Source organism: Corythoichthys intestinalis, chromosome 4 (assembly GCF_030265065.1).
Source record: "Corythoichthys intestinalis isolate RoL2023-P3 chromosome 4, ASM3026506v1, whole genome shotgun sequence".
Classification (NCBI taxonomy): domain Eukaryota; kingdom Metazoa; phylum Chordata; class Actinopteri; order Syngnathiformes; family Syngnathidae; genus Corythoichthys; species Corythoichthys intestinalis.
Window position 1 is genome coordinate 42495122 of NC_080398.1, and position 72089 is coordinate 42567210.

The 72089-nt window shown below is 39.7% G+C and overlaps 4 protein-coding genes across 6 annotated transcripts in view; 2 read left to right on the forward strand and 2 right to left on the reverse strand.

Annotated features, from left to right (window-relative positions):
• Positions 1-18177: 18177 nt before the first annotated feature.
• LOC130914346 (acyl-coenzyme A thioesterase THEM4-like) lies at positions 18178-27759 on the reverse strand. Of its 2 annotated transcripts, XM_057833443.1 has the most exons (7): positions 27723-27759; positions 27385-27541; positions 25221-25410; positions 24960-25122; positions 23755-23865; positions 21854-21978; positions 18179-21774 (listed from the first exon to the last, which is right to left on the reverse strand). In XM_057833443.1, the coding sequence occupies exons 2-7, from the start codon at positions 27508-27510 to the stop codon at positions 21731-21733; spliced, it is 759 nt and encodes a 252-aa protein (XP_057689426.1). In that variant the 5' UTR covers positions 27511-27541; positions 27723-27759; the 3' UTR covers positions 18179-21730. The 2 variants fall into 2 exon arrangements, with proteins under 2 accessions (XP_057689427.1, XP_057689426.1); XM_057833444.1 differs by having other exon boundaries at positions 18178-21774; positions 21854-21926; positions 27385-27758.
• Positions 27760-30892: 3133 nt separating this feature from the next.
• LOC130915464 (acyl-coenzyme A thioesterase THEM4-like) lies at positions 30893-42087 on the reverse strand. 2 transcript variants are annotated; one of them, XM_057835497.1, is made up of 7 exons: positions 39231-39290; positions 38875-38992; positions 37224-38768; positions 33616-33772; positions 33328-33490; positions 33009-33119; positions 30893-31362 (listed from the first exon to the last, which is right to left on the reverse strand). In XM_057835497.1, the coding sequence occupies exons 3-7, from the start codon at positions 37245-37247 to the stop codon at positions 31299-31301; spliced, it is 519 nt and encodes a 172-aa protein (XP_057691480.1). In that variant the 5' UTR covers positions 37248-38768; positions 38875-38992; positions 39231-39290; the 3' UTR covers positions 30893-31298. The 2 variants fall into 2 exon arrangements, with proteins under 2 accessions (XP_057691480.1, XP_057691481.1); XM_057835498.1 differs by lacking the exons at positions 30893-31362; positions 33009-33119; positions 33328-33490; positions 33616-33772 and adding an exon at positions 41703-42087 and having other exon boundaries at positions 36480-38768; positions 39231-39285.
• Positions 42088-49029: 6942 nt separating this feature from the next.
• Positions 49030-63666, forward strand: LOC130915457 (uncharacterized). The gene is made up of 4 exons (XM_057835481.1): positions 49030-49553; positions 55747-55801; positions 61317-61431; positions 61642-63666. Exons 1-4 carry the CDS (start codon positions 49260-49262, stop codon positions 61820-61822), a joined length of 645 nt encoding a protein of 214 aa, XP_057691464.1. The 5' UTR covers positions 49030-49259; the 3' UTR covers positions 61823-63666.
• Positions 63667-69009: 5343 nt separating this feature from the next.
• Positions 69010-72089, forward strand: part of msmp2 (microseminoprotein, prostate associated 2) — an 8576-nt gene continuing 5496 nt past the window's right edge. The window contains exon 1 of the mRNA XM_057835144.1: positions 69010-69142. The gene's annotated coding sequence lies outside the window, so the exon portion shown is untranslated. The remainder of the gene's footprint in view (positions 69143-72089) is intronic.

Sequence of the window (72089 nt, forward strand, 5' to 3'; positions counted from 1 at the left end):
ACACACAGTAGCAGCCTTTCACACAGTGCAACATCTGAACTCCTGTGCAAAATCAGTAATAACAGTCACTGTATTTTAGTCACAACGACCCATCAATAAAAATATTCAAGTAAATATTAAAGAAAACGACAAAGAAAATATTGTAGTGCAGCAGCATCTTTATCGCAATATCAATCCAGGGATCAGTTCAGTTGCAAACAAAACATCAACTAAATTGCAATGTAGAACAAAAGTAAAATGTAGGCCTAGCCAATCTTATATCTATAATATTTCTCGCTCCCTCTTTCTCCGTTTCAGCCATTGTTATGTTATGTCCTATCTCTCTGCTCTCTCAATTACAACTGCGCTTGTCTGTGACGTTACTCCGGTAAGGAATCAGATTTGGGTTCCTCGTCCCCCCTGCATAGAGGTTAGATCTTGTGCCCGAACCCGACCGACCCGAAATGTTAAGCATTCACGTTTCGGTGGGTCGGGTCGGGCCGCCGCGCCGGACTAATAAAGTATTTAAAAAATAAATAAATAAATTCCCAGAGGGCTGTGGCGCAGCCCTCTTTTTCTTCTTCTCCTCCCGTTATTTCGTTGTGTGAATGCTTTTATAATTCTCATAAATATATGTAGACTATTTAAATATTGAGTAAACTTGCGTTTTTTTCCTGCCAATTGAGAATTCGTTACGAAAGACACTTTTATTTACGCACACAAAGGCAAATGTGATCCTTTTGAATCTTCTCCTCTGTGTGTCTGTAAAACCGTTTTTTTTTTTTTTTTTTAATCAAACTTTCCCAGCGTTATTTCGTTGTGTAAATGCTTCTATAAATTTCATAAAAATATGTAGACTATTTAAATATTGAGTAAACTTGCGTTTTTTTCCTGCCAACCGAGAATTCGTTACGAAAGACACTTTTATTTACGCACACAAAGGCAAATGTGATCCTTTTGAATCTTCTCCTCTGTGTGTCTGTAAAACCGTGTTTTTTGTTTTAAATCAAACTTTCCCAGCGTTATTTCGTTGTGTAAATGCTTCTATAAATTTCATAAAAATATGTAGACTATTTAAATATTGAGTAAACTTGCATTTTTTGTCTGCCAACTGGGAATTTGTTAGGAAAGACACTTTTATTTATGCACACAAAGGCAAATGTGATCCTTTCGAATCTTCTCCTCTGTGTGTCTGCAAAACCGTGTTTTTTTTTATATTAAACTTTCCCAGCGTTATTTCGTTGTGTAAAGGCTTTTATAACTCTTATAAAAATATGTAGACTATTTAAACAGTAAGAAAACTTGAAGAAATGAAAATAAATTGCTGCTGCTGCTGCTGCTGCGTTTTTTTTCCCGCATCACTCGGCTCGGGCATGCAAATCTATAGTTAATTGATCTGGCTGGTCGGGCTTCAATACCAACGGGCCGTGTCGGGTTGGGCTGGAATTTTTTAAGCCCGATCTAACCTCTACGGGCTTGCTTTGAATGTAAAGTAGCTCTCTCTAAAGGTAAACATGAGAATAACAATACAAATGGGGAAACCAAATCCATTGCATCACCGGAATTGCGCAGGGAAGATTTTTGAACGTACTTATATATTTTAAAATGCGCTGAATCGATTCAGCGTGTTGGCCGCATCGAATCGAATCGTCCCTGCCCCGCATCGGGATGCATCGCCGCATCGATTATTGTTGACACCCTTAGTCCCAACCCGTCTGCAATATTGGTTTCGGATCTGTCCATTTTTTTTTGATTCGTCGGTCCCACAGCGGCATTTCGGATCAGTCTATTTTGTGGAATCCACGGCTTGATCGCGGCTGCAACATTGCTATGGGATCGGTCTAATTCCTGGATCTTCGAGTGAGTAAAAAAACGCGGATTTGGATTAATATTGCTATATTTTATGTTGACTATTCTTCGTGGGAGTTTTCCCCAAATCATACTAAATAATCAAAGCACTATGGCACGCTACAGTGACGACAGTGACTCTGACGTGGACCGTACAACAATGTTGGTGTTCGTCAGGGAACGCGTGTTTGCGTACTGCTGAGCTCCCGAGTGAAGAGTGGTCAAGGTGGAAATATTATTTTTTGTGAATAAATGTGCATAAGTGGAAGCTTCTCCCCTTTTTGGTACTTTTATACACGTATCCTACCTAACACGCGTTACAATGTACAAGACATGGATTACACAAGGTGTGCTTTTTGGCCTGTACTGTATGTACAGCACACGACAGCTCTGGATGCTAACAATGTACATAATTATAATGGGATAGGTTTGAAAACGCAATATGCTTACCTTGAATATCTGCTAATAAAACCGGAGTTCCCAACAGCATACACTCTCGCTCTTAACCGGAGCTCCCAACAGCGCACTCTCGCTCTGTTGCCATAGGGACTCACGTGCAGTGAGTGCATCACCAGTTTTGCCCAACTTTTGTCTTATCAGGTATTTGCTGCACGCATTTTTCGACCGACAGTGCTGTCCTGCTCTTCACTTTTCAGATCTGGTTCAAATAGGAAGGGTAGAACTGACGACATGTTGGGAAAGCTAACGAGTGACACGCTGGAATTTCAGCAACTGGCCCGGTGACGTCACGCACTGCGACGTAACAAGAATGGCGACCTATCACTTAAAATAATTTTACAAACTTTTTACAAACAAAAACATTTAGAGGGGTTTTAATATTAAATTATTATAACGCTTACTAACATTTATCTTTTAAGAATTACTTGTCTTGAAAATATAGTATCCCTTTAACAAATTGACCAGGGTATCATATCTTTTCTTGCAGAGCAAAGGCATTAAGGCAATAGGAAACGAGACAAATGAAAAACAACCCACAACTACCACCAAAACCATTATTTGTCACCTTTAAAAGAGACTTCTCAGCATTATGAAATGCTGAATCCCACTGATACTCTACTTCCACCAGATTAAATTGACACCATAGCACTTGTGCTATGATTATGAACTGCATGCCATGACTAAAATATGTTCAATGAACTAAACCAAAGTGCCTTTCTTCTATGATGCAAGAGTGACCACACGGTTTTTCCCATTCTACTTTAATCACAACGTCATTGCACTTTTCATACATAGAGTAGATGAAGAACCACACTCACCACATATACATTAAAGAGCCTCATGATGTGAAAATGTCCCGTTGTGAAATGAAATAGAACTTCTAAAATTGCACCAAAAAAGTAGTTGACTCATCATTTCAAACAAACATCAATGGAACTGACCTGGAGCTTTGTTTTTTACCTTGGTTTTTGGTGCCACTTTTTTCCATAGGAAAGCCACCTCAATTTGGGATGCTAATGTTTTAGCAAATATGCCCTCAGAGGTTCCAGTTCTGTTTAGTATTCCTGTCTCACATTATCATGCTGGCCAATGTTAGTACACTAAAGAGTCAAATCTTATTTCTGTGGCAGAGAAACATGTCTCTCCTCAGAGGAACGCAGTGTATTTTCGCATGGCTTGAAATAGAAAGCCATTGAGAAAAAAACCAAGCAAAATGAGGGCTAATCCCTGCGGATTAGTCCAGATTACTGCCATTTTTAACCTACTCACAGTGAGAGGGCCAAGATGTGTTACTGGGATGCAGAGGGCTTGAGGTGTTTGTTAGACTGACTAGATTTTGTTTAATTAAAAATTTTTTTAAAAAGGGCCCGACAAAAGTATTGGCACCTTCATCTTAACCCTTTAAGGTCTGGGCCTATTTTGTCTGATTTTGCATGCCTTTGAAGTTGCCTTTATATTTCAAAGACAGAATTGTTTACGATGGCCTGGTTTGGTCCCTTTTTTTGTGACACCTTGAACTTCATGTCCAAACTGTTGTTTCCTTCACTGACCAATTATAAATCATAATTTTAGGCCCAAAAAGACCAAAAATTCCAAAATCGTTTTGTCAAAATTTTTAATATTGATGTCCAATTGACAACCAAACATGCGTAACGAACCGTTTTGAAACTTTGTAATATTTATTCAACATGTTAGGATGAACATTCAACCAAAAAATTTTAGAATAAATAGTCTTTTATTTGACAATTCAACATAAACAACAGGTATAGCCATAGGCGTTTTTTGCATTTATACATGCTCTAGTCAAAACAGGTTATATACAGCAGACCAAACAGTGAAGAACAGTGAAAAAATATACCATCTAACACAAAAAGTGTTTAGAGGCCATCTCTTTATGAGTTTAGGTATTGCGGCCCATCACCTGATGAAAACTATGTACACACAATCAAGCTTCTTGAACACACATTTATATACACAAATTGAGAAGACTGATTGTGGGAAAAAAAAATATATATATAACATAGGGAAAAAAGTATTTTCAAAAATATTTACAATAAACAAGTTAAATTTTTTTCAGGCATGCCACTCCGAAATGCAGTTTCGTCCTGGAATTAGACACAGGGCTACATCACAGCCCACACTTCCATGGGGTGTCGGTCCTCTTTCCACCCTTCCATTTTCATTTCACTTTACTTTCATTGTCACTATAAATGTACATGAAACAAAAGTCAGTATTTATGAAAATAATAAAGTATAAAATAAAAATATATACAGCAATAAATAATAATGGAAATCTATATGTATGACAATAGAAAGAATACCGTAGCTGAATATGTGCTACATCCCTAATCTTCATATAGAAAGAAGACCACAAATTATACTTTGATCTGATATGCACATTTTATTATTACATACACAAACATGCACTTATATTGCATCAAAATTAACTTTGTCTTGCAATATCAAAAGAAACTTTTACAGCATTAAAAAAAAAAAAAAAAAAAAAAGTGAGTTGGCTTACCTCTGCTCGTCGATGGCGTCACCCACGTGTTCAAATCCGTCACTATCTTCACTCGAGGACTCTTCCGAAGAAGACGATGATGACGAATTTGGACCACCCTCTTCCTCAAGTTGATCAAAAAGCACAATTGCTTGCGCTAAATTTAGTTTTCCGTTCATCCTCAAAGTCACACAAAGTCGCTCGCCCGCTTGCTTGATTCAAACGGCCGTCGCTCGCCCGTCGCTGCGTCAGAACACTCCTGCCTCTCGTTCGGTGGAACCTCGCACGGCAGTTATATTTATAAAAAAAAAAAAAAAAAAACGCATTTTGTGCTTCCACTGTGACTTCGAAAGGGTTCGTTTGATTTGTGTTTTTTTCATGGAGCTTCCGTTTTGAAAAAGGACAAGAAATTATGGAAATATAGACATAAACAAATGATCCATGCAGCGTTTTAATGTTTTTTTGAGAGGACAATAAAACTATAAAACTTAAATGACAATATCTCACGTTTTAGTTGGTCGATTGACTTCAAATAACAACGAGAGTAAACCGCAACTTCCGCACTTTAAAACGAGACCAACCAACGGCATGTGGGTGACGTAATTAAGACGCGAGGGTGCTTCAAAGACGACGTGCGCTGAGGACGCGCCGGCGCGTCCTTCGACTCTCAAGGGTTAATACTTGGTAGCACAACCATTATCCATTATCTTCCGCTTAGTCCGGGGTCGGGTCGCGGGGGCAGCAGCTTTAGCAGGGAAGCCCAGACTTCCCTCTCCCCAGCCACTTCAGCCAGCTCCTCCGGCGGGATTCCAAGGCGTTCCCAGGCCAGCCGAGCGACATAGTCTCTCCAGCGTGTCCTGGGTCGACCCCGGGGACTCCCGCCGGTGGGACATGCCCGGAACACCTCTCCAGGGAGGCGTCCAGGAGGCATCCGAACCAGACGCCCGAGCCACCTCAACTGGCTCCTCTCAACGCGGAGGAGTAGCGGCTCGAGACCAAGCCCCTCCCGGATGACCGAGCTTCTCACCCTATCTCTAAGGGAGAGCCCGGACACCCTGCGGAGGAAACTCATTTCAGCCGCTTGTATCCGGGATCTTGTTCTTTCGGTCACGACCCACAGCTCGTGACCATAGGTGAGGGTAGGAACGTAGATCGACCGGTAAACCGAGAGCTTCGCCTTTTGGCTCAGCTCCTTCTTCACCACAACGGACCGGTGCAGAGTCCGCATCACTGCAGACGCTGCACCGATCCGCCTGTCAATCTCCCGCTTCCTCCCACCCTCACTCGTGAACAAGACCCCAAGATACTTGAACTCCTCCACTTGGGGCAGGATCTCATCCCCGACACGGAGAGGGCATGCCACCCTTTTCCGGCTGAGGACCATGGTCTCGGATTTGGAGGTGCTGATCTTCATCCCAACCGCTTCACACTCGGCTGCGAACCGCCCCAGTGAGAGTTGGAGGTCACGGCTTGATGAAGCCAACAGCACCACATCATCTGCAAAAAGCAGAGATGCAATGCTGAGGCCACCAAACTGGACACCCTCAACGCTTCGGCTGCGCCTAGAAATTCTGTCCATAAAAATTATGAGCAGAATCGGTGACAAAGGGCAGCCTTGGCGGAGTCCAATCCTCACTGGGAATGAATTCGACTTACTGCCGGCAATGCGGACCAGACTCTGACACCAGTCGTACAGGGACCGAACAGCCCTTACCAAGGGGCTCGGCACCCCGTACTCCCGGAGCACCCTCCACAGGACTCCCCTAGGCACACGGTCGAACGCCTTCTCCAAATCCACAAAACACATGTAGACTGGTTGGGCGAACTCCCATGCACCCTCGAGGACCCTGCCGAGGGTGTAGAGCTGGTCCACTGTTCCACGGCCGGGACAAAAACCACACTGCTCCTCCTGAATCTGAGATTCAACTTCCCGACGGACCCTCCTCTCCAGTACCCCTGAATAGACTTTACCGGGGAGGCTGAGGAGTGTGATCCCTCTATAATTGGAACACACCCTCCGGTCCCCCTTTTTAAAAAGGGGGACCACCACCCCGGTTTGCCAATCCAGAGGCACTGTCCCCAATGTCCACACGATGTTGTAGAGGCGTGTCAGCCACGACAGCCCTACAACATCCAGAGCCTTTAGGAACTCCGGGCGGATCTCATCTACCCCCGGGGCCTTGCCACCGAGGAGCTTACCAACCACCTCAGTGACTTCAACCCCAGAGATCGAAGCGCCCACCTCAGAGTCCCCAGACTCTGCTTCCTCAAAGGAAGGCGTGTCGGTGGAATTGAGGAGGGCTTCGAAGTATTCTCCCCACCGACTCACGACGTCCCGAGTCGAGGTCAGCAGTACACCATCTTCACTATACACAGTGTTAATGGTGCACTGCTTTCCTCTCCTCAGACGCCGGATGGTGGACCAGAATTTCCTCTAAGCCGTCCGGAAGTCGTTTTCCATGGCCTCGCCGAACTCCTCCCATGTCCGAGTTTTTGCCTCGGTGACCGCCGAAGCCGCAGTCCGCTTGGCCAGGCGGTACCTGTCAGCTGCCTCTGGAGTCCCACAGGCCAAAAAGGCCCGATAGGCCTCCTTCTTCAGCTTGACGGCATCCCTTACCGCTGGTGTCCACCAGCAGGTTCGGGGATTGCCGCCACGACAGGCACCAACCACCTTACGGCCACAGCTCCGATCGGCCGCCTCAACAATGGAGGTGCGGAACATGGCCCACTCAGACTCAATGTCCCCCACGTCCCCCGGGACAAGGGAGAAGTTCTGCCGGAGGTGGGTGTTGAAACTCTTTCTGACATGGATTCCGCCAGACGTTCCCAGCAGACCCTCACAATACGTTTGGGCCTGCCAGTTCAACTTCCCCCGCCATCGGAGCCAACACACCACCAGGTGGTGATCAGTTGACAGCTCCGCCCCTCTCTTCACCCGAGTGTCCAAAACATGTGGCCGCAAGTCCGATAACACGATTACAAAGTCGATCATTGAACTGCGGCCTAGGGTGTCCTGGTGCCAAGTGCACATATGGACACCCCTATGTTTGAACATGGTGTTCGTTATGGACAAACCGTGACGAGCACAGAAGTCCAATAACAGAACACCACTCGGGTTCTGATCAGGGGGGCCGTTCCTCCCAATCACGCCCCTCCAGGTCTCACTGTCATTGCCCACGTGAGCGTTGAAGTCCCCCAGTAGAACGAGGGAGTCCCCAGAGGGGGCGCTCTCCAGCACACCCTCCAAGGATTCCAAAAAGGGTGGGTATTCTGAGCTGCTGTTCGGTGCATAAGCGCAAATAACAGTCAGAACCCGTCCCCCCCACCCAAAGGTGGAGGGAGGCTACCCTCTCGTCTACCGGGGTAAACCCCAACGTACAGGAACCAAGCCGGGGGGCAATAAGTATGCCCACACCTGCTCGGCGCCTCTCACTGTGGGCAACTCCAGAGTGGAAGAGAGTCCAACCCCTCTCGAGAGGATTGGTACCAGAACCCAAGCTGTGTGTGGAGGAGAGTCCGACTATATCTAGTCGGAACTTCTCTGCCTCACACACCAGCTCAGGCTCCTTTCCTGCCAGAGAGGTGACATTCCATGTCCCAAGAGTTAGCTTCTGCAGCTGGGGGTTGCACTGCCAAGGCCCCCGCCTTTGGCTGCTGCCCAACTCTCTGCGCACCCGACCCCTTTGGCCCCTCACACAGGTGGTGAGCCCATGGGAAGGGGAACCCATGTTGCCTTTTCGGGCTGTGCCCGGCCGGGCCCCATGGGGACAGGCCCGGCCACCAGACGCTTGCCTTCGAGCCCCACCTCCAGGCCTGGCTCCAGAGGCACAACCTTTAGACAAAATAACTGTGAATAACCACTTCTGGTATTCATCAATGAGTTTCTTACAATGCTCTGCTGGAATTTTAGACCGTTCTTCTTTGACCAACTGCTCCAGGTCTCTGAGATTTGAAGGGTGCCTTCTCCAAAATGCCATTTTCAGATCTCTCCACAGGTGTTCTATTGGATTCAGGTCTGGACTCATAGCTGGTCACTTTAGAAGTCTCCAGTGCTTTCTCTCAAACCATTTTTTAGTGCTTCTGGAAGTGTGTTTTGGGTCATTGTCCTTCTGGAAGACCCATGACCTCTGAGGGAGGGTTGGTAGTCTTCAGACTTAATAATGCCACGCACACGGTCAAGCAGTCCAGTGCCATAGGCGGCAAAGCAACCCCAAAACATCAGGGAACCTCCGCCATGTTTGACTGTTGGGACCATGTTCTTTTCTTTGAAGGCCTCATTTTTTTCCTGTAAACTCTATGTTGATGCTTTTTCCCCAAAAGCTCCACTTTTGTCTCATCTGACCAGAGAACATTCTTCCAAAACGTTTTTGGCTTGCTCAGGTAAGTTTGGGCAAACTCCAGCCTGGTTTTTTATGTCTCTGGGTCAGAAGTGGATCTTTCCGGGTATCCTACCGTAGAGTCCCTTTTCAGTCAGACGCCGACGGATAGTACCGGTTGACACTGTTGTACCCTCGGACTGCAGGACAGCTTGAACTTGTTTGGATGTTAGTCGAGGTCCTTTATCCACCATCTGCAAAATCTTTCGTTGAAATTGTATTTCTTTTCCGTCTATATCTAGGGAGGTTAGCCACAGTGCCATGGGCTTTACACTTATTGATGACTGCACACGGTAGACACAGAAACATAGAAGTCTTTGGAGATGGACTTGTAGCCTTAAGATTGCCCATGCTTCTTCACAAATTTTCTTCTCAAGTCCTCAGACAGTTCCTTGGTCTTCTTTCATTTTTCCATGCTCAATGTGGTACACAAAATGACACAGAATAGAGGTTGAGTCAACTTTAATCCATTTTAACTGGCTGCAAGTGTGATTTTGTTATTGCCACGACCTGTTATGTGCCACAGTTAAGTAACAGTTGCTGTTAATTACACAAATTAGAGAAGCATCACATGTTTTTTCAAAGGGTGCCAATACTTTTGTCCGGGCCATTTTTGGAGTTTTGTGTAGAAATGGTAATGATTTAAATTTTTTCGCATTCTCTTTGTGTTTTTTCATTGCAAGGAAAATAAACTACCAAAGCATTTGTAATAGCAATCATTTTCTGGGAGAAATTGAGCATTATCTGACAGAATTGCAGGGGTGCCAATACTTTTTGCCAGCAGTGTACATTCTCTGGTTAGCACCATAGCCTTGCAGTTTTGAGGTTGGGGGTTCAAATCCTAATTTGGGCCATCCTGTGGTATTTGCATGTTCTGCTATGCTTGTGTGGGCTTTACATGAGTACAACTTCCTCTCAAAAATGGAAAACATCAACTTTAGTTCATTAAAGAGTCTAAATTGGCCATTGTGTCAACGGTTGTTGGTCAATATGTGACCAAGGTTCACTTAGTTTTCGTAGTATGTGACAATTACATTTTCATGTACAAAGTAGCTGACTTGACTGGCTGGTGGACACACCAGGGGTCTATTTTACAAAGCAGTTTCAATAAAGTAAAAAGGCCACAGCACATCATTAACAGAATAAGATATGAAATTAATTATATGATGAATTTACACATTCACTTGCAATTTACGCCTCCTTGATAGCTTTGGCAGGTTTATATCCAGTTAAAACCACAAACACAGGTTAAAGCCATTTCAGACAGGCCACACTTCCCAACACAGTTCATTCACGGTGTTGCCAGGTCGGGAATCCGGCAACTATAATAATAATTCTTGGGTCCCAATTTTCTTTTGGCGTGGCTCCTGGGATAGGGGCCACATCCTCGTCCTGGGTTCCACATAGTACTCCATTGGCTATGGTGGGCGTAGGGCTGTTTCAAGCTTGCTCCCTCCCTGGGATGGTGTGGGCGGCGTCGGCTCCAGCAGAGCAGTCAAAGTCTCCACTTGACTAATACACCGTGAAGAGTGGGAATACGCATGACTAGTATGTCGATGGATTAATCTAGGAGACTTGTCCAAATTATAGGTTCCCAATTTCACATTACTAGCATTGCTCACACATTCTCCATATACACTTTTATCCGTCTTATCTAGTGTCCCTCCAGTAAAAGTACACAGCATTACTTCTTGTATTAAGTAGCAAAAGTATATTTAATAATGTACTTTTTTTGGTCTTTTGTTCTTGTATGTTTTTTTATGTTTTATGTTTTTCTCTTTCCCCCAAAAAACAGTTTCCGCCCAGCTACAACTACAATGGGAATACACCAAACTCCTATGTCGTATGTCGTACAATTCAACTACGCAGGCTAAAAAGACACTCACATTTCCATTCTCCGTACTTAGGCAGCTGAACAGGACAGGTTAAAAAACAATAACAACAAAAAAAGGGGGCATAATTTTCTGACTTCTCATCATAAAGGATTTGACGTCTATCGCTGTCAATGGCACTGAAACATGAGCAATTACTTCAATCCTTGGCAGTTCAAATACATTGGACGTCTATTGGCAGCAAATGACTTAAATTGTGTAATCAAACAATTGACTGAGATTTTTTTTTTTTTTTTTTTTAAACCTGTCCTGTTCAGCTGTTTGACACAGAGAATGGAAGTCTAATTGTCCGGTTGGTCTGAACAGTTTTAATGTTTCACATTGAGAGTATGACATACTCCCATTGTGATCATTCAACATACCTCATTTATTACGACAAAGCAGCGAACAGGAAGCAGTTATGGGGAAGAAAAGAAAAGTAACAACAAGAAATACATTGAACGCCTACACTAACTATTAATATGTTGGTGCTATCATCAGCTAAATGTTTTTCCGTTTGACACCATGTGGGGGGACCTGTGGACCAGGGAAAGAAGGGGGGGGGGGGGACTATAAGCTAAGTGATTGGGAGGGGTAGAGTGTACACAAATCAGCACTGTGTACACAAATCAGCACTGTGATCCACAACCCAGTAATCGTGTGAATCCCTTGTGAGTGTAAGCGTGTTGGCAACCGACCCTATGCCGCCACACTGCCAATCCCGGCACCAGGACCCTCCACCCGAACGTGCCCAATCACAACCAGCTACACGCAAGCCCAACCAAACACGCAACAGCCAAGCAGACGAGCGGAAACACCGCGCGGGCGCCAACCCAGGGCCACGCCCCCCACCCACCCAGCCCGGGGAGGGAGGGCGGGCGAGGGGGGCAGCGCAGCCAATCCCTCCTCCCGCAGCTCAGCAAAGGAGCCATCGTCACCCTCCCGGGATCCAGGGTGGTCCCCTGGGCCACCCGCGCTCCCATCAACCGTCCTTCAGGGATGGGAAGAGGGGACGCACCACCAACCCCAATTTTCTGCACTGCATCTTTATTTACAGGATTTTAGACAAAAGGACATGCCATGTCAGCGAAAAAGGTCGGAAACAACCAGTGTGCCTCATCACTAAAAAAATAATTTGTGAATGAACATAATTTTTTTTGTCAGGTGGTTGCACAAAATAATTTCATCTGAAGATAGATATTTGTATTATGTTGACACTCAAAATAATAAAAATGCCTTGCTTCAGACAAAATTAGGTCATTAGGTCTACCTCACATAACAAAAAAATAGTTGTTCAGCAATTTTTCTTTTCCCAGTGCTGACCAGTTTTTTTTATATTATATTTGTAATTATAGATATCATAGTAAGGCTTGTCCCAAAACTCGCCTTCTGACTGATTGAGAAAGGGAAATGGCGTGCGGTTCTGAAAGGGGGAGGGGGGCAGTGAAAAACTAAATCCATTGAGTAAAACCTGCTCCTGACCAGGTTAGATCTATATTCAGTTGTCAGAGTAACAGACACAGTTTTAGTTATACGTTAGTTCTAAGTTTTCACCTTTGCGGTGTTACCTCCTTTTTCACCTTTAAAAAAAAAAAAAAATGTTGGTTTTGTTCCTAGGGGGCGCTACACACATTTAGGCATATTTTGATTTTTCTTTTTTTTTTGTATACATTTTGTCAAAGTTTTCACCAGTGTTCACCTGGCTGTTGAGTTTGGTGACTTTTGAAGCATTCTGAGGGGGTCAAAGTAGGGCTCAAAGCGTCGGCGGGATAAAGAATGACTGCTAGGGGGCGCTACATAGTGTATTTGGAATTTGTCCTTACACGGTATTAATGATTGCACCTGTCTTGACCTGCCTGCCGATTTTGGTGCATTTTGAAGCATTCTAAGGGGGTCAAATTGAGCTCAAAGGGGCTGCGGAACAAAGAATAACTATAGTAATAATAATAATTAAACTGAGGAACCACAATAGGTTACCTAAAAAAAACATTGTCACCTGCATGTCCATACCGTTCAGTTATGGATGTGTTCTAAGTCAAATAAAATTAACTTTTATTTGTTTCGACCAAATCACAGCAACAGTTATCTCAAGGAGAAAACAAAACATGTTTTAAGGTGCAGTAGCCCTATGCTGGATTTCGACCTACTTGAGCATTGTAGCTTTTTTTTGGGGGGGGGCCCTCCCATGTAAGACTAATGCCCACCCACACCTGGCATCCTGATAAACTACTGGAATAATAGACTATTTGAAATCATTCAGTAGAGTTGAATTGTTTTTATTAAAGATGTCCCGATCACGTCATTTTCAAAGTATCGGAATCGGCAAAAAAATATCGGACATGCCTTTTTTTTAATAAATACAGTATATATTTTTTAATTAAATCGTTTTCTAATTGTATTTAACGTTACAGACAAAATGTCTTACACTCATCCAGAGTCTTTAGTTTTGGCTTAAAGTAGGGATATCAAATTTATCGCGTTAACGGTGGTAATTAATTTTTTTAAAATTTAATCACGTTAAAATATTTAACGCAATTAACGCATGCACTGCACGACCCACTCACGCATTGTCGCGATCAATCTATGTTGGTGCCGTTTTACCTGTATATAGAGCTAAAAGGCAGCGTAAAATGAATACAGTGGTACCTCTACATACGAATTTAATTTGTTCCAGGACCTTGTTTGTAAGTCGAAATGGTCGTATGTCGAGCAGGATTTTCCCATAGGAATACATTATAATTCCATTAATTCGTTCCAAAGCCTAAAAACATACACTAAATTCTTAATAAATACTGCTGGCACTGTTACAAATGGCAATTAAACATAGAAAAACAAATAAGTTATAAATAAATAATTCAGAATAATATAATAATAAGAAGAATAATTAATAATTATTCCTGTAAATAATGTAACGAATCGGATTCTAATATGGCGGACACTTTTTACTGTCCCTGAACGCACCGCGAAGGTGACGTCTCAGTGAGATAGGTCGGTGCAGTAGAGATAATACTTTCGTTTTCTTGAGAGCGGTCAACTGCTTAAGACAATGGGCGTTTTGTGTTGGATAAGTTCTTAAATAAATGATAAAAACGTGACGAAGCTGGCGATTTCCTTGGCAATGTTACCACAATAATAATTGTCACCTTAACTTATAAATAGTGGCGAACGGTGGTCGGAAGAGGACCATGGAGCTGTATTGTTGAGCCAGTTCAGGGACGCGCACCCCAAGCTCATATTTTTCTATAACTTGCATCTTCATTTCAAAGGTAAGCATCACTTTTTTCCTTGTTTCTCCAACTGTATCAACTTTTTTTGAAAACTGTGTTGATTTCTCACACAAGAAAATCCACCGTGCGTTCGTTTGCAGTGCTGTCATGTCGTCGTATTTCGAGCAACTCGTCGGATGTAGAAACAAATGGCGGCTCAAATTTTACGTCGGATGTCGAAAAGATCGTGTGTCAAAGTGATCGTATGTAGAGGTACCACTGTACAGTGAATTTTGGCAGTCTCTGGGGCCTTTTTTTAGTTGGCTAAAGCCTTACAGTCCCTCTCTCAACAATTAGAAATATCGTGGGAAACAATGTGGGGAAGAAAGGTAGTAGTTGATCTTTTTCTAAACGCCCTATGTTATTCCTCAACGCAGAGAAGATATATCAATTGGTGCCACTACGCACAGTCATGGTTGCACTTCCCATCATGCATTTGGGCAGAACAGTTAAATGGCTACAGTATCATTTACTGAAAGCTAAACAAATACACTAGATGGCAATATTTAGTCACAATATACAAAGTCACATTTATCCTTGAAGAATTACAAGTCTTTCAATCCGTGGATCCCTCTCACAGAAAGAATGTTAATAATGTAAATGCCATCTTGAGGATTTATTGTCATAATAAACAAATACAGTACTTATGTACTGTATGTTGAATGTATATATTCGTCCGAGTTTTATTTTTTTCTCAATGCATTGCCAAAATGTATATGATTGGGAATAATTATCGGGAATGATTGGAATTGAATCTGGGAGCAAAAAAAAAAAAAAGCAATCGGATCGGGAAATATCGGGATCAGCAGATACTCAAACTAAAACGATCGGGATTGGATCGGGAGCAAAAAAACATGATCGGAACAACCCTAGTTTTTATATTAGTATATTCCATTGTTGGGACGTGGTATTGATGTTTATCAGAGTTGGATTAATGAAATTGTGTAAATCCTCATTGAAGGCATATTGACCAAATGCATGGCACGACAACGCAAATAGTGATAATGAATTGGTGGTGGGGTCTAAACAGTGTGTAATGTGATACATATGTATTAGGAATTCATATGAATATAGGAAATTTACCTCTTTTGATTGAGTTGACAGCAGGGGGTACTTCAAATAGATCATAATCCATGTCATTTACTCCAAACATCAGTCAGGCCTGCGCATGCACACAGTTTATTTTTAACTCTGTTTACAATATAAATTTCTAAATCGGAGCCATACCTGCAGTTCTAGCGCCCAGGCCGACGCAGACGTTTCAAAACACGCGCTGCCATTTTTCGACCACTTCCTGCCTTCGTAGCAAGTTCCGGAGCAGGGCGGTCATCATTAGGACCGGTGCTCCACTTTCCGCTGGTTACTGCCGTGTTGGAAACAATCGCGAGTTGGCAGGAGAGAGGTTTCGCGGCGGGAGTGCAGTGTCAAAACGGACCAGCGGTCCGTGGACAAGTCACCCACCGGCTCCTTCCAAGTGCGCCTCGCGGCACTTGGACCAACGGCATGACTCGAGTTACGTCATCGGCGTTTACGTAACGGCTCATGTTCTGTTTGGGAATGGGCCGGTTTGGAAATATAATCCCATGCTGTTTGACCCAAGAGATCATCCAAATTGGTCGTTAAATTTGTAACTGTGATTTAAAGATTTCATATATGTAGATATACATTAAATTTATTACATTATGGAAGGAAATTATTCAAGTTTATTGTTGGTGTTACAGTTACAATGTACCTAAAAGTGGCATTGCATCAAACATACATCTAATGTTGCAATTAAAAATCTTCGTCCCCCTAATAAGGTAACCAAAAGTTTAGAAACACAGCATTAACCCTTTAAGGGACTACAGTGGACAGTATTCAAAAGTTAACATTTAGGACCTTTAACCCTTTAGGGAGCAAGTAACTACTTTTGGTCTTTTTTTTTTTTTTTTTTTTTTTAAGACAAATAACACTTTATTGGGCAAATTGTTACATGTAAAAATATTTTTTATTATTGAATGTTTATATTATTTTTGGGAATTACAAATAAATTGTAAAATGCTCGTTATTCTAAACAATATCAATGAAATTAAAAAGGATAAAAACAAAAATACACTGGTAACAGCTCCAAATAACAATTTTAAGTTTTTTCATAGTACAGAATTTAGAACTCATGCATGCCAATGATGACAAATTAGACGTCCAATTAATCAAAACTGGGAAGACTTGCTGTGAATGCTCATCTTTCAGTGGCATTGACGGTACTACACGTCCAATCCATTAGGATTGAGAGCGGCAAATGAATGAGGGGTGAATTAACGTTCAAAGTCCAAATACCAACAATGCCATCGAGTTAAATGAGTGCCCTGTGAGGTTTTTTTTTTTTTTAATCATAACTCGTGCATGAAAGGGTTAAGATGTAGTGATTCATACACCTTCCACACTCAATAATAAACACGGCACTAAGTGATCCATCATGTGATACAACTGACATGCTTTGTGAGTTATTTGGTTTAGATACTATTCGATACTACTAGATACTACTTTAAATACCATTACCTGTGGAGGCAGTTAACACTTTAAAAATGCTTTATTGCAAAACCCAGTTGACCTTTTAAAAAACTAAACAAAAGAATTAGTTTCGCATTTGTAAATACAGTTCTATCATAGACTTCATAACCTATTGACCTGACACTTGGTCATGCTTTGCGTCACACCTTACCATAGGGGGCCGAGCTTCATTTAGTAAAAAGTCAGCCGAAGAAGGCACACACTCATGTCGGAACTGCAAAGGGAAATGCTCCAAGGCACAGTCCAATATTCATTTATATGCAATATTCTATGTGCAATACTTACTCACCTGCAATATTCAAAGCCTTAACTGTCAAACTGCTGCTACTTCACTTCGATTATTTGCACTGCCTGAACATAGGGCTATCTCATACACATTTTAAATTTGTTTATTTAGATTTTATATTTGCAAGTCACTTTTGAGATTATAACTTATCATGCACTGCAAAGGGAAATGCTCCACAATTTCATTGTACAAATGTATTAATGACGATAAAGGGCTATTCTATTCTATAAAAAGTTGTGATTGTATATAGAATTTATTAGTAATCTATTTATATATTTATAATTGATTCTGCATGCTTTCCTCAAGTATTAAGTTTGTGATGTGAAAATTGAGTGATTTATTAGCTGTTGAAAACTTGCAGTAAATAAAAGAAATATAAGTTGGTATTTTGGGCAAAACTTATGTATGTTAAATATTGCTATTGATCCTGAAAATAAAGATTATCTCTGCAATTTGTAATTTTTGTGAATCTAGTGTAAAATCTAAGAATTTGTAGCCATTTTAAGTTTAGTTACTTATATAAAAAAAAAATTAATCGGGATTTTGTTAGGGAACGACTTTGAATTTTTTGATGCCGCTGCTTACGGAGACTCAAATATGCCTAAGGTATTTGCTTGTTTTGGTTTTAGGTCTGTACCAGCTTTGGTTTTGAAAATATTTGAAGTTTTTGAACATAGGCCTCCTACGGATCGGCCCCGTTTCCCGTGTCATGTCAATAGGTTATGAAGTTTATGGTACTATATACCTTTCCCTTACTAAATCTCCAAATACAATGCAATATGAAATTGATGGGCTGACTGACAACATCAATGTGTTCTATCCTCTTAACCCTTAGGGCGAACGACTTTTTTTGTAATTAAAGAAAAAAACACGTAACCTTATCAAGAAATGGCATCAACATGCTTGGACATTGCATTGAGGGTCATGTAGGCCACAATTTTAGCATTTGCAATACACATGTGGCCTACATGACCCAAAATTGGTGGCAGCCAATGAGTTCAAAGAGTGCCCTGTAAAGGGTCAAGGAAAGGAAATTTGAGCAAACAGTGAAGCAACAAATGTAGACAGGTAATGTAACAATACTCACATTTTCTTGTGGCACAAAAACTTTAATTTGATTATGCAAATATTGTAGAATTTGATAAATTACATTATTATAGTTCTATTTTTCCTTTAAAAAAAAAAAAAAAAAACACACACACACACACACAACACACCCTGGAGGAAAGATTCTTCCAGGGCCCTTGCAGCTCTGTCATCAATGACTCACATTGCCACCTTTCTAATGTTTGTCATCCAAACAGAACCCCCTTTAAGATCCACTTAACTCAGGAAAACTGGCAGGAAAAAAAATCTTGTCACATCAGTACTCCAACTTAAACAATATAAAGTCAAATAATTTTAAAAGTATATAAAAACTGAATACATTACAACAACGAAACTGAAGGAACTAAACCTACAATATAAATTCCAAAAATAAATATATTATTGTTGTGATCTAAGTAATACTTTGAGTTGAGAAAAGCACTGTTTCAAACACAGCCTTTGTGTTGAATTGTCTAGTGAGCAATGTCACATCACCTCACCTCATTATAAGAAATCTTCAATACCACATCATGAAGGAAACCAAAAACAGGTGAACAATAATATTTGTTTTAGCTCTGGGCGAGTGTGATAAAGAATTTTCAACCGAAAACAACAAGCAGCACTGCTTTCCCTTCAACACACTTGACCACATATGAGCACACAAGAGCTTCAGCACACATATCTGTAATATGTTGGAAGATAGCAAGGTAGCTTTTCCAACTGCGTACAACTGAGGTTAAAGTGAGGGGGGCCCCATAGGACCGACAAACCACAGAACTGCGTGCGCTTAAAGAAGCGCGTGCGTTTGTGTGCCTTGTCAGCATTGTAACTAATAAATAGTGCAAAACATTGTGAATTGTGCAACACAAACAGGGTCTGCAAGAGCATAAAGGAAACTTCTGTAAAGTTGCATTGTTTGTCTCTTTTAGAAAGTCCAGCACCATAAACTCTGAATTTCTAAATAACTCACACATTTGCAAAGCTTTATCATTGAAGAAATGACATACTGAAAGGTGCAATTTTATGTATTCAATGCAGTCAGTAGATACATAGTTAGGAAAATTATGGTTTCATAAATAGTGATTAGATATGTGATGTTGTTAGTAGTGTTGCACTGATACCAAGCCTAGTATCTGTACCAATACAGGAATAAAATGGCGTGATCAGTTTCAACAATTACTAAGAAAAATGCGTTGATGCTGCGCAATATATACTTTTCGAGATGACGTTTCCAAACCCTACCAAGATGGCCGCCATCTATGCACGCCTCTGTGGAAAAAATTATCTTATTCCCCTCCCTAATATGATGTTAGACATCTAATCATCCTTCTGCTGTGATTTGAAATGAGTTCATCACTAGTAGACGTCCAATCTATTTGAAAAAGAAGGGTGGCAGCGAATGAATGTTCACTACTGAACGTTCAACGTTCATTTGTTTTCACCCTCCCACTTCTAATGGATTGGACATCTAGCGCTGTCAATGGCAGACAATTACAATAATTTTCGAAAGTACAAGGCACACCTGACTATAAACCACCACCCACCAAATTTGACACGAAAACGGAATTTGTTCATAGATAAGCCGCACCAAACTATAAGCCGCAGCTGTCCTCAATGTATTATGGGATATTTACACCAAAAGATATAAATTAACCTGTAACACTTTGAAAGCAGCGTCATAAGATCGTTATAATTATGACAGGACGCTGTCATGAGTAGGGGTGTGACAAAATATCGAATTGGTGATATATCGTGATATTTTGTATCCCAAAAGGTTATCGATATGCTCCTGCAAGAATCGAGATATCATTTTTAAAAGGTGTCAATGTCTTTAAAAAAAAAAAAAAAAGGAACCAACAAATTGCTACCAAAATCTTCCACCATAGTAGTGTTTCAGTTAACTCTAAAGGCCTTGACGGTGCTCAACACCCAATCCAATTAGACTGGGAACGTTTGTTCATTCAAAACCAGAGCATTCGGTCATTCTGTCAGATTTTTAGGGCATTTATACTGTAGGTCACTTGCTGTTCATTTTAGGGCATTTCCAGGTCATTTCCTGTTGAGTTTGAGTCACTGCCTATTCATTTTGGTGATTCCCAGGTCCCTCCTGTTCTGTAACACAAAATGAACAGGAAATGACCCAGAAAATACCCCAAAATCAACAGGAAGTAACTGAAAATCAACAGGTAAATGGGTAAATGACCTTAAATGGCCCAAAATTACCTCATTGCCTAGCATTGGCTCCTACTGACGGCCATAGACGTTCAATCCGTTTGAAGTGGGAAGGATGGCAGCGAACGAACTTTCATTCGCTGCCACCCTCCCATTTCAAATGGATTGGACGTCTACTAGCGATAAACTCATTCCAATTCACAGCAGAAGCTTGTTTTTCTGTTAATTTGTTGTTTTTAGAATATCCTAGAATGATTTCCTGACCAATGTATCGATAATCGTTGTATCGCCGTATTGTCAGATCATCGTTATCGTGAGCTTTGTATCGCAAACCGTATCTGATCGTGAGGTACCAAGAGGTTCCCACTCCTATTCATGAGCATTAATGAATGCTTATGACAGATGTCATTATGACAAAGTGTCAGATTTCATTGCCGGATGACACTTAATGACATGGGTCATAAGCATTCATTAATGCTCATGACGGTGTCCGGTCATAATTATGATGGTTTTTTGACAGTCTTATGACACCGCTGTCAAATAAAGTGTTACGTAGTAACACAAATCAATCAAGATATAAACCGCAAAAAAGCGGTTTAAAGTCTGGAAATTACAATAGTTTAACAGTGTATGACCAAGCCATGATAGCAATAACTTTACCTTCAAGTGAGTATGCAGTATTTCAGTTTTAAAAAAAGATTTGTTCCCCATTAAAAAGAAAAACGCACATCGGTAGATTCGATACAGTATTGGCATCAGCTGAAACCACACAGCTGTGTGTTGGGAGCCAAAAATAGTATCAGTGAAACACTAATGGTTAGTAAAACATGAGGTAGTCCCTTTCTAACATAATGTAAAGTGTTACCTGTCAAATATACAGAGGTTCATCCATCCATTATACCATTTTCTCGATCACCAAGGCTCATTTGGGTCCTGGTGAACAGTAGTCTATCCCAGTTTAAACAGGCCTAGCGACAGGGTACACCATGGACTGATCGCCACCCTTGACACCTTGTCAAGTAGTTTAGAGGGTTGCAGGGTGGGAAGATCAGGGTTATTGAATGAACCTAATGCATTTCTGGATGGGTGACAAAGCCCATCCAGAAGGAACTCACGCAAACAAGGGGAGAACATACAAACTCACTCTTACACCTCGTACAATCTATGAGGTAAACGTGCTTTCCATTTGTCACCAAATCACACATGTACAGAAACAACTCTCGAAAATAACTTGGCAAATAAACTTCTAAATGCTTATAAATATTTTTTAAAACATAATACACCACTCAGAGAAACACTAAAAAGGCCTCCACTTGTTGAAATGTAGTTGCTTTGTGTCACATTCCCAATAACTGGCTGACTTTGATAGACAGGAAGAGTGCTATAAAAAGAAAAATCAACAATAACAACAGTAAGGAAATAGAATATATATCACATATCATAAAATTGAAAGATATTACCTGTTGCCTCTGTGTGCAACTTGGAGCCATCAGTGCTCGTCACTTTACAGGAAATGAAAGTTTTCCTGCCTTCCTTGTTATCAAGGGAAGACTCAATTAACACTGTACTTCCCAATGGGATGGGGCTTTAAACAAAACAACAATCAATGTCAGTTAAATAAAAGTATACAGTGCCTTGCAAAAGTATTCGGCCCCCTTGAATCTTGCAACCTTTCGCCACATTTCAGGCTTCAAACATAAAGATATGAAATTTAATTTTTTTGTCAAGAATCAACAACAAGTGGGACACAATCGTGAAGTGGAACAACATTTATTGAATAATTTAAACTTTTTTAACAAATAAAAAACTGAAAAGTGGGGCGTGCAATATTATTCGGCCCCTTTACTTTCAGTGCAGCAAACTCGCTCCAGAAGTTCAGTGAGGATCTCTGAATGATCCAATGTTGTCCTAAATGACCGATGATGATAAATAGAATCCACCTGTGTGTAACAAAGTCTCCGTATAAATGCACCTGCTCTGTGATAGTCTCAGGGTTCTGTTTAAAGTGCAGAGAGCATTATGAAAACCAAGGAACACACCAGGCAGGTCCGAGATACTGTTGTGGAGAAGTTTAAAGCCGGATTTGGATACAAAAAGATTTCCCAAGCTTTAAACATCTCAAGGAGCACCTGTGCAAGCCATCATATTGAAATGGAAGGAGCATCAGACCACTGCAAATCTACCAAGACCCGGCCGTCCTTCCAAACTTTCTTCTCAAACAAGGAGAAAACTGATCAGAGATGCAGCCAAGAGGCCCATGATCACTCTGGATGAACTGCAGAGATCTACAGCTGAGGTGGGAGAGTCTGTCCATAGGACAACAATCAGTCGTACACTGCACAAATCTGGCCTTTATGGAGGAGTGGCAAGAAGAAAGCCATTTCTCAAAGATATCCATAAAAAGTCTCGTTTAAAGTTTGCCACAAGCCACCTGGGAGACACACCAAACATGTGGAAGAAGGTGCTCTGGTCAGATGAAACCAAAATTGAACTTTTTGGCCACAATGCAAAACGATATGTTTGGCGTAAAAGCAACACAGCTCATCACCCTGAACACACCATCCGCACTGTCAAACATGGTGGTGGCAGCATCATGGTTTGGGCCTGCTTTTCTTCAGCAGGGTCAGGGAAGATGGTTAAAATTGACGGGAAGATGGATGCAGCCAAATACAGGAACATTCTGGAAGAAAACCTGTTGGTATCTGCACAAGACCTGAGACTGGGACGGAGATTTATCTTCCAACAGGACAATGATCCAAAACAAAGCCAAATCTACAATGGAATGGTTCAAAAATAAACGTATCCAGGTGTTAGAATGGCCAAGTCAAAGTCCAGACCTGAATCCAATCGAGAATCTGTGGAAAGAGCTGAAGACTGCTGTTCACAAACACTCTCCATCCAACCTCACTGAGCTCGAGATGTTTTGCAAGGAAGAATGGGCAAGAATGTCAGTCTCTCGATGTGCAAAACTGATAGAAACATACCCCAAGCGACTTGCAGCTGTAATTGGAGCAAAAGATGGCGCTACAAAGTATTAATGCAAGGGGGTCGAATAATATTGCACGCCCCACTTTTCAGTTTTTTATTTGTTAAAAAAGTTTAAATTATCCAATAAATTTTGTTCCACTTCACGATTGTGTCCCACTTGTTGTTGATTCTTGACAAAAAATTTAAATTTTATATCTTTATGTTTGAAGCCTGAAATGTGGCGAAAGGTTGCAAGGTTCAAGGGGGCCGAATACTTTTGCAAGGCACTGTATATTATCAAACAAATCATAACACAACAGAGTAAAAAATTACAATTGAGTAGATAATAGGAAAAATACTGCAAGTTATGGATTTTGTTTGTTTGTTTGTTTACCTGCGGTAATTAATAGTGAGATTGGCAGTCATCACTGCTCCAGAAAGGAAAGCTGCATGAGCGCCAGTAACAGAATCAATCATAGTGGCTATTGCCCCCCCGTGGACATGCCTGGAAAATACATGCATATTTTAAATTCTCAGTTTTCCTCACTAAACGCCAAACACAGTACAATATGACAAGGCACATACCTCACACAAAAATAAATATTGACAAGAACCATTATGTATTGAAGGTGATTAAGTTATAAAAAATAAATACTTCTATCAGAATATTACAAAAAATGTATGCAATATAATAAAACAATATAATTTGGTGAGAATGTCAGATTACAATACAACAATAGTCAAAGAAAAATGTTATCTTGAATTTGAATTGAGTTGCAATTTTCCAATATTCAAAGATGTGGTCATATGTAAATACAAACTATAGTAACAGTAATTATACAGTATTATTAGAATATTTTATGAAAATAGCTCTATTACCAAACAAAAAATTTCACCATTTAACATCAAGTCCTTCATTCATTTATCTTCTGTGCTGTTTATCCTAACAAGGTTAGCAGGGGTGCCGGAGCCCATCGAAGCTAAATATGAGCAGTATGCGGGATAAACCCTGATTGGTTGTTAGCCAATCAGAGGTCACAATGAGACAAACAACCACTTACGCACACACTCACACTTACTGACAATTTTGAGTGTTCAAACAGCTTACCATGCATGTTTTATATGATGTAGGAGGAACCCGGAGTACCCATAGAAAACCCAAGCAGGCAAGGGGAGAACATGCAAACTACACAAGGGAAGGTCATAGACCATGCTAACCACTCATCTACCATGTCGCTCATTTATATAAAAGTTAAATGAACATATTTTGATTTGCGTTAAATCAAAATAAAGTCATAAGTATCAAGTCAACTTTATTGTCAAATATACATACTATACATACAAGACATACAGGACATTTTCGTCCGCTCTCATTTCACAACAGTAAACAAAGAGGTAGTGGTATGAAAAGGAAGCATACATTGTCTGAATATCATATTAAGGAAAAGTTGTCATTTCATAGGAGTATAAACTTCAAGACAATGAATTTGGCCAGAAAAAAGTCAATTTCAAACTTTTTTTTAACTTTACGTGGCTGAAGTCTTAACACAAAAGATAAGTTATTGATTATTTTATGAAAATCAATAAAATACAACTCACCCTGGTGGGCCCTCCAATAGATGTCCAGCCTGAAAAATGCAAACACTCCTTTGCTCTTCTTTGTTAATAAATATAACATACTCAAATGCTGCTCCTGTAGGTTTAATGCTGCGTGTAAAAAGGCGATTTTTGGACTGGATGAGTTTGCTGAGATAGGCTCCTCCTGAGGACAGAAGAAACGTCACAAGTCAGTAGCCTCATGCAAATTTTGTTGAATTGTATTTGTCAAGACAACTGTTGGCAGTTCATGTTACGTATTACCTGTGGCATACTTGAGGGTGCGATTATAACTAGGCACTCTCCGCCAGGGTCCTCGCTGTTTCTCTCCAGCTTCATTTTCCACCTCGCATTGGCTGTTGTAGTAGTCATACAGGCGCATCATCTCTGCATTCCATGATGAATTCGGCAAACTGAAGTCCCGAGGCTTGAGCGGAAATGAGAATGGCAGTGTCTGGAGGCGAAGAACGGGATAGAAGCTGAGGATGCAATGTTTTCAATTCTTATCTTTTCATGCATAGTACAGTAGTGTATACAGTATTACTTTTTGTGTATAAGCCCAGTAAAGCCAAGTACGGTACTAGTATTAATAAAATTTCATCGCACGTGTCCTAATTTTGAGTCATCGGTGATCCCAGATGGTGATGGCGGCTAGGGTACACACTGTACATTACCATGAACCTTGAGGTATTTTTTGGAAAGCCATGCTGCAATAAACAACTCATAAACCTGAAAGTATACTACGAGTACTTCTTTAAAAAATAGCATATTGTGATAAAGTTAATTATTTTCTGTAATGTACTGATAAACATTAAACTTCCATATATTTTAGGTTTATTACACACAACTGAAGTAGTTCAAGCCTTTTATTGTTTTAATATTGATGATTTTGGCAAAAAAGTCAAGAAAAAACAAAAATCCCTATCTCAAAAAATTAGCGTATCATGAAAAGGCACTCTAAAGAAGCTACTAACCTAATCATCTGAATCAACGAATTAACTCAAAACCCCATGTGAAAGACTCCTGAGGCTTTTAAAAACTCCCAGCCTGGTTCATTACTCAAAACCGCAATCATGGGCAAGACTGCAGACCTGACTGCTGTCCAGAAGGTCATCATTGACACCCTCAAGCAAGAGGCTAAGACACAAAGAAATTTCTGAGCGAATAGGCTGTTCCCAGAGTGCTGTATCAAGCCACCTCAGTGGGAAGGAAAAAGTGTGGCAGGAAACAATGCACGACCAGAAGAGGTGACCGCACCCTGAGAAAGATTGAGGAGAAGGGCCGATTCCAGACGTTGGGGGACCTGCAGAAACAGTGGACCGAGTCTGGAGTAGAAACATCCAGAGCCACTGTGCACAGGCGTGTGCTGGAAATGGGCTACAGGTGCCGCTTTCCCCAGGTCAAGCCTTTTTTTAACTTAAAACGGCGGCAGAAGCGCCTGACCTGGGCTACAGAGAAGCAGCACTGAACTGTTGCTCAGTGGCCCAAAGTACTTTTTTCAGATGAAGGCAAATTTTGCATGTCACTCGGAAATCAAGGTGCCAGAGTTTGGAGGAAGACCGGGGAGAAGGAAATACCAAAATGCCTGTAGTCCAGTGTCAGGTACACACAGTCAGTGGTGGTCTGGGGTGCCATGTCAGCTGCTGGTGTTGGTCAACTGTGTTTTATCAAGGGCAGGCTCAATGCAGGAGATTTTGGAGCACTTCATGAAGAGGTAATTTTTCAGAACGACCTGGCACCTGTTCACAATGCCAAAACCACTGGTAAATGGTTTACTAACCATGGCATTACTGTGCTCAATTGGCCTGCCAACTCTCCTGACCTGAACCCCAAAGAGAACCTGTGGGATATTGTGAAGAGGAAGTTGAGAGACACCAGACCCAACACTGTGGATGAGGTTAAGGCGGCTATCGAAGCATCCTGGGCCTCCATACCTCAGCAGTGCCATAGGCTGATTGCCACCATGCCTGGCCGCATTGAAGCAGACACTTCTGCAAAAGGATTCCCGACTAAGTATTGAGTGCAAAGCTGATATAATTAATTGAAGGTTGACTTTTTTGTATTAAAAAACACTTTTTTGTATTGGTCGGATGAAATATGCAAATTTTTTGAGATAGAAAGACTTGAACTACTTCAGTTGTGTGCAATGAATCTAAAATATAGGAAAGTCTAATGTTTATCGGTACATTAGAGAAAATAATGAACTTAATCACAACATGCCAATTTTTTGAGAAGGACTAGTACTAGTATATTAGATCTGTCTACCTATTTTGGCATGGGATGTCATTACAGGCACTGCTAATGTTTGATATCCATGACATATCATATAATCAGTCAGAGAAACTCCTTTCTTCAATTGATTTTTATCTGCATTATCGATAACAATAGTCCACCATTCATCACGTCTATTCTAGCAAAATGTACATACCACCATGGTCCGCATAAAGCTGCTTCTGAATGACAGCCAAGTAAAAGGGCAGGCGTGAGGGTACACGGATGGAGATGTAGCAAAGCGCTGGCAACCCGTTAATATTCGTAACAAACTCCTCACCATCTTCGAAGTGACAAGGGCTGAACAAGTATAACTGAGGTACAGTAAAGTGTTGGTCAGTTATGGAGGTAAAACGAAGTTCACTAAAAGAGTTCAAAATCACAAACGGCCCATTAGTTATTTACCGCAAATATAATTATAACATGTTTCTGTCCAGCGATGCTGAAACACTGCGTACAGACTGATTTAAATGACTTTCAATGAAACCGATTCACCCTTGTCAACTTCCGCCATGAGGGAGACGCAGGCATGACGTCATTCAACTCACGTGATTGGAGTTCCGGGATTCGTCACGCGTTTTACATGTCAGTCGATTGTTCACGAGACAATCTTCATAACGTAAAGGGGAAATAATTACATAACGTAAACGCAAGAATTTTATATTTTATATTCGGTGAGGTTGATTGAAAAAAATAATAATAACTCATCTTTCATGTGATATGTGAATTTAGAGTCAAGTTCTGGGAAAATGTAGAGAAATGCATAAAAAGATTTTTGAAAATTTTTAGTATTATTATTATTGTATTATTTTTATTATTATTTTATTGTATTATTTATTATAACCAACAGGTTATAATATGACTAAAATGGTAATTGTAGACTTATTTTGAACACAAGAATACATATATGCAAAAGGTCTTTTAAATATTGCTAATAAAATCCACACAAATAAAGTAATAGATCTATTAAGTCTCTTAACTCATTTACTGCCATTGTAGTGATCATGTTTCACTGCCTTTGACATCCATTCCAATTTGGAACATTTGATCGCTATCAGCTCTCCCAGTCAAAATGAATTGGACATCTTTGTCAATGGCAGCCAATGAGCCAGGTTCACTGACAATTTTTTTTTTTAATGTATTTTAAATAAATCAAAAAATATTAGTTCATTAACTGCAACTTGATGTAATTCTGTTTATGATGATGAAACTGGACTGTATTGTCTTATTTTGTTTGTTTTGTTTTGTTTTTTTCAATACATTAAAATTATATGGATTAAAATTATAGGAAGCTTTGGAGGTCTAGTCAAAGCCTTTGTCAAAAAGCTTTTGTTCTTCATATGAATTCATTCATAAATTTTAAATCAATATCCTAAGGTTATTTGTAAATTCAAAATTATTTTATCATCCATTATCATTGTGCTTTGTACTAATTGCACAACTACAGACACTACAGACGACAGATCACTTCAGATTTGATATTCATTAGCCTATGCCAGGGGTGTCCAAACTTTTTGCAAAGCGGGCCAGATTTGGTGTTGTAAAAATGTGGGGGGCCGACCTTGGCTGACGTCCTTTACGTAGAGCAATATATTTAAGCAAATTTTAGCAAGCCATTCTGTGTGTCACATTTGCTTTATTTTTTATTTTTTAAATAATAATTTCAACAATCTCGCAACTAGCCTTTGTGGCGTTCTCTTTCGACTCTCGGGCTCTTGCGAAAAACTCTTGCTGTGAAATTAAACTAGCTTCAAATTGCTTCAATTTCTCGCTGCATATCTTCCCTGTAATTTTGTCGTACATGTCAGCATGTCGTTTGGTAATATCGCCTCACATTGAACTCTTTAAAAACAGCGACTGTCTCTTTGCAAATAAGGCAGACACAGTTGTTGCTTATTTTAGTGAAGAAATAGTCCAATTTCCATCTATCTTTGAAGCGTCAGCAGTTGCAGTCAACTTTCTTTTTTTTGTTGATTGTCCCCAGTTTAGAAAATTGGGAGTAAAGTGTCACACGGGGTAATGTTGCTTAGAGTGCTGCTGCCTTTTAGTGGGTAAATGAGGAGCAGCATTTAGTTTGTAAGATACTTCATACGCTGGTAGCAGTACTGCTGACCAATTTATTAAGTCTGCGTGCGGGCCAGACTTTATTGATTTTATGACAGAGGCTGGGGGCCGGATGAAATTTGACCACGGGCCGCATTTGGCCCCCGGGCCGGACTTTGGACATGTCTGGCCTATGCTGTCTAGTTTGTGTGTGCCTAATTTGCTTCTTCTACATCATACGAGGGGCATTCAAAAAGTAATGCACTCAAGTGCATTGCTCGTACAGGATTTTACCAATCTTGTTTATATTTGGCACAAACATGATAGGACACACCTTTTTGCGTTTGTTATATTTTTCTTATTTTCAGATTTTTAAAGCTTAAACTGGCTTCCAAAATGGCTGCCCCTCTTGAAGCTCGTCAGAAACAAAGAGCTGTAATCAAATTCCTTCTTGCAGAGGGAGAAACCCCTCTGAGGAATCACAACCAGCTGGAAAATGTCCACAAGGATGATACCATAGACTATAGTACTGTAAAAAGATGGGTACAGCGATTTAAAAACAATACTGAAGACCATGAAGACAGCGAATGAGAGAATTCACCAAGGACCTTAAAGTTCAAGGCCCAAAAGTCAGCTGGCAAAATTATGGCCACCATGTTTTGTGATTCTCAAGGTGTAATCCTTGTGGATTTTTTGCCGAAGTGGGAAACCATTAACTCTGAGGTATACATTGAGACTCTTCGGAAGCTCAAAGCAAGAATTCGACGTGTTCGCCCCAACTTCGACATGGCAAATGTGCTCCTCCAGCATAACAATGCACATCCTCAAACAAGCATCAGGACCATGGAGGTCATCACTTCATTTGGATGGAATGTGATACCACATCCGCCATATTCTCCTGATTTGGCACCATCAGACTACCACCTCTTTGGTCCAATGAAAGAAGGACTCCAGGGCAACCGATACGGCAGTGACGAAGTGAAAACTGCTGTCAAGAATTGGCTTAAAGATCAACCGGCTGAGTTCTACAACATATACATGCCCTCGTTCATCGGTGGACTGTAGCTCTTGAGAGGTGGAGACAATGTGGAGGGGTAAAAAGGTAATCCTCACACTTGTACCTTTCTTTTGATGTATTATACATGTTGCTATTATAATTTGTTTGTACATAATAAAGTTGGGTGCATTACTTTTTGAATACCCCTCGTATGTACATTTATAACTATTGTTCCTTGCGTAGGCAAACAAGCAGTATACCTTGCTCATTACAAAATATATCCGTTCATGGTTGTCGGACCAATAAAACATGACATTGAACAATTAATTAAACTAGACAGCAATCCACAAATTATGGTACGTGTTTCTCTGAAAACATGGGGCTTCAAAATTGTAACTTCTATAGATGCAAAATGAACTTGCAACATCAAACTAAATTTGAGATGAAAAGTGGCTTTGAGCATGATAACGCAGGAATGATATACAGAAATAGAAACTTCCAGGCCATTACTGGAAACTAACATATGCACTAACCTTGTGTCAGTCAATGAATCACAAACACTTAAAGTTGCATGTTGTATTTTGAAATACAATATATTTATAGATAGCAAATTAAGATCCTCCAGAATTGTTCACAAAACCATTCACCTATTTTTTTTTTTTTTTTTTTTAAACAATCAGTCATTCAAAACATTCACAGAAAATAGAATTGTCAAGCAGAGCTGACAACAATTTGATTCTCTGTGGCCAATGTTTGCTTTGTTCCACATCTTCTTTTTACTATTTATATAATTATAAAATGAGGGACTTGGTAACTCCCAGTAAGGGGGCAAGGCACACTGATTTTGAACCGGACAAGGAATTAAATAATGAACAAAATTGCTTCAAAATATTAATGTAACATTTTATATGAAAAACGTACAATTTACTGTACAATAGAAGAATTAAGGTGACCTGCTGCCTTTAATTCAGAGTTTAATGAGGGCAAATAATAAAATTCAGCTTGCTGAAACTCAGTGTAGGATTGTGGCACTAACATTTTGTCACATATACACAGTACTTGAAGGATGGCTGATGTTGACAGACACGAACAGTACTACAAAACAGAAAAGACATTAATCTTCCTCGCCGCTTATCCTCAACAGCAAGGAAATACAAATGCTACTTGGTATAGCTATTAAAAATGGTTATTTTTACTTTCACATTGTTTGCTTCATTAAAATCATTGTAATTTGACCGTAATTGACTACTTGCTTTTGCACTTCAAATAGTGTGACTTTATTTTGAATGGTCAATATTGGGGTATCCCTGCTCTGATAATTTATCCAGTTTTTATTTTTAGTCCTGCTCAGCTGCTTAGACACAGATGACTGTAAATCCGAGTGCCACATGGAAGTTTGTTGTACTCCCTTGTGTTAGTTTATATCGTGTTTATTCAAAGAATGCAACAGGACAGAAAAACGTTTGAGGGGACAGGAAGAAAGGAAGGAGAATTGGATTAGTGATACAAAGCATGATTGAACATACATACTACCTAATGTACATAGTAATAATAAATAATAATAATAATAATAATACATTTTATTTATGGAGCGCTTTTACCAATGCTCAAAGACGCTTTACAGTTGAAACAAAGAAAAGGCTCACATAACGTGCGCAGAAAAAAACAATAGAGAAAAGAAATATAAATTAAAAGCCATTTAAAAAGGTGAGTTTTTATCAATTTTTTGAATGTAGGAAGATCAGAACAGGTGCGGATGGTTTTAGGGAGTGAGTTCAAAGTGAAGGGACAGCAACTGAGAATACTCTGTCCCCCCAAGTACGGTGTGTTATTTGTGGGGGCAGTGCGAGAATGTTTCCATTAGATGAGCGCAGGTAACGGGAGGCGGTGTGGGGACAGAGGAGGAGCCACTTATTGAGTGCTTTGTATGTGAGAAGGATGATTTTGAACTGTATCCTGTGTGAGATGGGAAGCCAGTGCAACTGTAAGTGGCATTATATATCTTGATATGACAACTTTTACCAAGGGGACACCATGTAGGAAAGGAAAAGGGAAGATAAGTCAGATGAGAGTGTGATAGGGAAAGGTTTGTGTGCAAGCAATGTTAGTAATTTGTAGTGGGGAACCCAGTATTAGGACAAATCACCTGCGAGTATTAATGAGTGGACATCCAACTTTTAGCTTTGTGATTGCTAATCCTGGCACCGACGGTTTAATATACCTGTTTGTGTTGAGTGGCACCTACAGTAGTCATGTATTTATCCACTTTAACCTATGTGTTAGTCATGCTGAAAATTAAATTGCTGCCAGTTGCCCAGCTTTTTAATTGTCGTATAAGCACAGGTGATGCCACTGCACCAATACTGTACTAAGATGCACAAGTGGCACCTGAGACTGTAGAGCCCTGTGCCAAAAACTCACTCTGCTTATAGGGCCCTTATCATTAGTGAGCCTTTAGAACAGGCATTACTCCACACCTCCTGAAGATACAGTAGTTACAGTACAGTGAAGACAAAGTGGTATGTAAAATAATACTAATTTCAAAAAAATTACATGTTGCGTCTATGTGCAATGTATAGCCATCGCTGCTGGTCACTTGGCAGGAAAATAAATGTTTTCGGCCTTCACTTTTATAGAGGCATTCAATCAATACTGTACTCCTGAGTAGGATAGGGCTTTGATAGCCACACATTTAAATACAATTACTGTCAATATTTGTCATAATGCTTAATCGAGCATACCTCCGGTAATTAATGTTGAGGTTGACGGTCATCATTGGCCCACAGACGTGGGTTGCATGTAGACAGGTTGCAGCATCAATCATGGTTGAGATTGCTCCTCTGTGGACAATTCTGGAAATATATATCACTATAAAACATCGCTACTTTTGTGAGTGCAACTGAGATCAACAGTTTCTGTAATAGTATGCCTCAAAGGACTCTCTTTTTATGTACGCATTGTGTTTGGGGTACTCAAAAGTCAAGATAGCACTGTAAAATCTTTCCAGATTTTATCCATGACTGTCCGAACCAAATTCATCTGCAAGAGATAAAGACCCACCCTGGTGGTCTCTCCGGCAGGTACCCAGCTTGGAAAATGCAGACACTTCTCTGCTCTTCTTTGTTATAGAATACAACATACTCAAATGCTGCTCCTGTGGTTTTTATGCTGCGGGTAAACTCACAAGCATTTGACTGAATAAACTTGCTGAGGTAGACTCCCCCTGAAGGGTGAAAGGCATTAGTCAGCAGTCAAATTGCAAAGTATAAGCTTACAATTTTCCGCCCCCAGGATTACACATTGATGTGGCACGTCCAGAATGACCTCCGTCGGCCCATGTGCTTTCACCTATTTCCAACATTTGGAAGCGATCATAGCTGGACGTTCTTCTCCAGGGTCCCCTCAGTTTCTCTCCTACTAAATTGTCTGCCTCACACCGACCATTGTAGTAGTCATCCAAGCGCATGTTTTCTGCACTCCATGAGGAGTTGGTTAGGCTGAAGTCCTGAGACATCGGCGAAAAGGAACATAACCAAAAATTGGATATAGGAGCGTGAGTCGTGTTAGAAGATGTGTGTTCGTGCAGTGTTTCAAAATATTTTAGATATATATAATCAATGAAAATATCGGATTCAAGATCTAGTGACTTAATACTACTTTAAAATTATGACGATTGTCGAGTTATAATTTTTAGGGCATCAGAAATGTTAGGTGTGGCGTAGGGCGTGAGAATGTCTTGAAATGTGTGAGAAACCCGCTCAATGAGCGAGAGTTGAGAAGCTTATAAGTACAGTATAGACAAGTTTCCTGAGCGAAGATAGGGCGGCGCCATCTTTGATGTTTTCTGCCACAGACTTCCGGTTTAGACAGAACACTATAAATTGCGGTTGGAGTAGACAAAGCTTTAAACTGCTAAATCAAACCAGAGAAACCCACGGAATCTCCAAAAATTGATTCAGCATGATGTAGTGGAGACTCTGGGACTTTCTTTGCTATGCTTGCTTGTGTGAACTCCTGGAAGTGCCTATATATATGGTTGGAAGTGGAATGTTTTAAACAGCGTCCAGCTTCAAAGCACCAGTGTGGATCTACCTCGCCATACGCCTTTACGCAGCTTTAACCCTAAATGATCCACCTAAAGGATTGCATGTTTGTTCTTATCACTTCGTTGATCGGCCGTGGACAAAATTCTAACAATCTGTGCAGCCTGTGTTAACATGGGGTGCAGACTGATACGCCGGCCACATAAGTGACCAAATTGAGGCAAAATTACAAATAATGTGACAGTCGCTGAATGCAGAAGGGCTGACACGAATTTTGTTGTTACAAGGAAATACTACAGGGTAATTTTCATTAGAGTTGTGGTATTATGGGCTCATCTCAAATGTGCACATTAACACAAATAGTATGTCAGTTTTTTTTTATTGCAGATATTGATTGCAATAAAACTTTTGGACAACATAATTCCATTTCTTGTTTTATTTAAAACAATTGGTGCATGTGCAAAACAGGTCAATAAATCACAATTTATAAAGTTATTAAAAACTATTAACGAAGGTGGAGCATAAATCGAGCCTTCAATCGTTAAGGTAGAATGTACGTAGTCTCAATATACAGTGCCTTGCAAAAGTATTCGGCCCCCTTGAATCTTGCAACCTTTCGCCACATTTCAGGCTTCAAACAAAGATATGAAATTTAATTTTTTTGTCAAGAATCAACAACAAGTGGGACACAATCGTGAAGTGGAACAACATTTATTGGATAATTTAAACTTTTTTAACAAATAAAAAACTGAAAAGTGGGGCGTGCAATATTATTCGGCCCCTTTACTTTCAGTGCAGCAAACTCACTCCAGAAGTTCAGTGAGGATCTCTGAATGATCCAATGTTGTCCTTAATGACCGATGATGATAAATAGAATCCACCTGTGTGTAATCAAGTCTCCATATAAATGCACCTGCTCTGTGATAGTCTCAGGGTTCTGTTTAAAGTGCAGAGAGCATTATGAAAACCAAGGAACACACCAGGCAGGTCCAAGATACTGTTGTGGAGAAGTTTAAAGCCGGATTTGGATACAAAAAGATTTCCCAAGCTTTAAACATCTCAAGGAGCACTGTGCAAGCCATCATATTGAAATGGAAGGAGCATCAGACCACTGCAAATCTACCAAGACCCAGCCGTCCTTCCAAACTTTCTTCTCAAACAAGCCGAAAAATGATCAGAGATGCAGCCAAGAGGCCCATGATCACTCTGGATGAACTGCAGAGATCTACAGCTGAGGTGGGAGAGTCTGTCCATAGGACAACAATCAGTCGTACACTGCACAAATCTGGCCTTTATGGAAGAGTGGCAAGAAGAAAGCCATTTCTCAAAGATATCCATAAAAAGTCTCGTTTAAAGTTTGCCACAAGCCACCTGGGAGACACACCAAACATGTGGAAGAAGGTGCTCTGGTCAGATGAAACCAAAATTGAACTTTTTGGCCACAATGCAAAACAATATGTTTGGCGTAAAAGCAACACAGCTCATCACCCTGAACACACCATCCCCACGGTCAAACATGGTGGTGGGTGGCAGCATCATGGTTTGGGCCTGCTTTTCTTCAGCAGGGACAGGGAAGATGGTTAAAATTGACGGGAAGATGGATGCAGCCAAATACAGGAACATTCTGGAAGAAAACCTGTTGGTATCTGCACATGACCTGAGACTGGGACGGAGATTTATCTTCCAACAGGACAATGATCCAAAACATAAAGCCAAATCTACAATGGAATGGTTCAAAAATAAACGTATCCAGGTGTTAGAATGGCCAAGTCAAAGTCCAGACCTGAATCCAATCGAGAATCTGTGGAAAGAGCTGAAGACTGCTGTTCACAAACACTCTCCATCCAACCTCACTGAGCTCGAGCTGTTTTGCAAGGAAGAATGGGCAAGAATGTCAGTCTCTCGATGTGCAAAACTGATAGAAACATACCCCAAGCGACTTGCAGCTGTAATTGGAGCAAAAGGTGGCGCTACAAAGTATTAACGCAAGGGGGCCGAATAATATTGCACGCCCCACTTTTCAGTTTATTTGTTAAAAAAGTTTAAATTATCCAATAAATTTTGTTCCACTTCACGATTGTGTCCCACTTGTTGTTGATTCTTGACAAAAAATTAAAATTTTATATCTTTATGTTTGAAGCCTGAAATGTGGCGAAAGGTTGCAAGATTCAAGGGGGCCGAATACTTTTGCAAGGCACTGTATGTGCAACAACGTAAGTGATTTTGTGACTTGTGAGGCACCTCAAGTTGTCTTCCCTTGCTTAACAGCGTTTTCCACATGTAAACAAAAAACGTGTAACACTTAAATTTATGCATTTAGGGTAAAAAGCTCATGTAAGACTTGTAGTAGATGAGTGTTTGTTTTCCATTTCTTTATCGCTGAAGCTAATGCAAAGCAAATGATTTCTCAGCTGTAACGCAACACAAAGAATTGTAGTCAATAGAATTGTACCTGTTATTGCTTTGTGCTGGCATGATCTTTGTTCCACATCTGCCTTCATGAAAACAAAATTCCCATATTCATGTATTAGGAGTCAGGACACATTCAACTTTGTAAATGTGTAGACACTGGATGCCCTGATTGTGTTTCTATCCACTGCCATTAGATCAATAAAATACAAAATTATTTTGGTTGTGGTGACTCTTAGCCATTTTTTCATGCTGTCCTCCCCTGTCGTGATGATGGCAGATGAATGCGGCATTTCCAAATTGTGTTTTTTGAGTGATTTTGATGAGTAATGCCACTCCAGCTCCACTATTGTTTTGGTTAAAGAACGTGTAAATCGGAATTTGTGAACAGAAATGCAGAAGTACCTCGGAAATTTGTCTATAGTGTAATGATGAGACTCTAATCATTACTTTCAATAGGTTGATTCACCAAAAATTATCAGCAATTAATCGGTACAAACTCACCTTTCTGTGTAGTTTCAAACCCATGCATAAACAGCCACCTGTAGTTACACGTAGGTACAGTCTAGGTTTTTATTGTTATGTAATTTAAGAAAATGAAGACAAATTAGGACTGTCGGCCAGCATGTCATACACGGCGGTTACAATGCATACCTGCAAGGTCTGCACCAAACGGGTTGTATATGGAGGCAATGCAGCTGGTTGGCCGAGGTGACGCTTTATGGATAAAGCAAGACAGTGAGAGCCGTTCAACATTTGAAATGCATTCGTTGCCATGATGGGAGTTTAAGTAGGTCGCCCAAAGTTCAACAGTTCATAAAACAAATGTTGCCGACCGTCCTTAGCTAACCTTTTCCGCTCCTCTTTGGGTTATCTTTGCCGCAAGCTCTCATTTGACTCATTAACATTTTTATAACGCGCAAGTCGTGTGTCATCTTGTCCGAAAACTCATACAACGCATGTTTAATAATAATTGACCATTGTTTTGTCATGATTTAAACTTCATTTGACTTGACGTCACGCAGGTCACAATTCAATCCTACCTTGTGATTGGTTTATAAAGCAGCACTATTTCCTGCAACAAACCCAGTTCTCATGGCAACCGAAAAAAACTTGCCATGTTTTATTCACTCTTTGAGCCTCGTCCAAGCATTTTGCATTTACACTTCGGTTAAAAAAAAAAAAATTTTTTTTTTTTAAAGTTTTCAACAAGGATAATAATGTTCTGAAGAATGAAGTAAAAGATTCAATCAGAAACAGTTTTCTATAAATGTTATTATTACTTCCTTAATGTTTGATTTTCTCTGCTATATTCTGTGCCATGAAAATTTAATTTCCCCATTCTCAAATTATTACTTATGCATATTTTCTCCACTATTTTAAGATCATCAAACAAATGTAAATATCAGACAACTATGAATGAAATATACATTATTGTATATGGTGAATTTATTAAGGAAAATAACTATTCTACACTACCTGGCTTTTTGTAAAGCAGTAATTGCTCCCTTTTCAAACCATAAATAACTCGTGGCTAACTACGTTTTTTGGAGAAAGATCTCCACGCCTCTCCAATCAAGAATCATTTGTATAGAAACTGCCTGACCTAATAAAGTCAGTCAAAAGATCTCGAAAACTCCAACAAAATCCCATGAGCTGAGGAAATTCAAGAACGAGAGAAATAGAGCAATTAGTATTAATAAGTCTGTAATATAAAGAAATTGCTAAAACTTTGGGACTCCAGCGTACTTCAGTGACAGCCATTATGCACCAACAGATTTGGAACAGTGAATCTTCCTATCCGTGGCGACTGGCGAGCATAGAAAAATAACCCCCTAGAGCACAGCCGGAACTCTTGGAAAATTTGATACAATCACATAGCAAAATACTGGCTTTCACATCATTGGAAAACATTCTTTTTAACACAAAAACCCTGTAACAACACAGTTGTACAAAATAGAGTCCTGGATGACCAAAATGCAACTTCACGGTCAGCATCAGTTGTTGTCATTGCGTCGTCTTCACTAAGCATCAATACCGCACAACCTCCTACAAAACAAAAATGACATAGAGCAAGAAAAGTTATTTTGGAGAAAAGTACCCTGACGAGTTTTAGACACGAAGCTATTATCTCTAGATGTGTTTCAGATCTTACCGCACTTCTGCAAAGCTTGGATCGGCAAAAATGCAAATAGCTTTGTCTCTATCCAGAATCTGTTGTTTTAAATGCTGCATTTCCTTCTCAGCTTTTTTTTTCTTCGCTTCGTGATCAGCTTAAAAGTATAACAAACGACAAAAAAGACTGTAATAAGAATGAAATTCATACAGTATGACTTTACTCAACTTTCAAATGTAAATGAAAGCTATAATTCATACAGGTTCTATGAACTTTATTGATCTCTGTAAGCATCCTGATTTCTTACTACATTTACATTCTTGTAAGTATGTATATTCTGTTAGAGCTTTGGTATGCACTATACAGAAAAAGTACAAAAATAATACATACTGTACCTTTGAATTTGTTGATGGATTCAATGGCGGCTTTTTTCTTGCTTTCTGAGCTTTCCTAACACAAGACAAGTGCAAAAATAATTGTGGTTAAAGCTGTATGTAACCATGTCCTGTGTAAGGGTTGCAACCTGTCACCAATGTGGCATATTCGCCTCACCCTCAACCATTCAATTCCGAAAAAAAGATGTTTTTGGGATTTGCATCGTCACCTTTATTTCGTATGCCTTCAGAGGACGTTTCCCCATCCCTGCTATGTATACTGTAGGCTACATATACAGTGGGGCAAATAAGTATTTAGTCAACCACTAATTGTGCAAGTTCTCACACTTGAAAATATTAGAGAGGCCTGTAATTGTCAACATAGGTAAACCTCAACCATGAGAGACAGAATGTGGAAAGAATTCATATTGTACGCTATAAAACGTTGTAAGATTTGTCATCAATTTGTAAGGGCATACATCACTATTTGTAAGACTGCCAACCATAGGCAGATCTACTATTCAGGCGAAGTAGACGATCGCCTTAGGCCCCCAACCAGCTGCCCTTGCCCCAACGAGCAACGGCTTGGACCACCGGAGTCAGCAGCACCCCCAACTATTCGTCATGTATAATTATGTCAGCATACCAAACAAACAAATAACAAAACAAAAAAGAAAGCCATTTGAATGCTGCATTTATATTATCTCCCACCCCCACACACACACACACACACGCACGACAATGGACTGTTCCACGACGACGGACTGAGAATCAGTCGCTTAGCTTCATTTAGCGCCGTTCAGCATCGCTTAGCTCCGCTTAGCTGTTCGTTAGCTTCAATTAGCTCTCCCGCTGTTTTCACGCCACTAAGCTCGCTATTTTTACAGCTCACTTGCTACTTTCTTTCTTTCTACTTTCCTTACTCGGCTATCGTTTATTTCGAACACATAAGCGAACTCACTGCAGTGAGGGAGAAGTTGAGAACAGGCCTCTAATGCCTCTTTTAACTTTCTTCTTCTATTTCTTCACACCGAACATAAAATACACAACAGCACACCCTGTGGCGAAACAATGTAGTACAGTTTCAATCAGTCATACAATAACACTCAACAGCTGGTTAACAGCAAAAGCACGTCATGTTCGTCATATAAATAGTTCTTCATGACAAATATGATTGGCAATGAATATTTATTATAATTATTATACTAATATTGCATATAGTAGTATGCTATAATAATATTGCTAGAATTTTTTAAAGAATTGTTTTGAATAATGTTGGAAAGGCAAAGTCAGTGTTGTGAATCTGTTTACTTTCCATTCTTTTGCACTAGTAAATGCTATCAGCATTTAATCTCATTGTTTAATTGTGATTAATTATTGTTATTTACATGATTATTTGTACTTTAATAAAGAATTTATCATTCATTTTCCATGCCGCTTTTCCTCACAAGGGTCACGTGGGTGCTGGAGCCTATCCCAGCTAACTATGGATATAAATTCTTAAATTTATATCCAATATCCTAAATGTTAAATCAGGAAATGGTTGGAACTAAATATTTAGCTTAATATGCAAATTCACATGACTGGAGACTGGAAGTAACAAAATAAAAGCTGGTGGAGCAGCTCAGCCTGTCTGTTTACCTTGCTTGAAAATGAATAAAACCTACTCAACGGTGGCAGTCTGCTCTTAGACATATATATAGGTGAAATACATATATATAGGAGAAACTATTTAAAGAGTATTTTGTGTGCTCCAGCTTTTATTTTGTTACGTCTGGTCTCCTGTCATGTGAATTTGCATATTAAGCTAAATATTTAGTTCCAACTGTTTCCAGATTTAGCATTTAGAGTATTGGATATAAATTTAAGAATTAAATTAAATATGTAGTTCTGGATTTAAACATTCAGGTACAAAACTTCTTATTTAAAAAGGAATATTTAATTTGCTAAATAATGTAAATGTGCAAAAAAAAAAAAAAAAAAGTAACTCTAAAAATTTCACACAACGTTTTAAACACTGTGTGGCGCTAAATGTGAGACAATGTTGTTGTAATTTTCAGCATGTGCTGCTTTACAAACGGCGCCCCATACCTTAGGCCCCAAAATTGCCAAGTCCGCCACTGCTGCCAACGGTCTCGTGTTGACAGGTAAGGTGCTCTCCCTATCAAGTGTTGTTGTTCTTTTCGAAAATATGGGAAATTATAGCCAAACTCATCAATATAAGGTAAAGTTTTATGTAGTACACTGTATAACATTTTTTTCGCGGGTTTACGGTAGCCCAGGAATATTTTTCTCATGGGGCCCAAAATCACTGGGGCGCCCCTTAATACATGATATATCCTGAAACATAGCCTTGGATTAATCAAATTAGTGTCATTAGCTTTGAAATGGCTACATTTTGTATTACTGTATAGGCGGTTGCATTTCTACAGTTCAGGTGACTTCATGTAATGGCGTGGGAAAAAAGCTGGTGTGTGCGTGTGTTGCCCTTGCCTTGTCTTTGCCGCATGCCAGCAAACTTGCTTTGTGCGTCTGCTCTTCTTGTTCAGCGGCTGCTTTCCGCTTCTGGAGCTCCTCTACTCTGCCCATGACGGACGCCAGATTCGTTTTCAGCACGCTGATTTGGGGTTTTAATGTAGCAATGACTTTCTCTCCCTTTTGGAACTCAGCAGCGTGCTCCACCGTGCGGGTATTTAAATGACGCATGTGCAGCTCCTGGCGCACGGTCTGGAGGATCATCACGAACATCACAGCCAGGCTGACGAAGGTTAAAGCAACCAACAACTTCATATTTTGGTCTAAATCACGCAGCTCGCTGATTGTACAGTGAGCTGGACTACCTGAACCACTTGTTCACACGTATGGGCGTGTCAACGCACCCGCAACTGCCCTACTTCCTTATCATATGACATGACGCACATCTTGGTAGGATTTTACAATAAAGGCTTGACCGTACAGTCTCATTCTGAGTATAAATTGGTCCCACCGTGGAAGTAATCCAACCATATCATAACATATAACATGTAAGAAGAGCATGTTAGACCACATTCTCTCATTTTTTTTATTTCCTCCCCACCACCACCAATTTAGTTGCCAATGTTATAGGTCACATTAACGGTGGAAACATGTTAAAAATATGTATTTTGTTGTGTTTTTCCCCCTCAAGTCACTAAAAACTTTCCATTTCGATTGGGTTTGTAGACTTTCAGTCAATTGTTTATGTGCCCTGCGATTAGTGACAAATCCAGGCCAGGTACCCCGAGTGTCACCTACTCAGCTGGGATAAACCTTTGTTCAACCACACAAGAGCTATAGAAAAATGGATGAATGGAAACCAAAAATATTATAAAGAGCTTTCAAGATGAAGGGAAAAAAACCTCTCCAGGCTGCAAGTTTGCAACACTGCCGGGGAATGACGTGTTAGGTAAAAACCGTAAAACCTGAGCCATCAAATGCCGATGGCCTCACATCTGTCTGAACAGAAAGGTAAATTATTATCATTGGCTTGCACTGCAGTTATAATAAACATTTCTGTGGATTAAACAAAATGACCAGCACGCTTATACTCTTGAATGTGAAAATACTATTTCATTACTGTCAACCTGAGGCCGTTGGCAAGCTTATAAATAGTGACGTATGCTCTTACATATTGGTGACTAATCTTACAACGTTTTATATAGCATGCAATATGAAACAAAAATAAAACTACATTTTTAAAATAATATGAATTTATTAGTAATATTGTCACATATAACCTGGTGCAATCAAAGAACAATCAATATCTTTAGCTACATCATGATTACTAAAATTTAACAGTGACTTTTGTTATAATTGCATGTAGCACTTTTGGCAATTTCTTTCATGTCTTTTGATGGCTGCACTTCAGCTCACAATTCAGTTTGACTCGAATGTAGTTCGTTAGTGTGTCCAATTATAAATTAAAAAGGTCAACTGATAAAATTAACTTACTGATGCAATCTTTGAGTCAGGGAACTTTTTTTTTTTTTGCTAATTCTGAAAAGTGGTCAGCAATAGTTGCAGGCAAATTGTGTTCGGCAACAAATTGGCAGAATAAAATCTCCGCTTTCGTCACTTTTCATTCTGCAGACTTCATTTAATATGACCAGTGTTGTTAATGTTACTTTAAAAAAGTAATTAATTACAGTTACAAATTATTTCTCCCAAAAAGTAATTGCGTTAGTAACTCAGTTACCTGAATGTAAGAGTAATTAGTTACCTAGCAAAGTAACTGGTGTTACCTTTCATGTTTTTTTGTTTTTGTTTTTTTCATTTTTTCAAAAAAAAACAACAAAAACAAAAAAAAACATAGTAACCTTTGCTATGTTTGGAAGTCATTTAGCGTTGTGAATCAACTTTTAAAGTTGGTAAAATTCCTCCCGTTTTTGCATTAGTTCCCTTCTGTCTACTTTCGACATGTGAAAGTTTTAAAACTGTTTCATCATTTAAAGATTTGCCTCTCCAGTTCTTATCGTCGTTTTGTCATTTCCGGCCCGCTTCCCAGCCCCTGCTTTGGCAATGCGAAATTCAGCCGCGCTCGCCAATTACATATTTGGCTCAAAGCCTACTGTTCCGCCCTTGGGATCCCATTCGTAGACAATTTCACCACTTTTCTTCACCACCCAGACCTCTTCAGACATGATGGACTACACCCAAACTACCGCGGATCACATCTTCTCTCTATCAATATGCAACTGGCTCTTAAATCTTCCAAGGCTCTACAGCTCTACTGATGTTTCGTGAGTCCGTTCCATTACGCTGACGGTCATTCAATGTCTCAAAATCCTGTCATTTTGTACCATAAACATAGCTCTCCCATTCACCCCTTAGTATGCAAGATATCAAATAATATGGCTCGGGCTCCAAATCTCAGCCTTCCTCATTCACCCTCACAGTCTGGTTTTAACACAATAACAGTCATACATAAATCTGATCGCTTACCCAGACACAATAGTCGACCATTATGTGCGTCACTAAACAATTTAATATATCCCTCCATCTCTGCTGTACCTGTTGCTCCTTCTGTTATAACCTCCTCAGACTCGGTTTCAAATGTTACATCTCATGACTTTGAACCACGTCACGGACTTGGCCTATTACACCTCAATATTAGAAGCTTGCTCCCAAAAATGGATTATATTAAAGTCTTAATTCATCAAATCTCACCAGATATCCTCATTCTGTCGGAAACCTGGCACTCTTTAAAAATATCGAATAATGAATTGAACATTGATGCTTATAAGCATCAATGTTCAATTCATTATTTATTTATTTATTTTCACCGTAAAAGCAAGGGAGGTGGAGTTTTAATCTATGTAAAAGATTGTCTCACTGTGCATAAACTGTCATCATCCGCCGTTCCTGAAAAATTTGAATATATTGCTCTGGATTTATGTTTTGGGAATAACACTCATGTAATCATTAACGGTATATACCCCCCCCCCCCCCCCATGTAGTCATTATTGCTTGACACACTGGGATTCAGCAGAGAATAATACAAAACTCAGACTCATACAGACTCAATTGCTCTGTAAATCCAGAAATAACATTTCGCCCAGCAAGTCAATTTCTGCTGTAAAATGTATTATTAATTTAAGCAAACCTTCTCTAACATCATATATAGTATGCTAATTCACAACCAGCAATGAAACTGCACAATTTGTGATCTCGTTGAATGGAATTAGTGTCTTGTGTTATATGTTGTCATTATAAATGTATTTCTAGTCATAATGCATCTACAGGCGCTTGATTCAGAAACCTGTTTTAAAAATATCATTTTGTTTTTATTGTCTTCTAAGCCTAACTTGCTCAACAGTAAAGCTCAGATCTACAATAGGAAACTATTGTTGTCAAATTGCAACCCACTTCTGTACGAACCACCCAAGGGCGTAGGTTTGGTCACAACATTGGTAGGAATGATGATGTAGCATCATAACCTGCATGTACACGTTTTTGGTCGGGATGGGACATAAATAAGACCAAATAGATTGGGTGAACGGGGGTTAGGGATACATTTCTTATGGATATGAGCCTAATTTATTGATAGGCTAAATCGAGGGTGCTCATTACGTCGATCATGATCAACCAGTCAATCACAACACCAGTATGGGTAGCTCGCGGCATCCCAACAATTTTTTTTGTTTTGGATGTACATAGTTAATTATGATTATGTTGTGTGTATGTTGTGTTGCTTGAGCAACATATAAGTTTTAGCAGCACCCCTCTCTCTCTAAACAGCTTCTTGCTCACGTTATTTTGGTTCTATAGTTCTCAGCAGAGTTTGCTCCATTTCTTAGAGTTTAATTAACGTTAACAGTATAAAACACAAACAGAAGGACACTTCTCTCTAAGTAGCTTCCTACTCGAGTTTTGCAGGTTAGCAAGTTCACACAGTTTAATGTTATGCTAAATCTGATACAGGTCGGACCTTCAGTATCAAAAATAGTGGTGTGTTTCCCACTTCCACAACATTGGTGTCTTTTGAAACTACTTACAGTGGCTGCTGCTGACCAAAAAACTTCTAATTTCCCTCCTCTTCGAAGAAGGCAGAGGAGGCGGCATGTTTCCGAGATAGGGGCTGTGCAAGTGCGAGTGGGCACGTGTGTCTGGGGCGGGTGAAGTCATCAGTCAATCAAACGTGTTTGTGAGGGGAAAAAAATGGGCCTGCGCATTCAGCAAGGGAAAAGAGGTAAATATAAGTTTCGACATAATGAAAATAATTCACTTAATAATGGTAAGGTCAATGCTTTTCTTGCAACATATGGGAGTAGAATCTAAATGACCTATAACTGAACCCATTATGTAATCATAGGCGGAGTTTGACTTTTGGGGTGGGGGTGGGGGGCACAACATGTTGATGACCTTGAAACGCAGTGTCAGCAATAAAATTAACTTAAAAGAATATTTATAATAATACATTGAAAATAAGTGTTTTTTTCCCCATCATTTTTGAGGGGAATTCTAAATCAGGCTGCTTAGGACATCTATACTTTTTCACCAAGATCGTCATCCATTAAATATGGTACGCCCGCAGGGGTTCTGTCAAATTTTGCAGCCCATCAGAAATTGCAACTTTGTTGTAAAAATGGCCACGAATACAGCGGTTAAAAAATAAACACGACAAACTTTCTTTAAGTAAAGGAATATTTAATTACATTTGATCATGGACGGAAATGTAGAAAAGTTCTCCTCAGACACATCCTGCCATGTTAGCTGCACACAACATGTGCACGCCACTCTCTCACTACTTAGGTCTTCGCTGTGTAGTTAAGCATTATTTTACGCCATATTCGTGTTGAACGTGTATGTTTACGAAGTTACATGTTTATTTAGCACCTGTGGATAACATTGAAAGTCCAACTGAATGTATAAGAGGGCCACCGCCACAACAGCGTTGGGAGCAAAATGTTATAAAGGTGCAAAATTTGGCAGAACACCGGCGATAGCTCTGTTGCACAATTAGCATCGTTAGTGAGGGAGTTGATGTTTTTTACTGACTGACTAGTTACAGAACAGAAGAGAGGCGTCAACATTAACTGTTCACTGGCGGGCTTTTGATCAGCTGACTCAAGCTCGCTGCATATCTCTGACTTTCGTGTGCTGTGACGAGCAGACATTACTAATCGAGCATGCAGATATATTCTACTCATATCATTACAATAGTGACATGATCTGTTTGAAAAATAATTTTGACCCATTATAATTTTTATTTTGTTCATTTCATTTATTTTGTTGTTTGTTTTATTGCTTTACAACTTTTATAGACAATATTTTACCAGAATATTTTAAAATTTAAAATCATATCTAGGAAAGTCAATTACATGCAATGACACTTTTTGGCCACCAGAGGGGGCCGGGCCCCCCAGGTGGCCCCGCCTCAAACTCCGCTTATGAATGCATATAAGTTTGCTTGAAAGTTGGTGGAGACAATTTGGCTACGTTCATACTGCAGGTCGTAATGCACGAATCCGATTTCTTCGTGTTTTTTCCGAATCGAGTCAGGCATTAACTTGACAGTCCGAATAGGACAAGTCACATTGAAGTGGACCATTTCTAATCCGATCTGGGTCACTTTCGTATGTGGTTTAAATCCAATCTGGGCCACATTTTTCCAGAACGTCTCGGCGGTCTGAACTGGTAAGTCTCCCAAATCGAAATTCATGCAGCAATTACGTCATCAAAGAGCGAGAGAGACGGCACGTTACGGTAGCGGGGCAACTGTCCGTTAGCGCCTAGCTCGCCTTGAACACGGCTTTTGGGGAAGGGACGGGCTACGCAACAGTCATTAAAAAATTAAAATGGGTTGAGGATAAGCCTGAGAATGATCGGTTTTCTCTCTGCTCTTTGTGAGCAATATTTCAAGATTGCTTACATGGCCGAGAGTTGGGGCAAACTGCCTGTATGTGTGCGTGACATGCACGGACAGTGTGTGCATGCTATCGATCCAAAGAAACTTTGTCAATAAGCCTAAACGGGGATTATTTATGTCTGATTATTCATGTCTGTTATTTGTGTCCTCTTTTTGGAAATCAAAATATGATCGCCCTGGAATGACGGATGACAGCCAGCATGTGTAGTAATTTGTTTTGATGCTTCTGCGCATGCGGGTGTTCTTGCTCAGCGCGTGTAGGACTGCGAATTAGTGCGCATACGTAATACTTTTCTTTTTTTTTTTTTTTTTTTTTAACCTGTCCTGTTCAGCTGTTTGACATGGAGAATGGAAGTCTGAGTGCCCGGTTGGTCTGAGCAGTTTTAATGTTTCACATTGAGAGTATGACATACTCCCATTGTGATCATTCACATACCTCATTTATGATGACAAAACAGCGAACAGGAAGGGGTTATGGGGGAACAGAAGAAAAACACAAGAGAAGAAAGAAAAGAAACATAAACAACAACAAGAAATACATTGAACTACTAACATGATGGTGCTATCGTCAGCTAGATGTATTTCCGGTTGACACCATGTGGGGGGCCTGTTGACCAGGGAAAGAAGGGGACGGGGGTGGGGGAGTCTATAAGCCAAGTGATTGAAAGGGGAAGATTGTACACAAATCAGCTCAGTTATCTAGAACCCAGTAATGGTGTGAATCCCTCGTGAGTGTAAGCCCGTTGGCGACCGACCCTATGCCGCCCCCGCCAATCCCGGCACCAGGACCCCCCACCCGAGTGCGCTCCATCACATCCAACCGCACGCGAGCCCCACCAAACGCGCAACAGCCACGCAGACGAGCGGAGACGCCACGCGGCCGCGGCCCCCACCCAGCCAGCCCGAGCAGACGCATGCGTCATACTTGAACAGTCTCAATGGACAAAACCAGTCTGAAAGGGCACGCCAAAAAAACAGATATGACAAAAAATCGGATTTGTGCATTAAGACCTGCAGTATGGACATAGCCTTTGAGCGTCCTAAAAAGTTTGGTAGTGTTATGTCCCTACCATCCCTATGCAAACCTATGCCCTTGGAGCCACCACTAACAATACGCAATACTTTGTAATTGACACCTATTGAAAATTTCTCCTCCAGAACATATTTATGTGAGTTTTTAACCAATTATTGATGATATGTTTAATAGGGAAGAAAAGGAAAAGAAAAAAAAAAACATGAAGTGAATGTATGAAAAGCAAACCCAAAATTGGGCAGGTTCACTGTCTATCATACCTTTAAGCATTACTACCGCTCCTATTCATTTATTTACTTTAAATAATAATAATAATAATAACTTAATTAAGAAACAATTGATAGGTATACAGCCTACAGGCAGGTGAGGGCGTTTTACGCCAGACCTGGGCGTGTTTACGGCACGACGTCAGATTTGCTTGGCTCACTGTAAAGAGAAAGTCACAGGTGCTTCGTCATTGCGTTATTTAAAGTTCATTTATTACAGTTGCAAATTTGACAAACGATACTAGTATTTACGATAGCTTTTTTTTTTTAAGCCGAAGCACGCGTGCAATCTAATTTAACGGTGCTATGCCGTTTATTTAAAACGCCTTTGTTGTGCTACCTGAAGAGACGCTCCGTGGAATAGAATGAAGTTTCAACTGTTGCTGCCTCTGACTTTAGCGTTGACTGTGACCTTGGTGGTGGTCATCAAAAGCCGCAAATTTGAGCACGACAAAGTGGACAAACAGAATAAATTTGAGCTTAAGAAACTGAAAGTGAACGACGACGTGTTGGGAGACTTGCAAAAGGAAAAGATTACCCTGGAGAACAAAATCGAGACCGGCGAAAAGGAATGGAAAGCTCTGAAGAAAGATGCGCAGTTGAGTGAACAGACAGCGCAGAAGAAAAAGAAAGAGGTCGTAGCTTGCCAAGGAGCTGTGGTAAGAACTTCACTGTTGTAGTACGTGATCACTGGTCTCAGATAAACACTTCAAACTACCTTCACTGCCTCGAGATTATTAACCCTTTCATGCACAAACTATGCCTCTTTTTTTTTTCTTTTTTTTTTTTTTTAAACCCCATTACTGGACACTAATTTGCTGCCAATGACGGCACTAGACGTCCATTCCATTCGCCCCTCGCAGGCAAAATGGATTGGACGTCAAGCACCGTCAATGACATGTAATTAATAAAATACTCCTATAGAAAAAAAGTCTACTTTAGAGTGATACTTAGGGCCACAACCAGAGTGCATTTTTGTTTTAAATAATTTTAATTGAATTTAAATTTGATTAACTAGTTGATTCATGAATTTATTGATAATTATATAAAATATTAGAGGTAAATGGAAGAATGATTTACAATCAAAATATTAATAACAAGCAGTGGTGTTACAAGGATGTAGGTGTGTGTGGGCATTAGTCTTACCTGGGGGGAAAAAAAAAAAAAAAGCTACAATGCTCAAGTAGGCCGAAATCCAGCGTAGGGCGACTGCACCTTAAAACATATTTTGTTTTCTCCTTGAGATAACTGTTGTTGTGATTTGGTCTAAACCAGTGCTTCTCAATTATTTTCTGTTAGCCCCCCCACCCCCCAGAAGACACGTTCCACGCCCACCCTAACTCTCTGCCACCACTGTAAATATACTGTAGTATCATTTGTATATAAATTCTTATTATTATAAGTACAACTCTGCATAACATACATTGTGTTCTTTTTAATATTAAAGAAAAAAAGTAATGTAGATCAACTTACAATAAAGTGTAAAAAACAAAAAACACACACATACACAAAAAAAAAAAAAAAAAACACATCCATTTTGTAAAAATACACCCAAGATACATTTTTTGACCGTTTGGTGCAGAAAAATAAAATTTAATAAAATCAATAAATAATAATTAATTAAAAATTGATTAGCAACATTAACTCATTAGGACAATATGTCGAACAATTAGACCGAAAAAACAAAAATTAATACAACAAGAAGTGTCATTGGACAGAGGGACAGTTTTTATTTTATTTATTATTATTTTGCACTGAGCAGCTTCATATGCCACCTTATATGATGCTGACAGTGCTCGCTGGTTTACTGATGTAACACTACCAAAGCAGGAGGATTGTTGGCAATATTTGGCACTCGCTGAAAAAAAGTAATTCCTGCTGTCCGCTGCGAAAGTAAACAGTCTGGTCTTTCCTCGTCTCCCACTGTACTAAAACTCAAAGCCAAAAGCCTAATGCTACATAAGCTTCGTCATATTTCCTTTTCTAAGCTTTTCATATCTCCTGAGCTCTTTGCTGTGTGCTCTTGTTTTGTTCAAAAATACTGCGCACACGCTTAAAATGAGAGTGGCACTGCCACCAACTGAGTGGATGTGCAATTACACTTAATTCAGTGAGTTTTTTTTGGGGGGGGGGGGGGTTAAAGAAATGTCTGCATAGGCTGCAAATAAAATTATTTTTAAAATAATGATGGAGAAAATATATATTTTAATTAATGAATAAATGCACAGTCGAATTAACGTTAACAGTAGAAAACACATATAGTACAGGAGGACCTTATCTCTAAGCAGCTTCCTACTCGAGTTTTGCAGGTTAGTCCACACAATTTATTGTTATGCTAACTGTGATGCAGGTTGGACTTTCAGTAGCAAAATTAATGGCGTGTTCCCCACCTCCACAACATTGATGTCTACTCACAGTGGCTGGTGCTGCGGCTGGCCGAAAAAAAATTCAAATATCCCTCGTCTTTAAAAGGGTATGGAGGAGGCGGCATGTTGACATGTATTTCTGTTGGGGTGGTTTGAGTGTGTGTGTTTGTTCTAGTTATCAGCCAATCAAACGTGCGTTTGAGGGGAAAAATGGACCGGCACATTCAGCCAGTGAAAAGTGATAAATGTAAGTCTGAACACAATGAAAATACAGTAATTCACTTAATAATTAAAGGGTCGATTCTATTCTTACAACATCTGGGAAGACCTTATAAATTGTTATCATTAATAATTATCATAAATTATCATCATTATATAATTCAAATAAGGTTGCTTAAAAGTAGGTGGGGTCAATTTGAGCATCCTGAAAAGTTGCTCGTGTCATGTCCCTACCATCCCTATGCAAACCTACGCCCTTGATTGATAATGATAACTGCTAATATTTACGGCGTTTTTATGACCAAAAATAGTCACTTGCCATATAAATGGTTAAAGGTCTTGAGTGTCAACTTTTGAATAGCTGTCCACGGTAGTGACCACCATCCCTAAAGTGTTTTCCAACCTTGATTGAGCCAAAGTCAGTATTTTACAGCAGCAATGCCTTCTCTATGCCATTTTCAACGATGCGTCTGTGGTTTCACCGGATACAAAACAAGGGCTGAACCGGAAGTAGTTCAGTCTTGCGGTCAGACTTCTCTAGAGCTCGGTGTGAATGCATTTGGCGACGGCAACGCGCGCGACACGCGTTGTCACGCGTTATTTCGCGACCGGTGTGAATGCAGCTTTACAGCACACCACGCCACTAAACAAATGGCACAAAAAGTATACCGATGGAAAGTAAACATTGAGGCTTTCCTATTTATTTATTTTTTTGCTGGAACTGGGGCCAAAGTCTTTGTGGAAGTAATTATGAACAGTTCCAAATACCAGTCATTGTTAGCACAACACCTACAGGCTTCTGATAGGATATTAAAAAAAAAAAAAAAAAAAAGATCCAGGAGAAGCCTATCAGAACAACTAAACTAATTTTAGGGTTTGTCAGAAGTACTTTAAATTTTGGCAAGTGTATTACCCTCAACTTTAAAATCAACTTCACTATAATTATGTTATATCTGAAAACAGCAATGTCTTTAGTTAAAAGTGAGGATCAACATCCTGTCTGACAAAATTAAGTCCTGGAAGTGTTTGAAAAAGTCTGCGGTAATGGACCTTGGCCACTGGGTCTGGCCTCCTCTGGTTGCGGAAGTGAAGCAGTTCATATGGACACTATTCTAAACTGGTGCGAAGCAGCTCCGTGGTAGAGTAGTTGTCCCCCAACCCATATGTTGTGGTTTCGATTACCTGCCTCGGTGACCTGGTCTATGCATTCTTGAGCAAGATACTGAACCCACGTTGCTCCTGATGCTGTATCGTCACTAGATAAAATGACAATGCAAGTCCATTTACCATAAACTGGCCGATTTCACCATCAAAATAAAGCCTGGTTGAAACTTTGAATTTGGACCATATTGGAACATAAATCCTTTATGAAAACTGTTCAGGAAGTGATTTTTCTGAGCCACAATTGTTAAGTCGTAATCTATCTCTCACAAAAAAAAAATAATGAGGGAGCGGGGACCACTTGCATTTACGGGATCTCTCAGGTCTTCACACAGTCAGCAGGGCATGGTAGGGTTCCCACCCATAGACTAACATAGAGACGTACATATACCGCTTAAGTACACCATATATGGGCTTTACGAGCGGCAATTGAAAACATGGTGGCTATCATGGTAGCACACTGACCAGTGATAATCAAGCTTCAAATGGAAACAGTCTATGGTTAAAAGATGGTGTGAAAACTTGTGCAAACACATCTCGGTTGTTTATTTTAAGTTGTGCTCTCGCAAGTTTTTTTTTCTTCCAACTGGCTTTCAAGCCAGGTTAGGTCCTAATAATGAATGGTCGGAAAATTTTTTGCATGACTTTCACAAGGCGACGTATCAATATTAACTAATTTAATAGTTTACAATCGCTAGTTTAAAGTGCTTGTGACACGAAAAAGCATGTTTATTTCATAATACACGCGGTATTTTATGCTCCTGAATGATATGGACCGCTTGGATGTGTGTGGAAGCGATCGCTATATTTATTTAGTTTTTTGAATCCCGCGCCAGGAAAATGAGTGACTTCCGGCTTCGGTCTCGCATTGAGGAGGAGGGCGCTGTGACGTGTACGGTAGAAGACGTCCTCTTCTCGCTACAGTGTACTGTTGTGTATGAGGACGAAGGATTCAGCTAATTTTGCGGATTAATACTTTTATTTTTTGCATCACGCCAGCCAAACGGCTGCAGAAAAATCATTCTGTATGCGGGAGAGGCGTATGCGCCTTTTTGGAGTTTCAAAAGGTTCCCATTCACCGTGGATATTTACTGTGGGACCATTGGACTTACAAGGAAGTGAGTAAACATCTTGTTTTGTATTATGTCAAATACGAATACAGTGATTACAAAGTAAACACTATAAAATTCCTTTAAATAAAGGACTACTTACGTTTGATCATTGATAGGCATGTAAAAAGCTATCCTCACGCTCATTAGCAGTTAGCTGTTAGCACGTTAGCTACACAACAATTCCAGCCACCCTCCTCCAGGGAACGAACTGTAAATTGCTCTCCGCCGGGCGGTTTGCCGATCCGCAAAGAAACTCGACAACCGGGTCGTCATGTCAAATAATCCAGGCTAGTTATGTGTGATTTTCCACTTCGAAGACTTTGAAACATCCCTCGGTTCGGGTTAGCATGTCGGCTAGCTGTCACTCCTTCTGGTCCGTTTACATTCTCCGAAGCCGGGGAAGGGAAATGACATATGTCCGATTTAGGTGTCATAAAATATCGTTCGGCAGGTGTGACAGTAAAGGTAAAGTCGACAGTTTTGACCATTATGGAGTAATTTTGCCATGTCGTCTTGAATAAATGGATTTTTATTATTTTATATTCCATTTAGCACAAGTTATTTGTCATGACCATGCCATTTATTTAGCAATTGGGGAAAGTACTTGGGTAAAAAGAATATCCTGTAAAAATATTGAAGTAAAGAGACAGAAACAGTGACATTTTGCCGCTCTCTTCGTCGCGTTTTCCTCATTGTGAATAGTTCCCCCTCGACGGGCTGACTGGTCCTTCTCAAGCCATTTATATAGCTATTGGGGAAAATACTTGGATAAAAAGAATATCCTGTAAAAATATTGGGAGTAGAGAGACTGAAACAATGACATTTTGCAGCTCTCTTCGTCTCGTTTTCCTCGTTCTGAACAATTCCCCCTCGACGGGCTGAATAGTAAAACCGATGAGCCTAGTCTACCGCTGACGTCATCCACCTGTTGGGGACGCTAAAGCCCTATAATTGTAGGCGTGGCTAACCGGCAGATTAAAAGACTAATTTCTCGTCATCTGCGCTTTGCTAAATTGTTGTATATGGTCGAATCGTCTCAAAATATGATTCTAATTCACATAATAATGCCATTTAAGACTTTTTTTCTGGTGTCGTATGCTCTTTAAACATACAGTAATTACCCTACGAGAGACAAACGGTCACCAGTTCACTCTGTCGCTTCAGTAAATAAACAGTAAAACAATAAAAAGTAATACTAGTAAGCACATTTATACACCAGCTGCCCATGGCCAACATTCACTCCGAGTCATTCAAAAAGATAGAAACCACTCAGGCAATGCCCAGCCGTTTAAAGCCATACACACCGAGTGGACAAAAAAATATCTGCAACACAAAGAAACATAATTTTATTTTTGATAAATAAAGGTTTTTCAGTTTTTCAAATATTCACTTCTAAATTATTTAATATCTACATCCCTACACGCAAGAGAATGATAGCTTTGTGGCCTAAATTTTATAATAAGTAAATTTATGTAAGATCTCTGTGAGTTTCATATTTTGAATTGCTCTCCTGAAGAAAAATGTTTTGTGCAATACTGTTTTTTTTTGTATGATTAAAATGTAGACTTACTACCTATATGATTGTGTAAATTTAAACTGTTAAAAATGATGTCTGGTGGGTTAAAATTAACAATTAGTTAAACGGTAACAATAGATATTGAATATTGACATCCATTCAATAACCTCATAGATGTTTTTCTCTTGGACCACCAAAACATCCTCCTGTAGTGCCAAAACTTTACCCTGCACTCCTCTTAACAAGTTTGGAAGGTCTGTTATATATTTAATGAAAAGCTTAAACCTGCTTAGCTATACAAATTTGAGTGGTGATCATGTAGTACAAGAATATACCGTCTTTACAATGGACCTTTTGTTCTTGAACAGTAGAAAGATGTTCACAAGATTTTACTAGAGATTATGCATGGGTTTGTTTCACTGCAGCAGATCAAGATCTTGTGAAATATGTTGCTGACTTGCTCTTTCTTTTGCTGCAGAAATCATTGAAAGACGGAGTGATGGCACTACAGGTAGATCTCAAAAATCTCCAAGGTAAATATGTGTAGTTTTCAAGTTGAATGTACAATCCAATTCCGATTTTTTCCAATCCAACAAGGCCTTTTTCATACGTGGACATAATTCCAATATGCATCCATTGCCTTCACATTACAAACTCTCATTCGTACACATCCAAACTAGACGTCATCAACAAGTGAAATGCGTTACCATTTTGTAAACATACAAACAACATCCCAAAAAAACGGCAGATAAAAGTGCAGAAACTATCTTTTATCTGTTGATACCGAACGTGAAGTTATCATGCAAAAAAATGTCGACTCTGGAAGCATAAAATTCTCAAAAATTGCTCCAAAAGCATGACGGCTAGGACCTCCAGAAGGCACCATATTTATTTCCTTAAATACTGCGACATGTGACAATGGGCCACACGTGTCACATTGCGCATGGGTGTGACATCATGGAAGTGTTCCGTTCACCCCGCGAGTTGCATAAATTTGTACAATATGAAAGGCTATGCAAAAATTTCGGAACTAACAAAAAATCCAAATTGGGGCCAGCGGTTGGAGTGTAGCCTAAAATCGGTGACATTCCTTGGTCAACTGTTCCTTTTTTTTCCCTTTTCTTTTTGAGACGCCACACAGAAGAGTGATGTCTAAAAGTGCCAAATTTGAATGTATGGAAAATGTATGCCTACCCTCCAGCTACAGGACTGCGTGTGCATATATCTGCTTAATAACAACCCGCAAGATCTTTATCGGTCAATCAAGTGCGTAAATCTACCTGTGTGTGTCAGAATAGTTTACTTTCCCTGATGTGTGCTAAATACTTACACTTACACGAAACACAGTGACGTAGTAATTAATTGGACAAGCTGATGTGGAGTGTCTCCCTTGTGTCTATTCACACAGCAGAGATCCTAACACAAAAAAACATAAAACCCCAAGGGAATATCTATTTTTTCCTGATGGTAGGCATAGTTTGATAGCTAACTGCACATAGGAGTAGAAATGGACCATGTTTTATCACATGAGAATAAATTGTGTGAAATAGCCACTGATGAAATGACGGCGCTCAGTTGGGGCAAAGGGATAGAGGGGTACCCTTCCAGGATGGCCAGGGTGCAATGGATGCTGAGTAGGCAACATTTATGACAAAATACACACAGGATTAGCTAAAACAGCACGAGCATCCATATACAGGTACAGTAGCAAGATGCACAGCAGGTAGAGGCCTCGGAAAAAATGGCCTTTTCTCAGGACACAACTCTTGGTGTAGCATCCTCAGAGCAACCCTAGTGGGAAAGTAGTTCATCTAATATCTTGTCCCAGTCGGCCTTCGCAGAACCATTAGTGTGAAGTAGCAGCTTCTGATTGAATTCCCCACCACCTAGCCCACTCTCCAAGCAGAAGAGAGGAGGGAAGAGTGAAGAAAGGTGGCAGTAAAACAGACATATGCGTGTCTTAAATAATTAAGAGAGCAAAAATACACAGCATGCCACTGTATATATTAAAATTTTTTGGGTGGGAGATTGCCGACTCAAGAAAACTGCTTAATGGCACTTTATCATGTTTGAAAAGGCCATGACTTCTGCAGTGTCATACAAATGTTTACAGTATCGCATTCACTTTAAATTTTAACACATCAAAATTTAAAATTTAAACATTGGAACTGAAGGAGCAGCTGTAATTTTTAGGTAGGGCATTACAATAATACTATAGCCAAAATAGGGAATGTTTAAGAACCTGCTTTTTTTTTTTTTTTTTTTTTTTTAAGCTCTTACTATACATTTAACAGTAGTAGTAGTTACTACAGAAGTAGTTTTTTGGTCAGCAAGGAAGTAAGGTGATAAGCCATATATAATATGTTATGAAGTCGAGTAGTAATACTGTTAACTGGCTTGCTATCAAGCTGCCTGGCTATCAGTAGCGCGATAAGGCAAACATTGTGTGACTTATTACATTTGCAGAATCAGAGGTGTTTTGACCTGCTTTCATACAAGTTTGAAGTACTAATTATTAGTGGACTTCCCAACTATTTTCCAAAGCGTATTTTATATACATGGAAACAGGGGCGTCACTAGGGTTAAGAACATGGGGGGCTCAACCCCCCAGGAGGTCCAACTTTCAAATGCTGTGAGAAACTTTGTTGTTCCTGTTGTCCTGAACCCACACCAAACCGTGACCCCCTACATATTGTACCTTGACGTGTGCATCGTCACACCCATATTTTTCAATATGCAGGTGAATCTCAATTTTCTGGGGGAGGAAAATTTTTGAACAGGAGGGCATTTAAAAAAAAAAAAAAAAAAAAAAAGTTTTTTAAACAGCAAAACCCTATCTGGAGGTGAGCGCACTCGAGAGCAGAATTACAGACGCCATGACTAACGAATTATTATCGCGTACTTACCTCGCGTACTTACTTAGTGAATGGCCACAGCTTGATTTTTTGGGGAAATTTTTTGGGTGAAACATGGTAATATGACAAGGGTCGCGATGCAGAAATTGCAGACATCAAGGAGTGGTCGAGATGTTCTTTTTCATATAATTACAGACGCCATGACTTTAACGAATTATTATCGCGTACTTACCTCGCATACTTACTTAGTGAATGGCCACAGCTGGATTTTTTGGGAAATTTTATGGGTGAAACATGGTAAAATAACAAGGGTCGCGATGCAGAAATTGCAGACATCAAGGAGTGGTCGAGATGTTCTTTTTCATATATTTACCCTTTTAATTTTTTTTTGTCCATTTTCCTTTGTTTGGATTGATTATTTATCATCCAACATATCTGGTAAAATGCGAAAGTAACAAAAAAATAAAATCAAGCGATAGCTATGAGGCAGATATCAGTGACTTTTTTACAGACACCAAATTTTTCATTCTGACGTAATTTGTTTAAGTTTAAAATATGTGAGTGAATGAGTTTTTTATTTATTTTTTTTAACAAAATATTGGACATCGAATAATGATTCCAAGCTATAAATGACAGACATTTTAAATAATAAATATTATTACTTACCTTCTTTTTATGGCTGGGTTGAAACAAAAGCGGTTGCGCGACGTCTGTAAACGGGGGTTTCCAGGGTAAAAGGGAGAAATTAAAAATAGTTTGGGGCTTAATGGGCCATGAATCTGCTCTGGCAGCATACAGACATATTGTTCTATCAACCACAACAGTTCTTTTGGCTTAAAATACAGCAGTTTTTATAGAGGGTTGCAAGAGCAGAAACTACACTCAGGTGACTTAAAGACCCCCAATTTAGCTAAATTTCAAAATTGTCCTACATGCATGTGTGACGCATCATTGGAAAGCTTAAAATCTCAATTTTCTGGGGGAATAAACATTTTGAACAGGAGGGCATTTAAAAAAAATTAACACAGCAAAACCCTAAGAGCACGCGAGAGCATAAATAAAGACACCATGATTTTAACGAGATTTTAACGAGGGGAACGCCGTTAGAAAGTCCGTTATACTCTAACGCCGCTCCGGTACCGATTGCGAGCAAGGGCACAGGGAAAACACAGAGTGGATTTTCAGTGATGTGGGCATTCTCTATTTGGACGACGAACTGATGGGGCTTTCTACCTTATTCTATGAAGTGAGGGAAAACTGACAAATTTTAAATATTTAAGTTAATAATGATAGGTTATATGATTATTGATTTAAACAAATATTCTGAAATGTGTGCTGAAACCTAACTACGCCACTGCATGAAAATATTTTATGCTGCAGTTATTGCTATTGCGTTCAATACGTAATTACAAGAAAGGATATTTTTTTGTCTTATTGTAGCATCCTCACAGCCAGATCAGTACTAATGCTAAAAGCATCTTTTTGGACTTTTTTAATTAGAGACGTAAGTGTTAGATGTTTGTAACTGTGTTCTGGCATTCCCGTTGATTGTACAGGTTCCACCCAGTCTGTTATGGCTCTGATACTACCCCTTAAAAGTGCAACTTACAATGTTTCTGCCATCCACACTAAACATAAAAAAGTGTTTTTTGTTGGCTTAAAGAGCATACGACACGAGAAAAAAAGTCTTAAATGGCATTATTATGTGAATTAGAATCATATTTTGAGACGATTCGACTATATACAACAATTTAGCAAAGCACAGATGACGAGAAATTAGTCTTTTAATCTGCCGGTTAGCCACGCCTACCATTATAGGGCTTTAGCGTCCCCAACAGGTGGATGACGTCAGCGGTAGACTGGGCTCATCGATTTTACTATTCAGCCCATTGAGGGGGAATTATTCAGAACGAGGAAAACGCGACGAAGAAAGCCGCAAAATGTCATTGTTTCAGTCTCTCTACTCCAATATTTTTACAGGATATTCTTTTTATCCAAGTATTTTTCCCCAATAGCTATGTAAATGGCTTGAGAAGGACCAGTCAGCCCGTCGAGGGGGAACTATTCACAACGAGGAAAACGCGACGAAGAGAGCGGCAAAATGTCATTGTTTCTGTCTCTTTACGTCAATATTTTTACAGGATATTCTTTTTATCCAAGTATTTTCCCCAATTGCTAAATAAATGGCATGGTCATGACAAATAACAGTCTTGTGCTGAATGGAATATGAAATAATAAAAATGCATTTATTCAGGACGACATGGCAAAATTACTCCATAATGGTCAAAACTGTCGACTTCACCTTTACTGTCGCACCTCCCGAACGATATTTTAGGAAACCTAAATCGGACATATGTCATTTCCCTTCCTCGGCTTCGGAGAATGTAAACAAACCAGAAGGCGTGACAGCTAGCCGACATGCTAACCCGAACCGAGTGATGTTTCAAAGTCTTCAAAGCGGAAAATCACACATAACTATCCTGGATTTTTTGACATGACGACCCGGTTGTCGATTGTCTTTGCGGATTGGCAAACCGCCCAGGGGAGAGCAATTTACAGTTCGTTCCCCGGAGGAGGGTGGCTGGAGTTGTTGTGCAGCTAACGTGCTGCTGCTAATGAGCATTAGGAGAGTTTTTTACATGCCTATTAATGATCAAACGTAAGTAGTCCTTCATTTAAAGGAAGTTTGTAGTGTTTACTTTGTAATCGCTGTATTCGTATTTGACATAATACAAAACAAGATGTTTACTCACTTCTTCGTAAGTCCAATGGTCCCACAGTAAATATCCACGGTGAATGGGAACCTTTTGAAACTCCAAAAAGGCGCGTACGCCTCTCCCTCATACATAATGATTTTTCTACAGCCGTTTGGCTGGCGTGATGCGAAAAATAAACGTATTAATCCGCAAAATCAGCTGAATCCTTCGTCCTCATACACAACAGTACACTGTAGCATGAAGAGAACGTCTTCTACCGTACACGTCACAGTGCCCTTCTCCTCAATGCAAGACCGAAGCCGAAAGTCACTCATTTTCATGGCGCGGGATTCAAAAAACTAAATAAAAATAGTGATCGCTTCCACACACATCCAAGCGGCCCATAGCATTCAGGGGCATAAAATACCGCGTGTATTATGAAATAAACATGCTTTTTCGTGTCACATGCACTTTAAAGTTCCTCATGTAATTTGCAGGTGAGGCGAGTAAAGAAGTGGACTCATGGTTTGCCAAACTGGAATCATTGAGAAAGGAACTAGAGATGCCTAGTGCAGTGTGCGCCTTTTTGAAGAATGGAGTAGATTCTGCAAAGTATGCACTCTTCAATGGACATAATGTTTGTCTTTTTGCTTTGCATAACATTACTTTCATCAGTGCTAATTTAGCCACTCAATATGTCTCTTTTACTCTGAATGGTGATCAAATGGGAGCTAATGTTACAAAGACACTACGACAATGCCTCATGAAATGACGTTTGAATTCACATCTTTAGCAACTCATCTTTCTTACTCTTCTTTGCAGTAAAATGTGTAGCAGTAAAGCAGAAAAAGAAATGGAAGAGAAGCCCGAGGCAGAGGCCCCAAAAGCCGAGGAGCCAAAGGCAGAGGCCCCAAAGCCTGAGAAGCCAAAAGCAGAAGCCCCAAAACCACAGAAGCCAAAGGCTAAAGCCCCTAAAAAAGGAGCAAAGGGTCAAGGACTTTGACACTGAGTAGCACAAGGAAGAGGATTCTAAACATGGAAGAGACAAATAGTTTGGGCATTAGCACATAAATAATGTGTAACATTACAACTTTTGAAATATTTTCTACCAGTGTTGCACCCCAATTGGATATTGCTATTCAGTTTCATCATGTTATTTATTTTTGTTGAATAAATAGAACAGTCTTTCAGCATCTGTTTGTTGCAAATGTGAACAGCATGTTTGAACAGAATGGTTTATTGTCAGATAGGACATTAGATTTGTAAGGAGTACTCGTTTTACATCCTGTCTGACTGGTACTGTAGGTGTTAACCTTCTCACGTAAAAATCTTTTGTGTGATCATGGCTTGTAACAAGGAAAACAAAGTCGATTATATACAATGGAAGAGGAAATGACCCACAGAAAAAGAAACTAAACAGCTAAACTTTTACAAACACTGTGCGTGTGTGTGTCTTAGTGTAGACGAACCCTTGATATCACACGTTTTCTGTTGTTGTATTGCTCAGGACATTACAGGTGTATCTCGGATAATTACAATATTGTTCAATATTATGAGTATTGAGGCACCTGCCCCTTTCCCTCTGATGTCCAAAATGCCTTTTTGTAATTTTCTGATTTTTATTTTTTGCTGTTGCACGAGTGTGTTATCCTTCTGAAGCATTTGTGACATTAAAATGTCATTTAACTGAGCTGGGAAAAATGTATTAAAATACTTTATTAAATGAGCAATAAAGTCATAAGCGTTTGACTGGAGGAGGTGTGAATTACGGAGGGAAATTGCCAAACTAAACATACATATGACAGCATCAAAGCTATTTGACTTTACTTTTTATTGCTTTTTGTCATTTAACCTTTTGTTCCTATTTGACTTTGCCCCAGCCCTGTACTCATCACATCTGTTTGAGTGAGTGTATTAAAAAGTGGCCTCAGGCTCTCAAATAGGCAATCAAAGGGCTGTCATTCCGCCCCAATAGGCCCACAAGGTCATTGCAGGGGTGCGTACAGAAATGGAAGTGCCTGTGGTAGGAGGGACTGACTGGAGTGGTTAGTCAGACTGACTTGGTGAACATGAGTAACTGATCATAAAGAGAGACTTTTATGGTCTTTTTTGCATTCTATTTAAAGCCTCGCCTTTTATCAGGTATTCAAAGTCACTTCCAGGACAAAGTCTTACCTTGCTATGATGGAAGCTCTAGTTGCAAAAATGTGATCTCACACTTTGACACGTTGAGGTTGCCTCTCCTCAGGGTTTATCAGTATGTGTGTTCTGTAAATTTGAAGATTCTCTAAATAATAATATGAAATAAAAATGTATAAAGGAGGCTAATATCCATATATACCATCATAAAAAGACAGCATTCATTCAGTGTATCACAAAAGTGAGTACACCCCTCACATTTCTGCAGATAAAAAACGTACAAAAAAAGCGTACATCCCTAGATGTCCAAATTGAGTATTGCTTGTCATCTTCCCTCCAAAATGTCATGTGACTTGTAACAGGAGTGCTGTCAGCATTGCTGCAGAGATTGAAGAAGTTGGGGGTCAGGCTGAGAATGCTCAGACCATACGCCACACTCTACATCAAATTGGCTGTCGCTATGCGGGCTTTCTTGTTTACCGTCTTCTGAAGAGGCTTCCTCGTGGGGTGACAGCCATGCACACCAATTTGATGTAGAGTGGGACATATGGTCTGAGCACTAGTAGGCTGACTCACCACCGCTTCAATCTCTGCAGCAATGCTGACACCACTCATGTAATGAGTCACATGACATTTTGGAGGGAAAATGACAAGCAGTACTCAATTTGGAGATTTAGGGATGTACGTATTTAATAAGGGGTGTACTCACTTTTGTTGCCAGGGGTTTAGATATTAATGGTTATATTTTGATTTATTTTGAGGGGGAAATAAATTAACTCTATTATATAAGCTGCACACAGACTATTTTTCATTGTGTCAGTGTCATTTTGTCAGTGTTGTCCCATTAAAAGATATACTTAAATATCTGCAGAAATAAGGTGGGTGTACTCACTTTTGTGATACACTGTATACCATCATAAAAAGACAGCATTTACATATATATATATATATTACAAATATCACTACATTTAAACCTACTATTCACCTTAGCTACAGCGCAAAATTTCTAGGGGAATAATTTGTAAATGTTATGACAATACAGTATCAATTACAACGATACAATCGTTGCCTATATTACAAAAGTGTACCAATTCGATTTAAGGGCCTTCAATTGAATTAAGAAATGTTTTGAACCCATTTAATGTAATCAGTTACCATAATGTTCGGACTGTGCTACTTTTTTCCCACATTTTGAATGCTGCAGCTTATAGTCCAGTGCGGCCTATTTGTTGATTTATTTGGGTTAATAGGTAACATTTTACAATCATGATTATGACATGACACGATCATGGGCATTAATGAATGCATATGACAGATGTCATTACGTATCATCCGGCAAATTATGTCACTAACTCCATTTATGTCCAGCTTGGATCTTTTACAGACTTTGACAGTCTAATGGTGCCACTGTCAAATAAATTGTTACCAAATACCATAACTAGCAAAAAAAATGAAACAAATGGAACAGTAGCTGAAGAAATAATTAGCACAGAACATGAATTTTGATTGCTATTTACATTTGTAGCACTGCAGTGCATGCTGGGAGCCATGTTGGACAACAACAGTTGATAGCAGGTGGCAGCAGAGGTTGACTGTCTCCTTCAAGGGAGCAGTGATGGCCAAATGAAGCTTCTTGAAGCAATGAAGCTTTTCAGCCAATTGGTTGAAAACTTCATGGTGGTTCATTTGGTTCAGTCTTATGATGCCGCTGTCAAATAAAGTGTTACTGGTTAATATGTTTTGGTGTGAATATCCCATAATAGCTTAATAGCATAATAGGACAGCTGCAGCATTTTGACAATTTTGTTGCTGATTATTTCAAACATTTTAATGAAAACCTTTTACCAAAACAGCATGTCTAAAAGAGGATATTAATTGATGTTTTGCATTTTCAATGATTTTGGTAAGGAAAACCTTAGATAAAGTGGTATTATGAGACATCATCAGACAAAGTGTGTTTAGCATTTTTGATTGCCATCTAAGTAGATTGGATCAAACTGTAAACTACTTGAATTCAAATATTTAAAATTTGCAAATCTACATGTCATGCCTGCCTACTGTCCATAGCTAGCTGGGATCGACTCCGGCACCCTTGTGAGTATAAGTGGCGTGGCAAATAAATGAATGATTCAATATATCCTTGATTGCAATATTACTTTTTAATATTATAATATAATTAAAAAAACATAAATTAGGTTTTGTTCAATGACAAACTATTTCAATTCAATGTAATTGTGACAAAACAAAAATTTTATTTTTAAGAATTGTTCTCATAACTTCAGAATTTTTTTTTTTTTTTTAAACAATGTCTGTGTCCTACATACATCTTACATGCACCATCTGAACGCGTTTCGACTGTGCAGCTCTAGTCCTTTTTGTGTGGGCGGGTTTGTGTAAGAGTGTGCTCACAGTGGGATGAACATCATGTCTATTGATCAGGCTAATGTGGGGAGGAAAGGCTGCAGGCCTGGATCAATACAAGCCTAATTACAAACAGCACCAAATGTGTGTGAATGTGCGTGTCGCTGACATGACTGACACTCAAAGTCGCAGGCCGGTGTATATAAATACTGTTCCACTGTGCACATACTCTCATTTTTGACAGTTATTGCTCATCAAGTATGATTCTTTTGTTTGAGTGAACCAGAGCTCTTGGTAAGTGTTATATTGGCATGTGCATGTGTTGATATTTCTGCGTAGCATTGAGGGATTCTTATTTCTTAAAGCGAACGGCACCCTCAATTGGACAGCTTTTCTGCTCCTTTTCTAGGACGCGTTATGTCCTGACCAACAGTTCATTCCAAACATGTTTTGTCTCATCTTACTTCACTTTTTATGTCTTTTGTCTCACCACCTTTTAGGTCACCAGCAGAGGTTCTGATCAGCTTGATGCTGTGTGATATGTTTGATATTCGGTTGTTCTTGAACTTTACCATGTCAACTAAATATCAGACATATTCCTACAGAGTCTGGCACTGACATCCAAATTAACAGCTTCCCCATTGAAGGGCATTGCTTCTCAGGCTGCAAACCTGATCTTTTCGTGTAACCGAAATGTTTGTTTTATTTGACTTCAGTAGAATTAGTCATCATTAAAATGTAGCAGAGTATTAAAACTCTGGGGTTTTATGGTAGTTGGCCAAACATTTTCACACATACCAGTAGAGTTAGTCTTTTAAAACGGAGTTCCTTAATTTTATATTTATTTTATTACTATTTTATTACTATTTAATCACGCCTCACTGACTTCCCTGCCAACTGCATTGTTTGTAATATAGGGTTGAATGATAGTGAAGTACATTTTTTTAAAAGGGTTTATCATCTACAAGTTTTTTGGTTAGTTACTGTACACTAAATTTTCATGATCATGCTGAATATTTAACAGAGGTCCTTGAAATTGCTCTCCATTCTTTCATAATATGATGTTTTGATGGACATGAAAACCAATATTTGACGTTTTTCAATGCCAGCTGAAATAGTGGATGAAAATTTACTCTGATGTTTCATACATGTGTCGTTGAATGTTGTCGAAGTAGAATGATCACGATGTCAGAGTGAAATATTAATTTTAAAAACACTGGTTAAATAAATTTATATATCGGTTGTTGAACAATACAGGGTCAAGCTGCTGTTACTGAATCATGTTGAGCCCAAAATAATCACCCTGTCATTTTTCACTCTTTCAGCAAACTCACATTATGCCATTTTGCTTGTATGTTTTTCTAATTGAAGTTGATGGAACTGATTCAGAGTGTCCCCCACCTCCTACCCACAGTTAGCTGGGATTGGCTTCAGCACCCACGTGACCCTCGTGAGGATAAATGAATGAATGAAAGTTGATGTATGTAAACTATGTTTCAAAGTATAGTAGCTTGACCACAATGCAATTCTAAATGGGGAACACCCACTTAAAACAATAAATGTGAAGTTAACTCAACTTTTGGGGAGTAACTTGGAAAGGTTTCAAAGGCACCACATTGTGATAAATTCTTTTAAAAGAATTAACATTTAATATTATTAGGATAGCACTGTCATATGTTGAGAAAGAGGTCATTTGTTAATTTTGTCAAAATTCAGTTTCAAATAAAGAGAAGTAGAATGTAACTATTGAACCTGTTTGTTTTCATTATGGACATCTCAATCTCCTGCTCTCCTTCCCCCTTTCTTTAAGTGGATTTTTATCCTGTACTTGAAAGCAAACACAGGTGTGGGTCCAAGTGTTTGTAAAGTGAAATCAATCATGTAATGGCGTGAGAACAAATATGTTGAAGTCATAATGATAAGCATGGATAGAACTCCTAATTCGTTTTACCACCAGTCCCCTTGGAGTGTTCTCAGTGAAATTTTAAGAACCAGTTTAAACTGCTTTTAAATGAACATGAAAACCATTAATCACAGGCAAATTTTATCTAGTACTCTGCCTAACGATGACCATTGTCTTAGAATAGTGGTCGACCTTAACAACTGCAGTGACCACATAAATGGGTACTGAACCTCCCCACCCTAATATTGATACATATAGAGTGGAACCTAATGATTACAAGTCTGCAGTACTTGTAATGGGTTTAATTGGTTTGGTTTGATAACCCATGGGTTGGCCTCTGGATTCAAATTATAAATTTGATTTCGCTGATATTTTCCAGATGAATTCTCTACATGCTGAATAAAGCAATGAGGGCCAGCACAATGTACTAAAGTGCATTATAGGATGCATCTGACATTTTTAATCATTTAATTGATGCACACAGAAGGAACTTTTTGTTAGCAAATTAATGATGTAACAGTCCATTTACTAAAATAGCATAGTTATCTATTCTTATAAAGGCCATTGGCTGGAAAATTGGGTCAGCGATGTGGAAGAATGTACGTAAATGTGACATGCAACAAGCATCACAAGATATGAAGATAAAAAAAAAAATGGTGCGCCGAGTCATATTTGTTATAAAAATCTCTGGTGGCTGGAAAAACAGGTTGGGTGGCATCCACAAACGGGCACATGTTAAGAAAGCAGTTTTAATCACAATACTCTTTTGTCACTGCAAAAGTAGCTTGTTGCAGTGTTGACTGCCAACCTGTTGAGCCTGTTAGAACGAACAGCTTATGAATGGTTGCATTGTGGTGAAATATTACTTTAATGAAGTGTTTATTGTAAAAGACAGAAGCGGTAAGAAGTGGTAAGGTACACTAAGACACAACAAAGACTCATTCCATTAAGTGTAAAAAATAATACACACACAAAAAAAAAACAACAACAAAAAACATATATGACATTGTGACATTTACAGCTTAAGACAACTTTTGCACCAAAAATTCATGCAAAGAAAGACAACAATATTTTAATCATATTGTATTTACAATGTTTTGTTTTTACTACAAATTAAATGCATGATATTCACTTCTGTGTTCATCAAGTCATGAGAGTGGTTAGTACGTCTGCCTCACAGTTCTGAGATCAAGGGTTCAATCCTGCTCTCCGGCCTTCCTGTGTGGAGTTTGCATGTTCTTCCCAATGTCGATTTTCTCTGTGTATTGTGGTTTCTCCTCACTTTCCAAACACATGCATGATAGGCTGATTGAACACTCTAAATTGTCTATAGGTATGTATGAGTTTATGTGTCCATGATTGTTTGTCTCTTTGTGCCCTGACTGGCAACCAATTCAGGGTGAACCCCACTTACTGGCCGTAGTTGGCTGGGATGGGCTCCAGCACCCCCATGACCCTCGTGGGGATAAGTCGCATAGAAAATGAATGAACACTTAAAGCTGTAATGTGAAGTAATTTCATAACATGCCAAATAGGGTCACAATTAAAGTAATTAAACATCGTCCAACAAATAAAGCATGAAAAAAATCATTTATATGTTGTATATTTGACAAAATAATCGCGTTTCCGAAGTTCGAGCCTGAAAGGGGACGAACCCGGAAGTGATACGTCACACCGAGAACAGCGATGGGAGCGGCCGCCCTACAAAGCCCTTCAAACAATGCTTCAAACAGCGATATAAGTGACAGATCAAGCGCAAGTGAGGAGACCCAAGTTTTTGAAGAGTTGGAGGAAGAGGAGGAGGTTGGAATTTTATGTTGGATCGTACATGTATTAGCCAGACGCTAATCAGGATGCAAACAATGTGCCCAGACTACCTGACATCGAATGGAGACAAGACCCGTTGAGATTACAAGATTGGTAAGATATAGGCTGTTATTATTTTCATGATTTGAAGATGCAGGCATTTGCACATAATTTTATGTTTTTGTCTATCTGATGACATTGTTTAAAAAAATAATAATCAGACTGCATGTTCATTTTGGCAGATCCGGCAGCGCTCATGCATATAAAATAATAATATAAAAACGTTGGGGGGGGGGGGTCAGAAGGAGATGAGTCGTTGATGGCTTTCTCCACTTTATTGTGGCAACAATAAGAAAACAAAATAATAGCGGACTGCCGCCACATTCGACCGCGAAGTTTTGCTTCTCACTCATCCCCGCCTCGCCTCGTACTACAAGCTACTACTACTTCCAGTCCCAGCGTCTCTTAAACGGATCATGCATAGTGTCTTGTTATGAGCGTTTTGTTGACAAAGGTATCGAACACACGACGTGCTTACAACTTTGTTTCTTTATTAACACATGGAGCTAACAGTAGCTGGGGCTCTCGGCAGTAAGTGGCGTCTAATGGCGTGAGGAAATGTAGTTTTTTTCACACAAGCGAACAGATTACAAAGCACCACTTCGGTGTTGTCCCGAGACTACATTTCCCATGATTCACTGCGTGACTTGAGCCGCTCGCTGATTCGCTGCGAGATTGACTCAATGCCAACACGCTCGCTGTCACCTGTCAGCGGCTCTCGCGAAAAACAAACTAGAAGGCTATCAAGCGATCATGGTGAAAGAAACGCCGCTACAAATGCAATGCAATGCTTGAAGCATGAAGGTGGAAATACATAATACAAATACAAATAAATTTGCACAAACTCACCGGCGGTTTAAACCTGCCGCTGTCAACGCTCTGGTAGGTCGCATTTCACAGCATTCTGCCGCGGTCCTCCTCGCCAGCTTTTTGCTCGCCATTCACGCTCGTTTGCATTTGATCGCTAGTCTGATACACTCCCGCTTTTCGGTGAGGTCGTTTGTGTTTATTCGTTATTGGATCGTTTTTGTTCACCACAGTAAATAAGAGCACTGAAGCAATAGGTGTAAGTCGCCATTTCTGTTCAACCCGTTTTCTCCTGTTTTGTTTAGCGTAAGAAGCTAGGTTAGTGGCTGTCTTTTCTTTGTTCTTTTTCATGATCAGGGTTTAGTTAGCGGGTGGGGTTCAAGTGTAGATTCCTTTTGTTTGTTGTTTTGGCCTGGGCTTACCCTGAAGCCGCGCTTCATCCACATTTTGTACATATTCATTGCGAGTCTGATTGTTGTGTGAATAAATTTGTGCCACTTGTGAAATTGTGTGGCTCGTTTTATGTTACGCCCTTCGCGAGCCGTCCTTGGGACGTAACACTAGCGAACACAACAACAACTATGCCACGACTATTGCCACGAGTTGGCTTTCGGCTAATGTCGCTAGCTTCTACTGTACACTCCACAACAGTTGGCAGCTCTGCTTTGACAAAGTCATCAGTCATCTATCCAAAAATCACACTTACTTTTTGGCAAATACTTGATCATAAGCAGACCGGTTAAGGAAGCAGGCATCTTCGAAGTGTTTGCAGCAGAGAAGCCTACTCGATGATGGCGTGAAATTCATTCGCTTCGTGCGAACGAAAGATGTCCATTTTCGTGCCCTGCTATCGTTTGGCCACTCATACAACCGCCGTGGCATCTTACCGAGAAGCAAAGCAACAAACAGTACTGTTCTATGGTGGACTTTCCTCGCACTTCCCGGTGTGACGTAATTTCCGAAGATTGCCGAAGAAAAGCATTTTCGTTGTCAAGGGCGTTGCTATGGGTTAAACAAAGAATCTGGAAGGGTTGCGTTAAAAAAAAATAATGAAAATATGCTTATAATTGTTCAGCCATTGATATTATTCAAAAACATGGTTGGCCAACCTTAGTTCACATTTCCCCTTTAATGTTTTAGAACAATGGTTCTTAACCTGGGTTTGATTGAATCCCCGGGGTTCAGTGAGTAAGTGTCAGGGGTTCAGCAAGTAAGACTGAGAAGAGCCCCCTTTTCATACGCTGACTACATCTATACAAACAGACATTTTAGACCAGGTTTTGGACTGGTTTGCCACAATTTACAATTATTCTATTCGTGTTAAACGTCTGGCCCACCTAGTAAATCATATGCTTTTATTTTGACACTTGCACTGTAAAACTGGAGTTTTTTTTGTTGTTGGTTTTTTTTTTTTATGATCAAGTGCATTACACTTTTGTGTGTCCAGTCACGTATGTACACTCGCCCCCTCCCAGTCAATGGCTGCTGATGTGGTAAGAAGGAAGTGACACAAACATGTACCAAAATCAACAGGAAATAACCTGGAAAGGTAACCTGCCTCAAAATGTAGAGGAATTAATCCATAAGTATCCCAAAATAAAAAAGAATTGACCTAAAATAAACTCTTTGGCTTCCATTGACAACGATAGACGTTCAATTCCCTTAAACAGGAAAGACTGGCTGTGAATGCTCATATTCTAGTCCCACAGATGGTGCTAGACGTCCAGTCCTTTAGCAAGGTGAAGAACCACTGTTTTAGAAGTATTCCAGCAAACAGCAAGAGAACTGGTGTAATTTGTGACATTGGGTGTTATACTTCATGCCAAAACGTGCCAATGTGTGATTCTATGATACCAAATTTCATAGTCATTAAAGGTGTGTGAAATTTCCGATTCTTAGATTATTCGCGATTCGGCCATGGAAGATTCGAGAACGATTCACTAACATCCATATTCCGATTATTTAAGTATGCCAAGTAAAGCGGAACTAAAACACGGTTAGTGCGTTCTTCCGGACGCTGTGGGGAACGGACCAAGAGTAAACATCCACAACTCACGCTTCCTAGATACTGAAGGAGATAGTACCTTTTTTCGTAGGCACCGTCTAACTGCTTGCATTATTCTAACACACTTAATATAATCAATCAGGGAATAGTATAGTTTCTTGAAGTTACTGTTTGACGGTTTGTATTACT

What these genes read in the sequence shown, in the direction of transcription:
- LOC130914346 (XM_057833443.1), bottom strand. Translation starts at nt 27,510, where the DNA reads ATGGTGAGGAGTTTGTTACGAATATTAACGGGTTGCCAGCGCTTTGCT. An exon ending in CTATTGGAGGGCCCACCAGG is followed by an intron (nt 23,866 to 24,959) that starts GTGAGTTGTATT and finishes TGTATTTTCCAG; the next exon opens with GCATGTCCACGGGGGGGCAA. An exon ending in GTTGCACACAGAGGCAACAG is followed by an intron (nt 21,775 to 21,853) that starts GTAATATCTTTC and finishes TTCTTTTTATAG; the next exon opens with CACTCTTCCTGTCTATCAAA.
- LOC130915464 (XM_057835497.1), bottom strand. Translation starts at nt 37,247, where the DNA reads ATGGGTTTGAAACTACACAGAAAG. An exon ending in GTTTGAAACTACACAGAAAG is followed by an intron (nt 33,773 to 37,223) that starts GTGAGTTTGTAC and finishes CCGATGTCTCAG; the next exon opens with GACTTCAGCCTAACCAACTC. An exon ending in CTTCCAAATGTTGGAAATAG is followed by an intron (nt 33,491 to 33,615) that starts GTGAAAGCACAT and finishes TTCACCCTTCAG; the next exon opens with GGGGAGTCTACCTCAGCAAG.
- LOC130915457 (XM_057835481.1), top strand. Translation starts at nt 49,260, where the DNA reads ATGAAGTTTCAACTGTTGCTGCCTCTGACTTTAGCGTTGACTGTGACC. An exon ending in TAGCTTGCCAAGGAGCTGTG is followed by an intron (nt 49,554 to 55,746) that starts GTAAGAACTTCA and finishes CTTTTGCTGCAG; the next exon opens with AAATCATTGAAAGACGGAGT. An exon ending in AGATCTCAAAAATCTCCAAG is followed by an intron (nt 55,802 to 61,316) that starts GTAAATATGTGT and finishes TGTAATTTGCAG; the next exon opens with GTGAGGCGAGTAAAGAAGTG.